Genomic DNA, 60,948 nt, shown 5'->3' with positions numbered 1-60,948 from the left:
CTGACCCAGCCGGAAGTGTGCCGACAGGGACGTCGGGCCTCCAAGGGGGTGGATTGTGATGACCTTGTGGGCGGGTGTGCCGTAGGCGGGTGCGAGAGACACTGTTAGGCTACCACACTGGCGAGTTACGGGTGCACAAGTCCCACATTGCCTGGGTAGAGTAAAGGTGAAGTGCTTGGATTGTGATGACCTTGTGGGCGAGTGTGCCGTGGGCGGGTGCGAGAGACATTGTCAGGCTACCACACTGGCGAGCTACGGGTGCACAAGTCCCACATCGCCTGGGTAGAGGAAAGGTGAAGTGCTTATATGTAAGTGCATCATCTCCAATTGGTATGAGGCCTTTTGGGGTGAAACCCAAGAGCAAAACCGTGCGGGTTCAGGCCCAAAGCGAACAATATCATACCATGTGGTGGAGCGGATCTTTACAAAAAGGTTTTATTGGGATCCGATAAGAGTAGTTTTGGGTGTTTTCTGATTAGATTTGAGATCGGGGTATTGCTTAAAAACAACGGTTCTTTAAAAACAGAATCGGAATCGGAACCGTATAGTATGGAACCAAACCATTTAGGTTCCATGAGAACCGTTAATTGTTTAGTTTTATTTCCTTGTACCCTACCCTGGCTTGGGGAATAAGATAGTGTAGGAATCTGACCACCTCACATTAAGTAATTGGTATGAAATACACAAACAGAAAGAGAGAGAGAAAATCTAATTCAATTCAATAAAAATAAAAATATAAATAAATACAGAATACAGTGTAAGCCGTACTACAGATCGGTGAAGTCTAAGATGGTGTGTAACAGTGTAAGCCGCGATACAGATTTACAGAAGAGATGATGAGGAGTGAGGATGAAATCTGAATCGACCGAGTGTAGAGGATCTGAAGATGAGAGTAGAGGATCTGAAGATCTGAAGATGATCTGAAGATTTGAAAAGGATCTGAAGATGAAATATGAATCGACTGAGACGCCAATTGCCGAGGGCGATGAGGATTTGAGGAAGCTTGAGATTCAGTGACTGGGGAGGTGAGGGTTAGCTTGAGATGAGGACTTTGGACTAGGGAGGCAAGGGTTAGCTTGAGATGGGGACTGGGCGATGAGGGTATTGTGGAGGCGAGGGTTGTTAGCTTGAGCCTTGAGAGTTGAGATCCAGAGATGACTGATGAGACTTTAGGTTTTGATGATTTTTCTGATTTTTACTTTTTGACTTTTGTTTTGTTCTGTGGACCACGTGGCTACTTGTAGTCCTCATAACTTCATAAGACTATATTTGACTGAGTGTAGTTTAGTTTAGAAGCTATTGTTACTAAGACAATAAATAACTATATATATATATATATATATATATATAGTTCTAGTTCTTACCGGTTCCCAAGGGCTGGAATCGAAATCGGAACCGTACACCAACAGTTTCGAAATTAGGAATCGGGACCGGAACCGTAACCGTGAGAACCGAAAAAAACTGCTCCGATTCTCACGGTTCCGGTTCTTGTTCCACGGTTTCGGTTCTTTTATACACTCCAATTCATTTGTGATTGGGTAGACTTTATATATATATATATATATCCTATGGTATATATATAGAGTATATAACCTTTTATACGTTCTCAAAACTCCATAATATTTAATTTTGGAGCAAACAATTACTTAAATGCTGAAAAAACTAAAATATCCCTTTATAACTAAATAAAAAATAGGTAAAAAATTAATTAAATGTGGAATAACTAAAGTATCGCTTTTATTTATTTATTTTTATCACTGTTGGCAGCAAGCATGTTGTTGGCGATGAAGCCGGTCGTTGTTGGCAATGACCTGGTCTATTCGTCCCTATAATTTTATAAAGACCCAACCAGCGAAGAGTGAAGAGCTATAGCGACCCAACGGAGACCCAATCGAAGCGAGCGTGAAGCTACATCAACATGAAGATCAGCGAGACTCAAGTAGCAATGTCCATTGCATCCGGTGAGCTCGCAGCAATATCCATTGAATCCGCAAGCTTTTTTCAGAGACACAAATGTTCCGATGAGGTGTAGAGGCAAAATACTTCGAGATTGACACAGAGCTTCTCTTAAGGTGATCATTCTTGAGCGGCCAACTGAGCTTGATACACCTAGAAACTTAAATAAGAAGAAATCGACTAGAACTAGCGAGCTCCACGTTGTATCAGTTTGGCGAAGCTTTAAACAACGACACCGCTGATTCCCAAGCTTCAATGAAAATAGCTCAGGCAGAGAGAGCTTTAGTGAACCAGAGTGCATCAATGGTGAAGTCTTAGTGTGACCTTCCGTATTCTTCTGCATTTTTTTTTCACATTTTTTTCTCAACACCTCGTTTTATGTGTCGGACATCATTTAGCGTACCGTGTGGCACCGGAGTGCATTTGGGACATTTAGTTGAATTTAGAATTCTTATAAATGCATTTCATGTCTTTTTCTCTTTTTTTTTTATTTATTATTTTTGAGCCGAGGTCCCACATGGGCTAGACACTATGAATCTAAAAACACAAGAGCATCTATAAATAAATCATTGGAGATGAAAGGTGATAGACACTGTGAAGAGGAACTCACCAGATCATTAATCCTAGAAGTTCTTGAACCACCATAGTCAATTTCGTTCTCTGGGTTCGCGGCAATGAGTTCCCTTTGGCTAAAGCAAAGCTTATAACGGAATAGATATTAGACAACGAACGACGACGTTTGACCCATTTTGCTCCTTTTATTTGCTTATTTCTCTAATCTTGTGTAACAAGACATACTCCCTACTTGTCCCTTCTTATCTGTCTAAAAATGAGAAAAAAAGAGGGAAATGATAGTGTTTAAATAGTTCTTTTTTTTATTTTTTTATTTTTTATTTTTTATTTTTATTTTTATTTATTTTTTTTATCAAAACTATCCTCAATAATTAAAAAGGGTGAAATTATTATTATTATTATTATTTTTTTTCATAATTGGTATTGGTATTATATATAAGGATAAGAGTGAAATATAAGAGCACATAGGATATACCCTAAGAAACAGCTACAAAAGAGTATGATTATTGTTACACACATATCCCATCTATTTATTTAAAAATGTATGATTATAATTTGGTTGTTATCATTTCATTTCATTTCATTTCTCTATTTTATCCAAACAAAAATACTACTATTTCCCATCTATTTAAACATGAATAGAAATTATTGTTAATCCTAGAAGTTCTTGAAATTCAACTTATGTGGATAATGCAATAGATCTTACCACTATTGTGATCGATGTTAGAATTCTGACTTTTTGGCATTTTTGAACTTGGAATCAATCCTGAACATTTTGGTATCTTAAATGAACCTAAGAAACACTATCATTGGCCCAAAGTAGGTGAATTATACCATTTTTGACGTGAAGACCTGAAAATAACCAAATCCAAGAAAATAACATAAGTCACACTACTAAAGCATCACCATGGCACTAAAATATGCAACTTTAAGGGCTTAAATGTGCAACATTCAATGCTCATCATCGACCGGTTTAATTTATTATGCAGTGTTTGTATTTTGAGGCTCAACCTATTTAATTTGATTAGACCCGTTTAATTAATCGTGTCATAATTGTGTTATGTCAACCCAAATAATCCGTAACCCGTTTTAACCATTTACTATGACGTTTCTATTATTTCAATGTAAATTCATATGGCTATTGTATTCGGACTTTTTGCAATGTATTTTCCAAATTATTCTCTTCATGAATTTTATTTTCTATTATTTCTATTATTTCATTGCATTTTTATTTTTAAACCTTAAATTAATTCAAAAAAGTAACATAACTCATTAAAATTAAACGGGTTACCTCTATAATCTGTTTAATATATAAACGGATTATGTTTGTGTCGAGGGTTTCTGACATGATTATTAATGGTTCGTACTCGAATTGAACAATCTAGCAAAATACTCATAGGTCGACATGACATGATTATAATCCATGAACACAAATTGCCACCACTAGATAATCCGTGAAAAGAAAAAAAAATTCTAGAGAGAATGGTGTTAATTACTTATTATGTTTAGTTGATTTATGAAGGGAAATAAAGAAAATAATAATAATCTAAAGAAAGAAAATGAAACTATTTTAATGAATTTATTAGAGGACTTGATCCAATGGATTTGCCAGGGATGGAGGGCAAATACTCCAATTAACATGCTTAGGAAGATATGTATGTCAACTATGGTGTATCACATTTGGGAAGAGCGGAATAATGGGATATTTCGAGGGAAGCCATCGTCGGAGGATTAGTTCTAGCCAAAGTTTGTAACTCAATCACATCTCTTCTTCAACTGGGGTGCCTCAGGGATTGCTTAGATCAAGATCAATTTTGAGCAGCTGGAATCTATCGCCTTCAAATTGTAGACCTCCACTGCGTCCTTCGGACTGAGAGGTGGATCATCGTTGCTGCCTTGCAGCGTGCTCACTGGATTTGTAGCTGAATAGCTAAAATTAACGGGTAAACTTTAGTCCGTTAATTGTAGATATTTGGAAGGGAATTAGGGCTGAGCTTTTTGCTTTGCCTTTTAGGTATTGTTTGCCATATGGTTTAATTTGGGCCAAAGGTCTTTCTTGTAATTCTTTTTTTATTAATACAATTTGCTTTATCTTTAAAAAAAAAAAAAAAATTGTTATTCTAACCAAAACACCAAGCCAAATTACTTAAACAAAATATTTTTATCACTATTAGATGGTTTAACATGGAGCCTACTTGGATACCAAATACATGCAAGTAGAATGTATAGATTTAGAAAATAGTCGGGGAGTTTGGCTCACCTATCATTTTTCTTGGCTTCATTTGGTTAGGCGAAATCAATTAGAAAAGAAAGAAAATAGAAAATTTTAAATTTTTTTATTTTTATTTTTAGGGTTTGGATAGATAGAAAAAGAAACATAATGAATAATTTAGTTTCCCATACTTACCTATTTTCTACCAAAACTTTTCATGCACAAAACACACTAAAATAACATTTTCCTGTGAAAGAAGGGTCTTTTTATTTGACATTCCTATTTTACCCATTACTTAATTAACTTAATGGTGCAAAACAACTTATTTCTTTATTATTATTATTTTTTTTACTGGGTTTCAAAGATACAAGTTCTCTACAAAACAAAGTTTCTTTGTTTTTCCACAGGTTCATATATAATTGGCAACAATAATATACAATCAAATCTCTCTAAAAAAATTAGTCTTGCAATTAGTTTCTTATTTTTTTTTTTTTAAGTTTCGTTTCTCTTAAATAATAATTAATTCTACTTCTATCTAGGAAAATATTATGAAGTTTTACTTTAAATAAAAATAAAATATAAATAATTACATTATTAAATTTAATTATTCATCATTTTACTATTTCTTTGCTAAAAATAGACATTATCAAATACAAATTCGCTTATTTTTTAGTATTTGAAATTATAAGGGTAATTTTGGTATGTTTAATTACTTTCTTTTCACTCTCATGATATCCAAAAGAACAAACTAATATTTTTTTACAAATTTCTTGAATAAATTTTCATTCTAACTAAATGCATGCTATAAATTAACTTTGCTTTTATTTCATTTCATTTCTTACTTATTTCCATCTAATCAAATGAAACCTTATGTATTGTTCATCCCATGACCCTTCTTTTTCTTTTCAAAATTTAATACAAAAAGGAAAAAAAGAAAGAAAATAATAGTAAAAATATAAAGAACGGAAATGAAATTATTTTAATGAATTTACTATCATATTATTTAGAAAATTACTATCATATCATTTTTGTATGTAAATTTTGTATTTAAAAAAAATAAAAAATTGATATTAATATAATTCTATTAAAAATATTAATACTTCCTTATTTTTAAGAGGATTACAAAATCAACGTCTTAGATTAGGCGTGCACACGGTCCGGTTTGGACCAGATTGGAAGATTTTTGGGACCAAACCATTTATAACGGTTCCACTATTTTTGAAACCCGACCAAACCATAATGCCCATAAAACCAAACCAAACCAAACCGCAAAAAACCGGTTTGGTTTGACGGTTTCAATTGATTTTATTTTTTATTTTTTAAGTAATAGTTATGGCTGCAAAAATAAATTATTTTATTCAAATTAACAATTAACAAGTAATTGTAATAAAAATATATGATAAAATTAAAATTAAACTTACTTGATTCAAGAGCTTCAGTTTCATTACACGATGAAAAGTGATATAGAAGCGAAACTTAGAAAGAAAAAAAAAAAAAAAAATTGTAGCCATGACATTTATTAATCCATTATATTTTTGGGTTATATATATATATATGTGTGTGTGTGTGTGTGTGAATTAAGATAGAAACACTAGAAATAACCAAAGACAAACCTTTGGGATGCTTTGGATCTGGAGAGCAACTGAACAAGAGAAGGGTTTGTAGTGATGGAAGAAGGGTTTTAAGATTTAATGGGAGGGGGCAGAGCAAGGATTATAATTCAGAGGGGGCAAAGTTTAAAAAAAAATAAAAAATCAAATAACATAATATCATATAACACGCAAAAAGAATAATTTTAAGAAGAAAAAAGGAAAGAAAGTTGAGATATGATTCAAAAAGGAAAATTTGACTTTTTAAAAAAGAAAGTTGAGATATGATTCAAAAAGTTATAATTTTAGAAATTAAAAATTTAGGAGGCATGTGAGACGTGAAAATTTTATTTGATTTTGGTTTAGGGTATGATATATATATATATATATATATATATATATATATATATATATTATATAACATAGTAACGGTTCGGTCCGGTCTAGCAGGACCCTAAATCAGGACCGAACCAAAAAATTATGGTTCCATAATTTTGGACTCAGGACCGGACCAAACCGCTATACAATTAGCTCAAACCACCCAATTCAGACCGATCCGGTCCGATTTTTCGGTTTACCGAATTTTTTGAACACCCCTATTTTATATGGTTCAATATGGCACGAACTTGAATCCCAAATATATGCAAGTTCAACCGCTGATACATCTTTAAAATTATTAAATAACAAATATTAATATATTAATCGGCACTTTTAATAAAGTAACATGACTCTTAAAAATATTAAATATATATTATATATATATATATATAATTTTTAAAAATAAATCGGTCCGGGCCGGGCGAGTTATTTACTAAATTCTCCCCTGCGTCGAATTTTTAATTATTTTGTCATGAAAATCCACCTGTGAATGAAAGAAGGGAACCCTATCATTTGCCCTCCTAGACGTGGATTGTCTTGCTCGGCCAGTCAGGTAGCCAAGCCCTCATCTCTCTCCATAATCAAGTTTATATTTTGCCCAGTTCTTGGGGTTTAGTTGCGGAAGCAGAAATGTGGTTTTTGATTTTTTTTAAACAAAGAAAAAAGTGAGCTGATAGAAATGTAAAATTCAAAAATTTATGGTGTGTCTCCATCTCTTCCTCTGTGATTTATTATAGACTAAAGTTTGAGCTTTTATGCTTATTTATTTATTTTTATTATTATTATTTTTTTGTTAAGAAATGCGTTTGCTTTGTATTTTCTGACTTCCGCATCTGTAGAGTATTTTCTAATTGGTTGTGTTTTCCTTAATTTGATATATATATATATATATATATATATATATATATATATATATATATTGATAAGTTCCTTAATCTGATACTTTTTTTTGCTGTTTTATCGGCATTTATCCTGATCTTGTTTTAGTAATGATAGGTTTGGACTTTTTTTTTTCAAAAGGTAAAGAACAAATTAAGAATATTATTGCTAAAGATAATTCCCTACCAAAGTTTTTTTTTTTTGGTAAATCTCTGTAACCTGTTTTTCATTTTTAGGTTTTAACTGCTTATTTTCTGAAAAAAACGAGGATATTTTCTTTGCCCTTTTTTTTTTAATCATAAATTTGTGTTTTACAATTACTTCGTCGGAAATTTCTTATAATAATTACAGGGATGAAGTTTTATTCTCATTTCAATAACTATACCTTTTGTTAACTCCTTTTTTTCCACTTATTTTATTCCTATCCAAACTAGCTGGTTGTTAATCCCTAAATCTTTTTGCCTTTAGCCTGATTGAGAATATGAAAATGGAAATTTAGAACATCTATGGGTAACTCTTATATATATATATATATATATATATATATATATATATATATATATATATCCATTCCATTTTAGTTTTTTATTTTTATTTTTTGTTTTTATGATTCTTTCTAATAAGAAAGATTTTTGCTTTTTGTAGGGGTCTCACTTTTGTAACAATTTTGTTCACATGGAGACAGAGATAGATGAGGTTTGCATTCAAACTTCACTGATTGCAGTCATTCAAAATTGTTTCCTTTTTCCTTTTATTTTGTTTAAATTTCTTCTTCCAGCCTCACATTCATGTATATTTTACTAATCTATTTGACATTGATTATGACTATTTCACTCTAATTGCTTATTTTATTCTCTAATTGGTTGTGTTTTTCTTTAATAGCTAGTTCTATTTATTTCTTTATTTTTATGTGTAGTTTCAATTCTCGGGATTGTTTCATGGGGTCTATTGCTGATTTTGTTCTAACAATGACAGGATTGGACTTCCTGTATCTCTAAAGGTGAAAATGGAATCAAGAATAGCATATATGAAAGTCAAGTTAAGAATAGCATTGTACGAGATGATGAGGATAAATTCATTTCCCTTTTGGAGAAGTCTTTGGTGATAAATTCAAGGGACATGCTTAAACTGAAATTTGGTGACTTTGAAGTGTGCCCTTACAAACTATTGGCATTTATCTGCCGTCGTCGTGCTGTTAATTGTGGCACTGCATTGGTTAAAGGAAAGACAGATCTGAAATTGGATCTTAACATTCCGATCGACCAAGGAGTTTATCTGCTGCATGAAGCAGCTTCATCATTATCTCTTCGCTTAGTTGAGTTATTCCTCCACCATGGGGCTCGGGCAAATGTCCAATGCAGTGCAATTGACTCGGAACATAATGGGTTGCTCCCATTGCATGTAGCACTTGAAAGAGTGAGGTAGAACTTAGTTATCATACTATGCACTGTGCTTTCATGGTGGAACCTTTTTTCCTAATTGTATCCCTTTTGTTTCACTTCTCATCTTTCATTTTCATTCTCTATGTAGATATGATGAACGTCTGGCCCAGTGGACTCCTAGAAAATCCATTTTTAAGTTGATCATCATGCTTTGCCTTCCGAAAATGGTTTGTTCTTCACCAAGAATCTGTTATGTGTGTGTTCATGTACATATCAATTTTGAAAGGGTTGCTTACTCTTGAATTGTTTACTTTACAACCGTGGCAGAAAGAAGCGTTGGAGACTAATAGGTTACTTTTGTATAATACTTACGGGTTCAAGGAGGTAGTTCGCTATTTTGTCAAGGGCGGCAAACTCATTGAGCTGGCTGTTCTTTTAATGGTAGCTCGGGAAATAGTTATGGATCCACTCGATTGTCAGAATATCACTCCTTTCACACGCAGAATGGGATGCATAACATTACAGCAAAGCATCCAGCTTGAACTTACGGTACTAATTAATTATGAGTACAGATTAATGTACAGAAATCAAGAGAAAAAGTTGTACCGAATATGTAAGAAATTGAAGGCGACCATGATGTATAGTCTACAGATACTTGAAATTTTTGAGAGAGCTGGTGGTGCCATTGAGGCTTATCTTCAGTTAGACCGGACTAATGTGAGTTGTAATGACTTGTTTTTCATGTTTCTGTGTTGGTTCATGTTCGCCATATGGGAGAGCTGGTGGTGCCATTGAGGCTTATCTTCAGTTAGACCGGACTAATGTAAGTTGTAATGACTCTTGTTTTTCTGTGTTGGTTCATGTTCGCCATATGGGAGATCTACACTTTATTTGGTGATGCATATAAGTTGTTATATTTGCTTTGATCCCTTGGAGATTTACAAGTAGATGGGACCATATGTTATTCCTTTTTGCTCCTTCTATATTTCTTGCACATTGGCTTTGTAGCCAAAAGAGTTTCTTGTGATCTGATTCTGTATTACCTTATCTTTTTTGTATTGGCATTCATTTGAGAGAACTTTTATATGGTGGTTCTTTGTTTCCTTGCAGGTACCAGAAAAACAGGTTGCAGAAGAAGTTGCCGGGCTACTTGTGGATGCAGGGTTTAAATTGAAATCTAGAGACTCTGATTTAAGCAATATAGTACACCGGTTCTCTTTCTTTTCCACTCTATTCATGTTTGGTTTTGTTTTTTCCACATTTCTATCACTTCAAGGAAAAAAAAGAAAAAGAAAAAAAGAAGAATACTTCAATGTTTAAGCTATACTAATGAATATTCGCTACTGGTTGTGGCCTTGTGAAAAGCTGCCCGAACAAGCATGTCCTGGAACACTCAAGTGATTTGGTCGAGGAAGGAAAAAGTCAAACAGGTCATTAGTTGATTTCTAGTTCTTCAAATAGTTAATGCTGCTTCAATTTCATTTTCTAAGGGAAAATTAGAATTGAAAATACCAGATTAACATTTTCTTGGTTTATTCTTTCCTTCTATAGAAGTGCCTGGACAATGGGGATATAATCATCAAGATGTCCGTGCAGTGTTCTCACGACCAAATGTAAGAAATTAAATAAATCGTGTGTGTGTGTTTTTATTTTTATGTTAAAGAACGATAGCAACACAGACACTCGAGTGGCCGCCCAGTCATTAGTTTTCTGCTCACCCCTTATTTTAAACCTGTTCGACCAGATTGGCTTAACACCTCCCTTACTTTGTAGAAAAAGCCAACATATTTTGTAACAGATGACAACTGGAGGTTGATCCATACAAGGTTATCGCGTGGGTCCTCAGCTTTATCTTCTTCATTCCGGCAGTTGCATGTATCCTGGAACAGGAACAGGAACTTGGACTTGATCGGGAAAGCCAACTTCTGTTCAGGGTCTGATAAAACTATGGGAAGTCAAGTGAAGGAAAGAATAAAAGAAGTGCAATATGTGCGGAAATTTTCTCCAGGCAAGCAATGGGCTTCTTTTGTATTAGTGGTTAAGAGATGCATAAGATTCGTCTGACTCTCGAACGCTAATCTTGAGGGCATAAAGGATTATTTTCTTTGTTTTTCTTATTCCTTTCTAAGTTGTGGGACTTGTGACTTCATTTACTTTCTAGACGTTCTGCAATAAGACCCTCCGGGCATCCATTCATCATTACTGAGTAGCTAATAATAGAGATACTAGACAAGGGTATATATATCCATTGATCACTTGTCATCACAGCCCCCAAATAAGCCCACTCTGTTATAAGCCTTACTAATTAATATCCAATTTAAGAACCATATACGCTGCAGCCCCACTCTTCATCTTTTTCAGATAATCAGTTGTCTCATTGGCAACTAGGATATTAATATTATCAAAGGACTACACGTGACATTCCGAATTTTCACAAATTCGAATATATCAATGTGACCCTTTAACGGATCCGGAATGAGGAAGCGAAAACAAAGAAAATAATGTTCGCATTCCATAAACACTAGAGTGACTTCACGGAATTTAAAAGAAAACAAAATGCGGAAGCGATATTTTAAAAACGGACAAGTTTAGTCTTAGGGGCAAAATGGTAATTTCTAAAAAGTTATGGGTGCTATCGAGTACACCATTGGATAGACAACGAAAGACTCAAAAATCACTCGATTCGGAGACCGAACGGAAGCGAACGGCCAAAAACAAAAATGGACGTTGTCGCGGTCGAGGGAGGCATCAGGGTCTACTTGCGCCGAACAATTGAATTTAAGAGAAGTCAAAAAGTAGATATTGTTTATATAATACCATCTTCTTCTTCTTCTTCTTTTTTTTTTTTTTTTTGAAATTTTATTGTCAAAACCGGTAAGGTTTTTCACATCAACAATGTAAACTTCAAGATTTAAAGACATTCCAAATTAATTTTTAAAAAATCAGTGAAGGAAGATAAAAAAAAAAAATAGTTCTTCCATGCTTCCTGTGCCATGCTTCTTGTGCTAAAAAGATCAATTACTTTATTTAACTCCACCATTTCTTTATCATTCATTCTTACATGAGTAATGATACTTACACCGATTTGTTGCACCGAATATTTCTGATTGGTTATTTATGTATAGTATATGTAAGTGGAGGGTCCCACTTCTTTATTTATGCGATTTGTTGTAATGAATTGTCAGACCATTTTCTTTTTATCGGTCCATTAATGTATAAATAAAGAAGTGAGGTCCTACACTTACATGTACTATGTATAAATAATCAATCAGAAACATTCGGTGCAATAAATCAGTGCAAATATCATTACTCTTCTTACATAGGAGAGAGATAAGATAATTAATACAAAGTAAAAAAATAATTCGTTAATTAGGGAGAGAGACAAGAAAATATATTTCCATAATTGAAAGGGTAATTATGGTATTTGAAAATTAACAATTATTTTTGTATAAATTAGGGATAGAAGTGTCATTTTCTTTAAACGTGTAGTGCAAATGTAGAAAATTGGAGTGCAAATATCGCCTTCATATATATATGTATATCCTATTGACACACAAATAAGACTCATACGAGGCCCCAATTTATATCATGATTGCTAGGGATATTTATGTCAGTTTTTTTTCTTTTATTTATTTATTTAATAATAACACTTACCTCGCTTTTAGATTGCCTAAATAACAAGGACATTCTTTGTGGTTTAAAAAATAACTTTGCCCTCACCTATCAATGTTGACTTTGGCCCGAAAGTTTTACATAACAATTACAGTAATTTTATTTTATTTACCAATACGATATACGGACAATAATGCTTTTTCAAGCTTTTTAAGGGCAAATCTGAGTTGTAAGTAAATTTTAAGCATCACATAAGTAGAAAATGCTAATAGATTTTATGACCAAGGAGATTAGTGTTACTTAGATCAAAATTTTAAGCATCACATAAGTAGAAAATGCTGATAGATTTTACGACCAAGGAGTTTTTTTTTTTTTTGGCTGGCACCGGAACTTACCTAGGTAGGGCCCCTTAGGGACCCACCCCAGGCTACAAATCTGGGATGCTGTCGACGGCCCCACACCTTAGCAGCAATTTTAGTCGAGGGTTATAATTGCGATGGACGGGTTCGAACTTGGGATATGAGCGTTCCCATATTGTTACCTTACTAACTCGGTCAAGCCCCCGGGGGCTTTGAAACTAGAGTTAGGCCTCTGTTATTAGGCATTTTACAGGGGAGGTAAGTGTAACAATCCCTTCTTCTTCTTTTTTCCTTGGTCATAAAGTCTAGATTATTCGTAAAAACCTAAAGCGTCATAAGATGTAGAAGAGACGGTTTATATATTGTTATACATTATGTGAGATACGTATTTTATGTATTAACATATTATATATTCTTAAAATGAAACAACATGGCCCAGGGAAAAAGTGATACAACATGAAATGAGAAATATCATATTGAAAAATAAAATAAAATTGAAGACCATTCCTTTTTAGATACAACTTTTTCTTGATTTTGGGTTAATTTAATTTATAACCACTTAGGGAGGCCTATTTTTTATTTTTCATTGGCAATAAACGCACTCACTGTTGTGAGCAGATGCACCAGTAGCACTGATTAAATTATTAATGCAATACCAATCTGATGAGAGGGAACTAGGTTCTTAGATGTAATGAAAGAATTAACTCTGTCGTGATATTAAAGTTCTAAATCTGGAAATTCAAATTTGGAATAATTGAGAAACAATGGTATGTACTAACCTATCACGCGAATTGTAGCAGTAGATTGACTGGATGGCGCCGCAAGGTCTACTCCTTAAACCCTAGCCTCTAATCCTTGAAACCATAGCTGGGGTGAGATCATTAATTCTTATTCTAAAATTTGTCTTACAAAACTGCCAAAATAAAGCCTCTATATTTCTTTAAATACTAACATAAAAAAGCTACTTTAGTAATTTGCATATAAGCCCCAAAAATATAAAAAAAACTTTTCTAATACCCCATGCACTTAACTTCTATTACAAAAGCACCCCAAGTATCCTAAGACATCCCAAAATTAAACCTTGAATGCAACATCCAAAACTTGAAACTACAAAAATACCCCTAGACTACACTACTTGCTAAATACCACCCAAAACACCACATATTGCTATATATATATATATATACATAAATTCTCATCATTCTACCCCTATTAGAAAGAACTTGCCTCCGTGTGAGTTGCTAATTTGCAACCTTGCACATTTCGTCATCAAGCTTCACAAACTCCTGCTCATTTATTTACGAGTTCTCTATAACGACTCAAATCTACTGGATCTAAATCACTAACCGGGTCCTTGCCCGAACCTGAGGTCATGCAAGGGTACTACGGTCGTTTCACATTTATTTAATACTTTAGGGTTCAACAAGGATAAAACAGTCATTTAGTAAAATTATGAGGGTTCATATCCCAAAAAAGGTAAAACAGTTATTTACTAGGGTTTTACAATGAATATGATGAAGTACATGGGAAAATTTGATCGATCAGATGGCCTTTCCAGTGTGTATGCAAGGCTGAAGAACCATCTAACCAATCAGATGAGGAATTTGATCGATCACATAGTCATCTAACCGATTAGATAGGGAAACCAGTGTAAGAAGCCCCCCGTGAAGAACATCTAACCGGTTAGATGGTGCATCTAACCAATCAAATGAGATCCATATCTGATCTAACCGGTTAGATGACCCCGTCTAATCGATCAGATCATGCCCAGGTACAATGTGATCGAACAGATCACCTCTGAACTGGTCCATATACATCCCAAAGTGATGAATCATGAAAATACAAGTCTAAGAACATCATAATATGTAAAATCAACACATATATCAATCAAATATGCCGTTTATACATCGTTTGAAGGTTAAATCATACAAATATGTTTTATACAATTTTGAAAGAGTTCAATTACAAAAATGAGGCCGTCATGGCTGTTATTACATAGCTTTAACAAGATGGTAATCCTAACTACGCCTAAGTCCATGGATGCACATCTTTTGCTATATCATCTCCAAAGTCCTGAAAATGTTAAATAATAGGGTGAGCTCAACAACTTAGTAGAGTAAGCATAAAATACATTCCTAAAAATCCCGTAAGCCACAACAAAAGAAGAGGAAATTAATGAATCAAGGAGGGATGAATTGGTTCTTCTAATATAACTTATTCTTTTGCAATAATAGGTAATCAGTGACAATGTAGTTTATCAAGTAGCTATATGAAGAGCTTCTAAATCATTCACTAGTGTACAATGGTTTTACAAGGAAAATCCTACTAAATATAGGAAAAACCTTGGTTCTTGGTTTCAGCTAATGTAAGCTCAACTAGTTGTATTCAAGTAGTTACATACTCAGTTGTCTCACACTCTGCACACACCCTTGTACAAGTTGAAACACTAGTTTTCACAGCCTTTACACACTCACTAGCTCTACTTGGTGCTCAACAACACTCCCTCTGTCTTAAACAACCCTTCTTTGAGCTCTCACAGCTTACCAAATACAATAAAATGTATGAATAACAACAATACTTAAGTATACACATAAGATAAGAATGGTTGTGTAACTCAAAGTATCAAACAACAAACGATAGGCTTCATTCTGCAGTAGAGAGGGTATGAGGGGTAAAATGGTAATTTAACAACAAAACAGACCTTCTTAAGGTTTCCACAATTATGTCTCAACAACACATACATGCTCAGATGAATAGCTCAACAAGTATAGCATCAGATGAATAGCTCAACAAGTATAACATGGCATGTCAATCTCAGTACTCAAAGCAGCTTGAAACCCATTCTTCAAACTCATACGATTAGTACGATTGAGGAATGACTGTAAGTATCTCAGTTTATCCTCTTCCATGGCTCCATGGCTTGTAAGTGTTGTTTGACATGATGAAGTGGGCCGATGAAAACCATCTGAGGTGTAAAAGCCTTTTCATTTACATCACAAAGTCTCTTGGGAACTCTAAAGATACAACAATCATTTGATAGAGGAGACAAGACATCTATCTTTTCTCTAATGGAATTTAGCACTAGGATGTCGGGATCTATTGTGTGGTCCATTCTTTCCATCGCCATGATGTCCTAGTGCATTAGAAGATCAATAAAGACACATTAGGAGTGGTATTAATTGTTACTTTATATATGCTCCTTTTGGTGGTGGATGCTAGGAAAAAAAACATAACAAACTTTAACATCTGTGTTTCTTTTCTTTCATCATGAATCTAGCTAGCTTGTTAAAAACCCATTTTTACCTTCTGTAGTTATTTTTGTTTATATTTAAGGATAGTGCCTACAAAGCCATCTATCAAGAGATCCTAATTATTTTATAATACATTTTTCAAATGAGGAAGTCCATTTAATTATCAATAATCCATCTTTTTATGATAATACAATTAAATAGGATTTCTGTTGGCGTGTTTGGGGGAGGGAGAAGCAATAATCTTTATTTATGTTTGGATATATAGAATAGAAAATAAAAGAAATAATAATATTCTTATTTGAATATGATAGAAGGGAGAAAAGAAGAGAAATGATAACAACCAAATTACTATCATCCTTTTAAATAGATGTATATGAGTGCAATACTAATTTCCTCCTTTTAATTATTAAGAGTTATAAAAATACTACTTGAATACTATTATTTATCTCCTTATCTTTTCATTTTTAACCAACCAAACACGCTCTCACTATCCTTCCCTCCAAATCTACCTTATCCAAACGTACCCTAAATCTTCCTCAAAAATAAAACGTATTGACCATATCCAAACGCACTCTAAATCTTCCTCAAAAATAAAACGAGAAACAAATAGGCCAAGCATAGTATTTTCTCTCATTCCCATGGCTTGTTGTATTTGTGAGATATTATTGTATTTTTGGCAATTATCGTAAACAAAACAAGTCCAAGTCGAGTTGTAATCAAGTTACTTGGTTTGTGTAATGTTTCCAAATTTTACCATTTTCCATTTTTTTTGGAATTTTATGATTTTTCGAGGGTATTTTTGTTTTTTCTCATTTTACGTACCGGACACCGTGGGGTGTGCCGGGTGTGTCCGAGAGTTGGTTAGGACATTTCTTTGAGTTCTGAACTCTTGGAAATGCATTGGTTGTCATTTCAGCATTTTTTTTTGTTTTTGGGCCGGTAGGTCCTAGGTGGGACACGCTACCGGAGTCGTTGTGTACGGAGGTTTTGTTTTTGGGTTCATTGCGTTTTATACCTTATCATTTTTGTGCACAAATTTATGGTTTTAATGCTTAAATGTGGTGGTAATATAATTAATAAGCATGTACATATGTTTTGTGGTGATAAATTAAAAACGAAAAGAAAATATCTTAGTGGAGGGACCCACCCTCCACTTACTTTTCTAATGGCCAAGAGGCCATTACATGGCCTCATTTCCTCTCTCTCAGCTGAATCTCTCTCTCTCTCCCATTTCTTGCATTTTTCTTTTTCTTTTGCCACCAATTCAAAGCTTGATTAAGCTTAATCCTTTATGAATTGATAGTACTTCCTTAAGCAAAGTTGGAGAGCTTGTTGAGACTGTCATTTTGATAGGATCCAATCACCATTTGGCCACCCTTAGGGATTTTAAAATTTGGGCATAAATTGGGGCTTTTGCATCCATTGAGGTAGGGGTGCTCTAATCCACATTTTCTTTGGCTTTAGTGAAATTTTCCTTCTTGATTTGCCCCTAAGCATGTTTAATTTGGTTATTTAACTCATGTTACTTAAGGTTTTATGTGATTATGTGGATTATATGGATATTTTGTTCAATTACATGCTTCTAGTGATCATGTGATAAAAAGTATATTAAATTCGTGTCATGGTATATGCTATATGACAAATTGTTTATTTGAAAGCATGATGTATAAGTATGTGGTTATTATTTGGTAATTTATGTGAAATTTCATTGTTAACATAATAATTATGAAGCATGAGGCATTCATGCATTCATTGGGAAAGAAAAAGGGAAAAGTGTTTTTGAGAAACAAATGAAATTATTTTTGGGAAAGATTTTGAAAAGTGTTTGCGAAAACCGGATGCCTAGGAGGTGCCTAGTGGTCTGTGGTGTTAATGTGGTTTAGAGAGGACCAGGGAAAGACCCTAGCGTGGTTGAGCTAACTAGGCTGGATACGACGCCTTGGAGGTGCCTTGTGGTTGTGGATGGTTAGCCAGTCCTCCTTTCGTGACACCTTGGAGGTGCCTTGGGTCAGATTGCATTAACGGTTTGGAAGTTGAAACGGAAATGTTTCAGAAATGGGGAGTGATATTGGCATGTCATTGCATTACATTGGCATACATTGTATACATATGGTTGGATGACCTGTTTTGTAATTTTGACGATATTGTTGTCGTTGTTGTATTTTTTTTCCCGATTGACATGATCCCGTTTACTTTTACCCTATGCTTTGGTGTGGATTCATGGGGTCACAAGAGGCGTGTCTTAGATACTTTCTACTGAGCGTTTAGCTCACCCCATTATCTTAACATTTTTTAGGTCACAGAAAGAAAGTGGCAGATGTGGATCCACCACAAGCATAAAGGGACTAGGAGTGTATTTCGTAACCTTTTGCATTTCTCTTGTAAAACATCAATTTGAAATTGTATTAAGTTTGTATAACTCGGCCATGGAATGTATCTATGAGTCTTAATGTTATTTTGATATAAACTGAGCAAATTTTAAAGACTATGAAGAATTATGTATATTTAGTAATCGGCTATATGTTGGGACAGTTTTGGATCATTTTTCAAGGTTTCTACTGAAACCATTTTTCACTTTTAAGAGTATAGCAGTTTAGCTACAGTTTCTCAGCTTCCAGGGCCATTTCGGTCGACCGAAATGGGCACTTCGGTTGATCGACATTTCCAGTAGCTTCATTATCATTTTTGGTCACAACCGGCTGACCGAAATGGGCATTTCGGTCGACCGGTACAAGGGGTCATTTCGGGCGACCGAAGCTCCACTTCGGTCGACCAAAATGCTGCATTTTGTGCACTTATTTCCCTTTTTGATGTATTTAATCCTGAGTATCGGAAAGTCGCTAAGAGTCTTCATGGATAATTTTCTAGATGTAATAATGATGTAACAACACTGGACTTGATGGTATTGACTTAGATAACCTCGGGTTTGGGTAAGGACCCGGTTAACGGTTCGGAACTACGAGTTCGGGTCGTTACAAATTTGGTATCAGAACTTTAGGTTCGAAAACCTAAGGATGACAAGTAGTGGCTTACCTAGAGGTGTAGAAGGTTGACCTGCATTGATTACATGTTTGTGTTTATGTACTTACTATTTTATGAAGTATGCTTACCTATTACTTGTTTATGTGTTTACAATTTTGAAGGCATGCCTATTTGCTTAGTGCTTATGTGTTTAAATGCAAAATAATAATAATAATAATAATAATAATAATAATAATAATAAATTTGTGTTACATGGCTATACATGTGAAGTAGTTATATGAGCTAACTATGTAAATGAAATGTGAAAGTATTTGAAGGCATGTTAGATATGATAAGGTGGAAAGTATGTGATACATGACGGTGGCAAGCAGTAGGCATGGTTGGTGCAATTTTCTTTTATGCTAATGTGACAAGTAATGAGTATGGTATATGCAAGTATATTTCGTATGGTATTGTGGGTTTCATTCATTTTGTATATATATATATATATCTTTATTCTTATGTGTTTATGCGGTTGAGCATTGGGATGGTTGTTAGTACGGTAGAGTAACCGGATTTTCAGTTCTAACCAAACACTGCCTTATGAAGCTTCATATCCTCAACAACCAGGGGCTCCCTTAGCTTGAAAATAATAAATTAAACTTGTTCTATAGCTGGGACAAGTTATATCAACAAGGGTTTAACACTGTAGCTAATAAAACAACAAAATAATAACTCACAGCAGGTGCAATTTGCTGCACCTGTAACTTTATGGTATGAGGGGTAAAACAGTCAACTTCTCTTATGTTAAAGGTTCCCTCAGCTTGACATTGATGAAATACACTTGTACTGAAGTTTGGACATAATTTAGCAGCAATGAATTAACAATTTATAGCTCAAAAGGGCAGCAAACAACAGCTTGCAGCAGGTGAATTTGCTGCACCTGTTACCTTTAGGTTTTAGAGGGAAAATCAATAATTTCATGGCTGGTTCTTCTTGAATCTAGCTCCCACAACAATATTTCATTATTTAACACTTGCTCATATCATTACTTCTTAGGTTATAGCAAGATGTTATCACTTTAAAGTCCAAAATCAACATGTAAATTAGATTTTTGCTGCAGCACTATTATGAGGATATTTTTGGTTTTTCACCACTTCAAAATTCTAGATTATAGTTCTTTCAAGTGTATATTAACCGTATAGTCATGCTCAAATGAATAGCACAACAGTCACAGCAATATAATGCATTTTCAACATCCAAACCAGCTTTACAAAACTACTACAAGCTGAAACAAGTATGGTTCAAGGTACAAAACTAGTATAGGTCACTCCTTAATTCAAAACTCAACATAGACAGCCTCAAAACAACATTCTAATCATGCTCAGATGTTTAACAATCATAGTATAGCAAGATTATAACAATATATACTCAGTTCCAGAAGCTTACACCAGAAAAATAACCAAAACTTGAGGTTTAAGATATGGAAATTAATACCAGCTGCAATATGTAGTCCTAAGCCCCTCCAACAGTTGTATATCACCAAGTTATGTTTGTTCAAACCTTGTTCAACCTTTAGAAGTGTCCACAACAGAATTTGAATCACCTCAGCCTCTCTTTTCACCAGAAAATCAACACTAATCAGCACCACTCTTCATCTTCAAATTGTACACACATGCTAGTGCTATTTTCAGATTAAATTCATCTCTCTTGGTAGATTAAACACTCAAAAATATCTTTCTTTTGGTCTCTCGAGTGTTCTTCATTTCAAATCGCTTTACAACCCTTTTTCTTTTCATGAGAGGCACACACAGCTGAAAGCTGTAACAACCTTTTTATATGTTTCATTGAAAACCATAGTATAGATAAGACCTCTCACCATTAGCCAATGAAGTGAGGATGCTATTTTCTCTCTACAGGACCACAATGCCACGTGGCAGTGGTGTATTCTTACAACACATTTCATATATACATTCACACAAATACCTATTTGTTGTCACATATTGCACACTAGAAAAATGCTGAGCTTTAACACAAAAATGAGGACCATTTGATACAATGCACCTTTAGTAAAGTGTTTCACATTGTCACTGGAATATAGCTTGACCAATATACCCTCGAGACTATTAACAGAATTATTAAAATACCCTTTAATGAGTACATCAGAGAACTTTGTTGCAACTTGTATATTTAAATGTAACTCATGAAATTAAGGCCTGTGATGCAATGTACTATTTCCAGCAAATGCAATAGGGTCACACACACATATAGAAAGACTAAAAAGCCCCTGTGACTGTGTGAAACTAAAACATGAATGTTGAACCTTTAATAACCCTTGGTAGCCCTCTGAAATAGATATGCTGAGAATGTAATATATCCTTTGACATTGAAAGTGCAAAACACTTAATCAAGCATGAATCAATATGTGTTATCAGGTAGGCGATGGGATTGTATGCCAGTTGAGATGATTATGGTCGACGTAGTCTTTAGAGCCAGTGAGGACGATGTTACCAGATAGACACCTTTTTTATTTTAAAGAGTCAATAGGTTATTGTGACTGAGGTCATAGGTCTTGTGACTGAGGTCATAGGTCTTGTGTGCACGGTGATCGAGGCAGTGTTGCCCAGGAATGTAGAGATAGAATGGGTGGTAAAGTGTCATTTTATGACTTAGAGGTTGTCATTTAGCAATAACGATTTCTAGGTGGAACGGGACGTGGTGTCCAATGTACTGTGATCATTCCTAATGTTTGTATGTTGTGAGCATTGATGCACTTGTCTGATGGTTGTGTTGTGAGTTGTATCTTAGTATTCGACGAATGGGTGGTGTGGATCTAATTGGTTTTGGTTAGCATGGGTGTTGCGGGGTATCGTATGCGAGGTTTCTGTGTTGATAGTGTATGACAGTCCGTTAGTGGTGAAGTCGTCTAGAATTGAGTTCGTAGTTCCGTATGGGTATCCAGTTGGTCCTACTTTATGCGTGCGAGGAGTGTAGTTCATCTTAGGAGAGATTGAGTATCCATGGGTTGGACGATTAGTGTGTAACGTGTGACAAGGTGTCCGGCGCATTTATGTGCGAGTTGTCTGTCTCTTGTGAGAGCGGGGCTCGTTACCCTTTCTGTTTGTTCTAGTCCTGGCAAGGGCGTCGTTTATCGTGAGTCTTGTTCTCCATTTAGGAGCTGTGCGCATCCGTGGGTGGAAGGACCTGTGTGTGGTTTGTTTTGTTACTAGAGTTCATCGGTAAAGGTTTGGTTAACTTGGTCAACTCACTCCCACGGAGGGAGATAAAGTCATTGGTTTTTGTGGTGTTTATTTTGTGAGTGGTTTTAGCCACATGAGCTACTAAATAGGGATTGTGTTTTCGGTGTTTGGTACTATTGGTGATGGCTAGGGGTGTATCATGAAATGGAAGCTTGAGGATGGTTAGGTGATGTGATTTGGGTAATGTACTCGAGTGTTTTTATTTATTTATTATTATTTATTATTGATATCTTATTTGAGCAGTGTCTTGAGGACATGTGTTGGTGTTGTTTGAGTGCTAAACAGCTAGAGAGTGATTATGGGACTCCGTTGATGAATAATATGAATGATTGACTTTGGTTTTGAGGTTTTAGGCATGAGACGGTCATTTTGTCTGTTTTGAAGAAGTACGAATTGAACCGAATGATGTTATGGAGTTGTCTACCTGGTATAAGTGTTTTGAGAAGATTAGAGAGTTTTTATATTGATCGAGGATGGTGGCATTTGGTTTTGTGTCATTTTTAGCTTGTTACAAGTTGAATGATTAAGGAATTATTGAGATTCTTAGAGCTGGTATGTGACTGTATAGTTGTTGAGGTTACGTAGGGCGATGGATTGGTAGTGAGTGAATCTTATGGTAGTTTTGTGGACTGCGTGAGACTATATTTGAGGTTTGGACCTGAAGACAGGAACGACGTTTGTGCTGAGACTGGATCAAGGATGAGAATGGCCTGGCCAACCATTTCTCTTGAATCTGTCCTTTTTTAGCATGATGTCGGCTCAAAGGTTATTGATTGTTTCAATTGGTTGTGGACAGTGAGAGAATGGTACTATGTGTCGTGTCAGTGTGACGGTGTGGACTCAGATGTTTTGTCTCGGGTGACGAGATGTGTTAGGTAGGATTTAGTGTCTGATAAAGGGTTGTGGTACAACCATTAATTATTGATGATCTTGTTTTAAGGATTTGTGACCTGGGTACAGGATAATTTGTTTTATTGTTCTGATGATTCATGATTATATAGTAGTTGGAAGATTTATTATTTAGTCATCTTGAAGTTGTTAAGAGTAATGATTGCTGAATGGTGCGGTTGGTGGTCGCTTGAACCTATATGTGATGGTGTAGTTGTGTGCTAGATGACGAGTGTTGGTCTGACTGAGAGGTGTAGATCTGAGTTTGAGCCTGATTGTGTAATGGACGGGGTTCCTTATTTGGGGTCTTGTGTGTCCTTTAGAGGAAAAGTAGGGTTTGGACATTGTCATGTTCGATGGTCTGGCGACCGTTCTTCTTTCGGGCTTTGGAGCCTTTCGTGGCAATGTAGAGTGGACCGATGTCTGTTTTGAGTTGAGTATAGTGAAGAGCGTACCAGTTGGTTTTGTTTTGCGATGTTGTGAGAAATGAGTACCCCCATAGGGTGGTGAGCATTTGGTTTTAGTGGCAGTGGTTTCTGATTGCCTCGTGACGTTTAGTGTCAAAGGCAATAATGTTAGTGAGTTCATAGCCTCGGGGTCTTATAAAGTGTTCTCGGAAAGTGTATAGCTGTGGGCCTTCTTCTTTAAGGAGGGTAGATTTTGAGGATGAAATCTTTTAAGGAGAGTAGAATGTAATGTTCCCAAATTTTACCATTTTCCATTTTTTTGGAATTTTATGATTTTTCGAGGGTATTTTTGTCTTTTCTCGTTTTGCATACTGGACACGGGTGTGCCGGGTGTGTTCGAGAGTTGGTTGGGACATTTCTTTGAGTTCTAAACTCTTAGAAATGTATTGGTTGCCATTTCGGCATTTTTTCTGTTTTTAGGCCGGTAGGTCCTAGGTGGGACCTACTACCGGAGTCATTATGTACAGAGGTTTTATTTCCGGGTTCATTGCATTTTATACCTTGTCATTTTTGTGCACAAATTTATGGTTTTAATACTTAAATGTGGGGGTAGTATAATTAATAAGCTTATACTACCAATGGGCCAGTGGTCTAGCAGTATCAGCCTCTTACTTTTTAAAGGGAGGTCAAAAGTTCAAGTTTCAAAAGAGACAACGTGTGTATGAGTCCCAACTAGGAAAAAAAAAAAAATAAGCATATACATATATTTTGTGGTGAGAAAATAAAAAGGAAAAGAAAATATCTTAGTGGAGGGACCCACCCTCCACTTACTTTTCTAATGGCCAAGAGGCCATTACATGGCCTCATTTCCTCTCTATCGACTGAATCTCTCTCTCGGCTGAATCTCTCTCTTTCCCATTTCTTGCATTTTTCTTTTTCTTTTGCCACCAATTCAAAGCTTGATTAAGCCTAATCCCTTGTGAATTTGATAGTACTCCCTTAAGCAAAGTTGGAGAGCTCGTTGAGGTCGTCATTTTGATAGGAGCCAATCACCATTTGGCCACCCTTAGGGATTTTAAAATTTGGGCATAAATTGGGGCTTTTGTATCCATTGAGGTAGGGGTGCTCTAATCCACATTTTCTTTGGCTTTAGTGAAATTTTCCTTTTTGATTTGCCCCTAAGCATGTTTAAGTTGGTTATTTAACTCATGTTACTTAAGGTTTTATGTGATTATGTGAATTATATGAATATTTTGTTCAATTACATACTTCTAGTGATGATGTGATAAAAAGTATATTAAATTCGTGCCGTAGTATATGCTATATGACAAATTGTTTATTTGAAAGTATGATGTATAAGTATGTGGTTATTATTTGGTAATTTATATAAAATTTTATTGTTAGCATAATAATTATGAAGCATGAGACATTCATGCATTCATTGGGAAAGAAAAAGGGAAAAGTGTTTTTGAGAAACAAGTGAAATTATTTTTGGGAAAGATTTTGAAAAATGATTGCAAAAACTGAACGCCTAGAAGGCGCCTAGTGGTCCGTGGTGTTAGTGTGGTCTGGAGGGGTTTATGGAGAAACCTTAGCGTGGTTGAGCTAACTAGGCCGGATACGACGCCTTGGAGGTGCCTTGTGGTCGTGGATGGTTAGCCAGTCCTCCTTTCTTGACGCCTTGGAGATGACTTGGTTCGAATTGCACTAACAGTTTGGAAGTTAAAACGAAAATGTTTCGGAAATGGGAAGCGACGTTGTCATGTCATTGCATTACATTGGCATGTATTGTATACATATGGTTGGATGACCTGTTTTGTAGTTTTGATGATATTGTTGTAGTTGTTGTGTTTTTTTTCCTGATTGACATGATCCTATTTACTTTTACCCTATGCTTTGGTGTGGATTCAAGAGGAGTGTCTTCGACACTTTCTACTGAGCGTTTAGCTTACCCCATTATCTTAACATTTTTTAGGTCATGGAAAGAAAGTGGCGGATGACAATCGACCACAAGCATGAAGGGACTAGGAGTGTATTTTGTAACCTTTTGCATTTTGAGTCATTCTCTTGTAAAGCATCACTTTGAAATTGTATTAAGTTTGTATAACTCGGGCATGCACTGTAACTATGAGTCTTGATATTATTTTGATGTAAACTGAGCAAATTGTAAGGACTATGAAAAATTACGTATATTCAGTAATCGGCTATGTGTTGGGACAATTTTGGATTATTTTTAAAGTCTCTATTGAAACCATTTTTCACCTTTAGGAGCATAGCAGTTCAGCTATAGTTTCTCAGCTCGCAGGGCCATTTCGGTCGACTGAAGTAAGCACTTCGGTCGATCGACATTTCTAGTAGCCTCACCATCATTTTTGGTCACAATTGGTCGACCGAAATGAGCACTTCGGTCGATCGACATTTCTAGTAGCCTCACCATCATTTTTGGTCACAATTGGCCGACCGAAATGGGCATTTCGGTCGACCAGTTCAAGGGGTCATTTCGGGCAACCGAAGCTCCAATTCGGTCGACTGAAATGCTGCAGTTTGTGCATCTTGTTTCCCTTTTTGATGTATTTAATCTTAAGTTTCGAAAAGTCGCTAAGAATGTTCATGGATCATTTTCTTAATGTAATAATGATGTAACAACACTGGACTTGATGGCATTGACTTAGGTAACCTCGAGTTCGGGTAAGGACTCGATTAGTGGTTCGGACTTAAAAGTTTGAGTCGTTACAGTCTGTAAGTTATCAAGTTTGACAGCGACTACGAAACTGGGAAGTTGTTCAAACTTACTGTGATTGAAGATCTTTTGGAGAAAAAAGGTAAGAACAATACATTAGGAAGGATTCTAAACAGGTTAGGATACATTCTACATTTACCATATTTTTCAAAACTGCCCGTAGAATGTTTTTAGGCTGAAAATAACCAGTATCAAGTTCTGGCCAACTTGAATTGGTTCAGCCCCTCTGAACCGGTTCAAGAACTCAAGCAAGCCTTGAATTTACTTGCTGCTAAACTTGAACCGGTTCAGCCTCTCTTAACCGGTTCAAGGTGTCCTGATCAGAATATAACTTTCAGTTTCCTTATCCTGATTTGTTTCCTAATTAGTCTAGAGTTGTACCAAATCCTATACATGATTTTTTCCTTATTTTCAGAGGGAATAGGTCATTCTACACTCTATATAAACCTTGTTATATACATTGGTTTATTCATGGCTTTTGCATTATCAGTTTATTATTCTTAAAAAGTTTTAGGAAGATTTTTGTCTCAGAAATTCTTAGAGAATTTTTTGTTTGTCTTTCTAGAACATATACACATAAACACTTAGTGATTTTAGAGTTGTGTTGTTCGAATCCTGATTGTGATCATACAGTTGCATTTACATCGATCAGATAAAAGCAGATCTATTTCTGCATCGAATTTAGATGATTAAAGAATAGAAGTAAAAGCGATCACACTTTGAAAGGGTTGGAGTATTCGAGGTGTGTTGTCTGATCTACTTGTTACTCTTCTACAAAGATCAAGCATAAGACTGACGTCAAGTTACTGTTAGACAGGGAATCGTAAAGCCAGAGGATTGTTAGCAGTTGGTGTTTGGTAGAACGATAGGGTGTAAGCCAGAGTCAAAGTTCAATGTACTTTGTTTCAAGCATAGTGGATTGGTTTACTTTGGACTGCACAGTCCACGAGGTTTTTCCCACGCAAACAGTTGACGTATTTTATCAACTGGGGTTTCCTCGCTAAAATCCTGGTGTTATCTCTAACTTTACTTTGTTTTATTTTAGATTGCATGATATTAAGTTATTAATTGCTAAAATAAAGTAAGGTAGAAAAACACAAGATCTGTTTTTAAATAATCAAAACTTTCTAAGTATTTTTTGCTGCATACAACTCACAAATTGGTATCAAAGCCGATCTCTACACATTGAGTTAATCCTTGTTGAAAGTTTTGTTTTGATTTTTTTTAAAAATTGATTTTTGATCATGTCTTATGTGTTAAAAAAAGGTGGTTCTAATCAACACGGTCCTTTGTTTGAAGGAGATAATTACAATTTTTGGAAATCAAAGATGAGAGCCTATTTGTAAAATTCTGGTGGTAAAACTTGGGCAATAGTTGAATCTGGCTATACACTACCTACACTAGATACAATTGTGGATGGTAAAGTAATCAAAGTGTTAAAAAATGCTTTTGTTTTTATTGCTGTTGAAACTGAGCGTAATGATGCTAATAGCAAAGCTTTATATGCAATTATTAATTTTGTTATTCCATCTGAATATGCTAGAATTTCTGATTATAAAACTGCTAAAGAAGCTTGGGATATTTTGCAGGTTACTCATGAAGGAACTTCAAAATTAAAGTTATCTAAAATTCAGATACTTTCTCATAACTTTGGGAACATCGTGATGAAATAAGATGAATCATTTTTTTATTTTTTTATTTTTTTATTTTATTCTAGTCTTCTTGAAATAATTTTTAAACTGCGTCACTTAGGTAAAAAAGTTAGTGATAAAAAAATCTGTGAGAAAATCTTAAGGTCTTTACCTAAAAATTTCTAGATTAGAGTTAAAACCATCACTGAACATTGGGATTTGACTACTTGTAAAGTTGATGAGATGGTCGATTTATTGAAAACTTTTGAGATGCAGAACTTTGATTTAAATAAGAAGGAGAAGAATCTTGCTTTAAAATCTACACAGGTTGAGAATTCTATGGATGACAACTCTGATGATGATCTTGCGTTTTTGTCAAAGTAATTCAGTCAGATTTTGCAAAGACAACAGAGACGAAGGAATAGCAATATGGCTAATCCTCAAAATTTTGACAAAACGTCAAAGTTTAGGTTTAATGAAAAGAAAGTAGAAGAATCAAAAGAAACTGAATTCATTTGCTGGAATTTCGGTGGCAAAGGTCACGCATCTAATGTTTGTCCTAGTCCTAGGAAAGAACAAAGGGATAGGAATAAAAGAAAAGTAATGAAAGTTTCTATGTCTAAAAACTCTATTTTAAGTGATAATGATTCTCCTCAAGATGATACTAATGATTTTTCTTATGTCGCTTATCTTGAAAGAGGTCCTCATGTTGTTACTTTATCTGACTCTGACATTTCAGATAATGAAGACAGTGAAATTCATGATGAACAAGTGGAAGAGGCTGAAAAGGACGATGAAAGATTGAAAAAGATGGTTAAAGAAACCATGGAAGTAAAATAGGGTATCAATAAGCTAGCAAATGAGCTTATCCAAGCAAAATGAGAGAATGAAGATCTAAAGAAACAGATTGATGAAGGCAAAAGGAAAGCTTTTGAAAGCAATTCCGTCATCACTGCACTTGAGAAACATATTATCATTCTTGAGGATAAGGTAAGTATTGCTAACTCATTGAAAGAATGTCTTACTTTGAAAAATGATTATCTTGAAATTGAATTGAAATCTGAACAAGATAAACTGGAAGGATTCAATATGAGTCAAAACATTTTGAAAAAGATAATTAACATGGGAAATGATGTAAAAGATAAGACTGGGTTAGGTTTTATTAGAGGTTCATCTAGTGGTCAAGGTAAAATAATTTTTGTTAAACCTGTTGATATGCCTAAACGATGTTTGTTTGATTCATTGCATTCTGAAATGTCTTATATGCCTAAACTGTTGCATTGCACTTTCTGTGGTAAGACTGGACATAAGTATCACTCATGTTTTCAAGGAAAAAGAAAAAGTTTTCGAAAATTCATTCTTAGAATATTCAAGCTAAGAAAAAGGTATTTTCTAAAAAGAAAAAGAATTTTGTGCCACCTAAGGTTTATAAAGCTATAAATTTACCTAAGAAAGAGGTAAAGAATGAGAGAGAATTTCAGGAAATAAGAGTAAAGACTGTGTGGATCAAAAAGACTAATTTGATCAATTTTGTGCCTGTTGAGTCCTTGGAACTATATTCCAACAGGACTTCACCTTCAAACTGAGTCCTATAAAATTCAGTGATCATGGCTTGTGCTTAAAAGAAAATTTTGTTGCCATTGGATCACTTGTTAAGGTTTGGTTAGGGTTTTAAGTTTCTGATCATAATCTTCTTAATATACATATGAAAATTCTTTTGAAGAATTTATGATTTATCTCTGAATGCAAATTGAGACACATGATAATTTGGATAAAAATAGATTATTGGTATGTAATCTATACAATGAAAGATGATTTGCATTGATTAGGGAATTTTTTGATTTAAATCTCTTAAGTTCATAGACTTTTGTGCACTAGTCCATTTCTAACAAATTTGATTGAAAATCTTTTGATCTGTTGACTAGGGTTTATTGTTCATAAAAGCTATAAAGGCTATTGTCTAAAAAATTGGAGCTTAAAAAAAAATTGAAAAATATTCGGGTTGAAAAAAAAGAAAAATTTGAAAGTTGCTGAATAGTTTGCTAAGGAAAATGCTACCTATTGAGATTTTATTGAAAACTCCCATTAAACTTTGAATTGAAGCTAAAAGTGTAGATAAGTTGAGTTGGGGAATTGCTGACTACTCTTTAGACTGAAAACCACCTTGCTTAGAAAAATTGCTCAAAACAATTTTATTTTGGTACTTTTCGATCAATAAGGTTTAGACAATGATCCGTAAAAATTCAACTGAAGATGGATTAGATTGGATTTCACACACACACATGAACTTGCTAGATTAATTTCTAAATTTTTCAGTAAAATTTGCAAGTTTGATTTTATGTTGTGATTATTTTCTGAGATTTGAAATTATTTGAAAAGTCTGTGGAGTCAAATATTTTTTCTCTGAAAGGGTTTTAAATCATGTGTTGACCAGGCGGTTTTAATGATTGGTGGTTTGTGTTTTATTTCTAAAAAAAAAAAAAAAAGAAAAAAAAGGGAAAAGTTTAAACAAAATTCGAAAAGATTTTGATTTGTTTTTAGGTTTTTAGATTTTTTCTTTGTTGATTTTTTAATCACTAATGTATTAGAATATTTCCTGAAAAAATTGGAAAAGTTTTTTTCAAAAATACACTGTGGATTTAAGACTGGGGGTCTTGAACCGGTTCAATGGGGGTGAACCGGTTCAAGTCTGTCAATAGGCGAAGCCTAACTTGACAGCGCATCTTGAACCGATTCAATGGTCCTGAACCGGTTTAAGTCTTTGTGCATATTGCACACTGCCTTTCTTGAACCAGTTTAATAGGGCTGAATCGGTTCAGGGGCTCAGGATTTTGGGGATTTAACCCACTATTTGCCTCATTTGTTGCACAATCTCTCTTCCTCTCTTACTCCCTTTCACTCTATCATTCATTCCTATATATATATATACATCATATATAATTTAATTCATATATATTTTTGTCATTCATTCATGAATTATACATGGATCATTACATGACAATTGGAGATTGACAGTAAAGATTGGAGAAGTTGTGTGGAGGATTGAAATTCAAAAATAGGTTTGAAAGAATTTTGTGGAGTTTGGGATTTGATCATTTAGAGGATTGGTTAACTTGATTGACAATACAAGATTAAAGCTTGTCAAGTGATATTTGGGTTCTAATCTACATTGTTGATTGTTTTTGGGAAGATTGAAGATCAAAACATGCAATTTTATAAACACTTTTGGGGTTGCACACCAAGTATTTGATAGAATTCCTAAGAGCGGTTGAAGGTTTTAAAGTGAAAATTTTGTGAAGAACATGGCTCCTAAACTGTCTAAGGAGGCTAAAGGCAAAGGAATTGCACAACCTAGACCTTCTAAAAGGTCCCGAACCAGTATAACCATCCAAGAACCTCAAAGTGGTTCACATGCTTCAAGAGATTTTCCAATGAATTATCCGTCTGTTTCTAGCACTGGCAGAATTGAGTTTGACGAGTCACACTTCTATAATGACAATGCTTGGAAAATGTATCTCTCAGTCTACATGGATGGTCCAATCAAGTCAGAGAGGAATATCGATCTTTAAAAGCTTCAAGACACAGCTAGACGTAAGCTTGTGAACTACATCAAGTCGCATGAATGGCTTTTCTTTACTAAGCTTGGCAAAAGCTTTTACTGTCCAGATATGGTTAGCTATTTCTATGTAAAATATTCGTGAGGTACATGATTCCTACTTCATCGTATCTCTTTTTGGAATTGATTATATGGTATATGAGAAGGATTTTGAAGCTATCCTAGACCTTCCAGACAATCATTAGTTGATTGGACAGACTCTACCTTTAACAATCATGGGTCCAGATTTTTCCCAGATTATTTCAAAGATTTGTGTGCCGAACTCTTCTCTGAATTAAGACAATATTCTGGCCCGATTCGTGACAGATGAAGCGGCTTTTTTCAATTTGTTTGCTATAGCAAATCTGGGCTACTTTGGGAAAAAAAGATGAAATATATCTTGAGCGAGCACAAGTTCTTTATTTTCTTGCTATTAATGAGAGTATTATGCTTGCATCATCTATTGTGCAGCTTATGATAGCTCATTATAAGAAAAACTTGCAAAAGTATTCTTCTCCTTTTCCGATGATTATCATGGAAATCTTCAAGAGAAAGAATGTTCAGATTCCTCCAAGGGCTTATCATAAGCCTATCATGACCGAATTGGATCCTCGTGCCTTGAATAAGTCCAAATCTGCTAGGGAGAATGCTAGGAAGGCTAGGAGAAGTGTTGATGAAAGGTCGTCACAAGCTCCAGAGATTTCTCAAGAATTTCCTCCAAAAGGAAATTTTACAAGAGCGAATGCCAACGTCATGTATTCTCATCTTCTGCAGCATTAGACTTCATTATTTGATAAGATGATGGTTGAGATTCGAGATCTCAAACTATAGATGAATTAGATGAGAGGACAGCAGTCAGGGGTTTTGGATGAGGATGTTTACAGGCCTGCACCTCCAAATCTATCTCTTAGAGCTGAAATGAAGAAAATGATGAGGATGGGGATGAGTATTCAGATGAGGATAAGGAAGATGAGGAGGAGAGTGGTGAAGACTAAATATGATGTTTTTCTGATAGAGTGGTTGTGAAGACAATGACGCTGACTTTTGTTAATTTTTCATGCATCATGACATCATATTTTGTTTGGTCGTTGTTAACATTGTCATTTATTTTGGATATTCTCTTATATGCTTTGCATGACATGTTTTAACTATTTATCTGTTTCTCTATTTTTCTCTACTCTGCAATTAATGCTTTGATAATTTGTGCCAAAGGGGGAGAAATTACAGATTTTTGGATTTTTACTTAAGGGGGAGTTTTCAAGAAAATATCTAGAAATTTTCTTTATTAAACTTCACTGGTAGTTTTGCTTGATATTGTGTAGGAAAGCAGGTCAAGCCGTACATTCGATTAAAGAAGAGAACATATACTAGTTCCGTGTATTGATTCTGTGTTTTTGCCTTTAAACAAAATTGTAATTTATTTTTTTACTTTGGGTAGATTATCAAATTGTTTTTAGGGTTTTGTCACAAAATTGCCAAAGGGGGAGATTGTGAGATATTTTTTTATTTTTGGCAATTATTGTAAACAAAACAAGTCCAAGTTGAATTGTAATTTAAGTTACTTGGTCTGCAAGTTATCAAGTTCGACAGCAACTATAAGAATAGGAAGTTGTTCAAACTTACCATAACTGAAAATTTTTTAAAGAAAAAGATAAGAACAACACATTAGGAAAGATTTTAAACAGGTTACGAAACATTCTACACTAACCATATTTTTTAGAACTGCCCTTAGAATGTTTTTAGGTTGAAAATAACCAGTATCAAGTTTTCGCCAACTTGAACTGGTTCAGCCCCTTTAAACTGGTTCAAGAACTCAAGCAAGTCTTGAATTTACTTGCTGCCAAACTTGAATCGGTTCAGCCTCTCTGAACCGGTTTAAGGTGTCCTGATTAGAATACAACTTTCAGTTTCCTTATCCTGATTTGTTTCCTAGTTGGTCTAGAATTGTATTTGTAATGACCCAGTCATTTTCCTTCTTTTCCATTTTCTCAAATTTTACGGATATTTTTTTTTCCGTTTATTTCTTTTTCCGAGTTTTATTTTTCCGTCACTTTTTCACTATCTTTTCATTTTACGTAACCTATCGGGTCATGCTCGGATTTGATTTTGGCCTTGCATGCATTCATTTTACTTAATTTCCATGTGATACACATTTTTACTTTTGTAGAAAAGCAAGCTAGATGTTTACTTTTGCCCGTAGGGGTATAAATGCAAAGATTCTTGAAAATTATTTTCTTTACTTGGGGTGTTTTTTGTAATTATCTTTTGATGATATTTTGCATTTTAAATGTATCTTTTGAATGGCACTTCATTTTGAGATTTCTGAGAAATTCATTTTTTAAGTTATTCAGTGGGGGGCATTTTTGTAATTTTGAAAAGTTTCTGAAAAGTTTTTCATTTTGGGTTCAAACCTTCATGATGGGTTTATTTTCACCTTTTTTGGACCTTGGCACTTCTGAAATATTTTTCGGATTTTTAGTTTATTTATTTTGAATTTTCGAGCCCCGGTTTGTCGTCAATCTTATCCGGGGCATATCTCCTCACTCGGGACTCGGTTTTTGATTCCGTTTCTTCTGTTAACCTTAGAATTCCATTTCAAAAGTTTTTGTTCATGGAACATCATTATTTGAGTCCGTCTTTATAGATTTCACGTTTTGGACCCGAACGGGGCCTATTCGAGACACCTTTTTGACCTATTTAGGGTATGTGGATGAGAGAGAAAGCATCTCTAACTTTTTATTTTCTAAAGTAGCAGCAGCAGCAACCATTTCTAGAGCTTGGAGGCTCCCCTCTTCTCTCTTTCCTCTTTTCATCTACTTCCTCTTTGATTTACCTCTTCGCGATTTAGACTTTTTTGATGTACTCGACGACGCGGTGATTTCTATCCGATCGGTTTACAATTTGCAGCACTTTGACTTTTGGGGTGTGAGTTCAAGCTTGGATTTGGGCCGTGCCACTTGAGGATTTCTTGCTCTCCTTGTTGTCCCTGTCATAACCCCGAAGTTTCATCACATTTTGTGGTGTTTGATTTTGATGTGTTTAGAGATTTTCATCTCAAAGGAGGTAGGGGTGTTTCATGTTTATAATCTTAGTGTTTTACATGTTTTTGAGGTTTATATAACTTATAGGCATGTTTAAAGTTTAGATCTAGAAATGGTTTATATTTTAATTAAATGATGATTCAATTTCATAGTTGAAGCATGCTTAGATTTAATTAAGAATATAATAGTTGGAGAGCCCATGACTTGTAGTTCATCATATATTATTTTTGAAATTTTTGGATGACTTTTGAAATCTAGAGATTTTTAATTAATTAAGTTAATTAAAAATTAATTAAGTGTTTTAGTGGCTTAATTAGACTTTTGATTTGATATTTGAGTTATTTATGGTATATTGCTTATTATGTGTTAATTTCATGTCATTTGGTGATATTTTGCTATCTAGAGAAATTAATTAATTTTTATTTAATTAGTTTCCATTTAATGAAATTATGATTTATTTGCACCTTTGATGTTTTCAAGGCATATTATGTTACATGACATGGTAGTTGAGGACCTAGGGCATGTCTTGTGTGTTTCCACAATTTGATTGTGTATGATATTTGATTTTGGGCATTTAGTATATTTGTATATACTTGTTGTGCACAACTTGTTGATTTTGGAAACTTAGGATGTCATAAGAATGACCATGGCTAGGGCACGACTCTAGTACGGGGGACAAAAAGAGCCCTTTATAGTGCGTACTTAGGGGCAAGCACCCACGGGCTAGTAACCCAAATGATGTTTGGTGTCGGTTCTATTTCGACATGATGTCCAAGTCTCTGCTTGTTTGATTTCGCATTTCAATTCCAAGTTGCGTACATTGTGAATTTATATTTTGTTATTTGGCATTTGATGTTTCAATGTTGTTTAATTACTTATTTATTGTGGTTTATGATGTGGATGTTCTAATGTAGCTTAGGATGATCCATTAGTCTAACCTTCGATAGACGTTAAGTGACATGAACCACATGGATTGATTTATATAAACTTATAAAGACTTGCAAAACTTTAGGTTATACGCATGTTCATTTCTTACGAGTAAATTTTTTACTCACCCTCGTTGTTTGAAATATTTTTCAGGTAATGAACCAAGTTTTAGGGATGTACAACATTCTTGAACTTGCTTGTAGCTTGATGAGTTTGGCGTATCTCCTTACATGCACTTACTAGCATGATTTTTCTTTATTTTGGGTTCTATATGTCAAAACTTGTAATTTCTATTTGGGATATGTAATAAGTACTTAGATACATCATTTGAGACCTATTTAACATGTATGTGATGAGGCCAAGGGCCAATGACCTTATGTTTTACTTTTATGCAATTTGACATTATGATTAAATATGAGAAAAATTGAAAAATGTGAAACTTTAACATGTCAATTTCAGTTTGGATGGTGTGAATTGCGTTTTGCCATTTTTTCTAGTGCTCTTTTATTATATGTGACGTGTGGCCAAGGGCCAAGTGGTTATTTGAATGCAATTATGATGATTGACTTCAAAATTTGCCTAAAAAGGCCATTTTTCATGCTTTTGGGGTTTAGACATGTCATATTTTGCATTGGGAGTATTTTGAGGTCATGGACCATTGAAACACATTTTATTATGTATATTACATTTGCGAGAATGTTTACTTTGCACAGAATATCATGGTTGCATGTTATGGTTGATGGTAGGCTTCAAACTTTCCATTTTAAGGCATTTTTGAGATTTAATAGGTCGGATTTTGCATTAGACATATTTAGGGGTCACGGACCATTCCCGCATGTTTTAAAACACTTATTACGTTTGCATGCACAATCGTTTTAGCACACAGCTTCATATTTGGTCATTTAAACACTTGAAGCAAACTTGCATTTTTACATTTTTCATCAAAACTGATCTCAGGGTTATTTTGGGCATTTTAGGTCGAAAATAAAATTTTCTTTCGACATGGTCAGCTTAGAAAAAATATTTTAAGGGTAGGTTTCTTTTTCGTGTTTTTCCTAAAAAGGTCGTTTCGATGTCCAAAAAGCCCACTAGTCTCAGCATTTTTCAATTTTGCCCAGGTGTCAGCAGTGCCCCCGCTAGCGGGGGGGAGAGGGGTTGGGTGTTGTGCTTCTTTTGGCCGCATCGACACCAGTTTTGTTTTCGCCCGTTCTTCTTCGTTCGGTTTTCGAATCAGGTGATTTTTTAGTCTAACTTCATTAATTTTTCGTCGTTTATCCAATGGTGTGCTCAGTAGCACTCATAACTTTATAAAAATTATGATTCTGCCCCTAGGGCTAAACTTGTCCGTTTTTAAAATGTCGCTTCTGTATTTTTGTTTTCTTTTTAAGTTTCGTGGCTTCATATGAAGTCAATTTTATGTCTTAGGGATGACGTACATCTCTTGAGACTTTGTTTGCATGTGAAATGACCATTTTGCCCTTGGGGGCATATTTAGTCTATTTTCACCTTTTCGTTTTTGCATTTGTTTTCTTTTGATTTTGTGACTTCATGGAAAGTGACCATGATGTCCTAGGGATATTGAAAATCCCAATAGACCTCATTTTTGTTTCGGCTTCCGCATTCCGGATCCGTTATCGGGTTAGCTTTCAGGTCACATTAACAATCCGGGTTTATGAAAATTCGGAACGTCACAGGTGGTATCAGAGGGTCTGGGTTCAAAAACTTTGGACGACGGGTTCGGGTGCATATCATGCTTTATTGACTTGCTTTTGAAATGTTTACTTGCTTCTTGATAACATGCTTATGTGCTTATATGACAATGTGCTTAGAAGCTTTACTTTAACTAATTTAGCATGACGTATATGTTTAGTTGCTTTAACGCGTTATGTATGCTTGTCTACATTAGCATGTTATATATATGTTGTATATCTTAGCATGTTTACGTGCTTATGTGGTAATTCGTTTAGAAAATTTCATTAACCGCCTTACCATGTCGTATATGATTAGCTGTCTTAGCATGTTATAAATGCTTATTTGCCTTGACATGATTGTATGTAACCTGTCTTCATGCCTTATGTTTTCTTTTGCATATGTTGACATACCATATGCCTACGTGCTTCTTGATAACATTTTTGATGCCATGACATGTTTACGTGCTTAGGTAACTATATATTTAGAAGCATTCGTTAATCATTATAGCATGACTTGTATGTTACAAATGATAGTATGCTTTATTTATTTAGTACTTGTATGCTTACGTGCTCACTTGTTTAAGTATTTTGAAAATATTTTGTTTAACATATATGCCTGTATGCTTATATGCCTAGGTGTTTGATGTTTTGTTGTATAACTTAACATAATTTAGGTGCCTATATGCTTATGTGCTTAATATGATTTAGCATTCTTTAATCGTCTTATCATGTTCTATATACTTTATTGCCTTTCGTGACGCATACAATCATACTGTCATGCTTTATGTCCCTTTTTATGCATACATTGACATGCTATTTGTTTTATGCATTCATGGTGTGGGTTTCGTTCATGCATTCATGGTGTGGGTTTCGTTTATACATTCATGGGTTGGGTTTCAGTCGGTCGTAATAACTTATGTCATTATTAATTCCTTTCCTTTTGTGCGTTTAGTGTCAGGGTCATGGCTTGTAGTGAGTCTTCATGTCACGCTGTTGAGGAGCAGGATGCTAATAACGAGCTCATTAGGGGGCCAGGAGGATCCAGGGCTCAAGCTGGAGGTGTGGATGCTAACCTACCACGTCTACGATAGAGGAACAAATTGTGCACGGCGTGACATTGGGGATTGTTGAATCCTTACTGGGGTTGGTACGCCGACAGATTTTGGGGTTGCAGATTCTGGTGCAGGTAGCTATCTCTGAGACTTCGGAGTATCTTAGGGGACTTCGAGATGGCTTACAGCTTGATGTCAGGTCACGGTCTCCACTTCTTGATTCAGAAGGCTACACTTGTTGGGCCAGAGGTTCGGGATACAAAACAGGTTAAACAGTCTAGGAAGCGTTATGAGGATGGGTCTCCATCCTCTGGGATGCAAGCAAAGATGACTAGAGTCGAAGGTGTTACTTGCTCACAGGGACTATCACAGCACATTCGTCCTACGACCCCAGCCCCTTTGACTACGGGGTCCGTTCGTAAGATTGTATGTCACCACTGCCGTCAGCTAGGGTACATCAGGCCTCATTGCACTCAGCTCCATAGTCAGATCATTCGGCGTGCTGCTATTGGAATAAATGAGGCTCACGGGGACTTACAATTACTATAAGCAGACTGGCCATTTCAAGAAGGAGTGTCCATCGTTACAGGCTAAGACCGGAGACAGTTCACAGGTTCAGGGATTGTCGCAGTAGGCAACGATAGACACCCGTCTGCGGCTATCCCTGAATATGGTTTGCCATTAATGCCAACAGCTAGGGCATATCAAGCCTCGCTGCCCACAGATTCAGTCTCGGGGCAGTCATTCTCAGGCTAGCTAGTCTCAGACCAGTAGGTCTTCTACTCCAGCGAGGGGCGTGACTGGAACTTGCCACTATTGTAAGCAGCTCGGGCATTTCAAGAGGTAGTGCCCACATTTGCAGGGCAGAACATCTCGTGGTTGAGGTTCACAAGTAGCACCGACACAGTCTACAGTGGTTTGATCCGATTTTTGAGTTCTACAGACTCCACAGCCAGCGACCTTAGTGGTTCTCATTCAGTCGGGGGCTCTACGCCTTTTGTTTCTCATCAGTCAAGCCAGAAAGGTAGCTCACAACATATGAGGGCTAAAGGACGAGTCTATGTTTTGCCTCATGTAATACCCCGATATTTTAAAAGGATTTATTAATTAAAATTAATTTATATTATATTAATTTTTTTTAAATGATTTGTTTTATTTAATTAAGTGCGTTGATAGTTGTGATTTGTTTTATTTAATTAAGTGCGTTGATAGTTGTGATTTGTTTTATTTAATTAAGTGCGTAGATAAATTGTATTATTTTAATTAAATTATATTTTGTAATTTTATTTGTTAAATTTATATGGTGTTTGATTTATGGAATGCTAGTTAGTGAATTGTTTATTTGATTTGTGTGATTTTATGTTTGTATAACTTTAATGTTAATTATTGGTAGCTATTAATTTTAATTTCATTATTTTAGGTATTTAAATTATTTGGATTGGGTTTAAGGGAAGTTGGACCAACGGATGTGGTATTGGGCTTGAAGGAAGCCTTGTTGGGTTAATTAGTAAAGGCCATGGTTGTGAGGATATTTAATAATTATCTTTACATAATTATACCTATATAATTACATGTGTATAAATTTAATTCATTATTAAATCATGTGAAGGGGTATATATGTCAATATAAATATATATTGATATATATAGGTATATATAATTTATTTAACTAATGGTTATATATGGAAGGTAATATATATATTTATATTAAAATATATGTATGTATATATATTATTTAAAAGATAAATATTATTTATTTTATATGGTAATCATAATGGGAAAATGATTTAGGTTTTTGATGTGTATAAATAAACACATGAGACTTTAGGGTTAGGAGTTTTTCCACGTTAGAAAAATAAGAGAGTTAGAGAGGGAAGAAGAAGGACTAACGAAGAGGAGGCCGGATCAAAGAACTTAAGAGGAGACCGGATTTGGAAAAGAAAAGGCAAGTTCTTCTCTATTTTTCCTCTTGAAATTCATAGACCTATCACCTTGAATATAAATTATATTTTTATTTGGTTGATTAAAAACAAGCTATTAATCGAATTAAATGAACATGTTTTCTTTGCAAAGTGATAGATTTAAACATGTGAATAAGTATATGAATTGTAAAAATAATTTAGTTCAATATATGAGAGGTTATATTAATTAGGTTTTTATTTTCTGTAATTATTATGGTTTGTTTTGAGTTAGTTTAGCATGATTAATGGAAGGTAATAGATCTTAATATAATTATATATGTTAATTTATACCCAAAATAATAAATAAGGCTGTTGGGTTTTTTCCTGGAATTTTCTGGAAGGAGTTTATAATTTTTTGTATATTATTTAGGGTTTATTTTGTATATTCTGTGATTTATATATATATATATATATATATATATATTTGGTTATATACATATACACTGGAGGTTAACAAATCGGTGCACTACAAAGGGGTTTTGATCTAGTGTGTTGTGGTTTATGAATAGATGGTGCAGAAGTTAATCTCAACCGTGGGTGGAGTTGATGGATGGTGAAATGATCTAGTGTGGTACAGTGCATGGAGATCTGGTGCGCATGGGCATCTGGATCGTTGACCAGGTCCGGTCAACACTTGAATGGATCTAGTGCTTCGCGGCTTACAGAAATAGAGAGGGGCAGCCAATCAAAGTAAGCCAACACGCACTGAGAGTGGATCTGGCGCGTGTAGGCACGTGGACGCGCCTGCCAATGGGGGATAGCGCGTGGAAGCACATGCAATGGGTTTAAGGGTGAGTAACGACGCTTGGGGGCACGTGCGGGGGTGTTTGAGGTCCCTGGAAGTTCCTGTGTGGTCCCGTGAATTCCCAAAATTTATTTTAAGCTGTTAAGGTTGGAAAACAACCATTCGAGGACGTGTTCGTGGTGTCTTGAGAGGCATAGAGTAGGTCTAGGGTATTTCAATGGCGTTAATTTATTCGAGGACGTGTTCGTGGTGTCTTGGATGGATGTATGCATATATATATATATACACATATATATATATATATATATATATATATATATTATTCTAATACTAAGGGATTTTTGTAGAAGCGATTGATACATATATATTTTTTATAAATAATATATGTGTAGATGTATATACTATTTAAGATAGTTTGATGGTATATCTTAATGAGCTGGTTGATACATTAAATGGCAAGCTTATAATATGCATGGAAGGTTTAGGTATGATTTGGCTTATGGTTAAATTGGTGTTAAAATTTGGTATATGGTTAAAGTGTAGGCATGGATAAATTGCCAAAGGCTTAAATAGATAGCCTTATTATTTATGAATAAATTTCAGAAATGGAAAGTATGGATGAATTGCTATTTAAGGGTATAAATAAATATACCTCAGGAAGCATGGTTGAATTGCTAATATATAAATAGATATATTTATAATGGCATGGTTGAGTTGCCATTTCATAATTAAATTTATTATGTGTTAGATGATTAAAATTTCATCTGTGAGTATTGTACGTATAGGTTAGGTTAGGACTAGAATAATCTAGTACTTACAGGTTAGTGCATTATTTTATATATATTAATAGAATAATGTTGGTGTGACATGGATGATTTGGCAAGGCCTAGATTTTAGTTATGTGATTTAAATAACTAGAAATCACTATTGGGTTTTGGATTTAATGTATTCCTCTTTTAATTGTAATTTATTGCTTAAATGATTAAATTATTATCTAGGATGGAATTAAGGAATTGGGGTGCTTCTTTTAAAAGAAACATATATTGGGTGATTAGTGTAGGTATGATTGGTAATTAATCATTAGTTAATGGTTTGGCAATTTAATAAACCTATTAACATATTGAATGGTTGTATTACATATATAAGTATTTATATATATATTCGTAGCATAATATATTAAAGTTAAAGCTTTATTAGGGATGGTTTCAGTAAAGATGATCTGTTTATTAGTTTTCAGAGGCTTGATAGAGAGAGCTTGCTCGTAGGGTTTAACCCACGATTTATTTTTCAGGTTATTAGAAGGTCAAGTCTTAAGGTTGAGAATCCACAGCTGGAGGACTTATCCATTCTTTCTGTTTATTTAGAAGTAGGATATTATTATTGTTTCAGGTGAGACTAGTATTTATTTTCTGGAATTCTAAATAGGAATTTTTGGTTAAGGGGTCCTTGAGTTTCGGGATTCCCGAGTTGTAACCATTTGGGAGTTATTAATGGATTTACTATTAATTAGTTTTTCTTCAGCGTTTTATTTTATTCTTATTTTATTTTGTAATCTGTGCTTGTTTAAATACTTTAATTGTTTTGATATCTTTTAATTTTGTGCACTGATTTGATCAACCCGTGTTCCGAAATTAGGGGGTATCACACCTCAGGCCGATACCTTCACTGGGACTTCGACAGTACAAGGTATCTTTCCAATCTTCAGTTCTTTAGCTAGAATTCTTGTTGATTCGAGTGCATCACATTCATTCATTTCTGCTTTATTTGCACATTCTTTGGGTCTGGAGGTCACACGGTGGGACAGTTTTCTCTGTGTTGACACACCAGTTGGGGTTTCAGTGTCCTTGGATCATGTTTGCTGGGGTTTTGCTATCGAGATAGTTGGGTGGACCTTAGAGTTCAATTTTGTCATTCTCGACATGACAGCCTTTGACATCATTCTCGGAATGGGCTGGTTGTCCTTCTTTCATGCTATGATCAGTTGTTTCCTTCTACGGAGGGGTGTCCATTTATATTTCTATAAGGTATCCTTTTCATTTTGTGGGAGATCGGAGTGATTTCCACCCAGTGTTGGATTTCAGCATTTGGTGACCAGAGTCGCCACAAGTTTTACTTGGCTAGTATACTAGTCGAGGAAGATCAGGGTTCGGGCCGTGTTCTACCGGCAGTTGTTGAAGAGTTTTGGGTGTCCTTTTAGAGGAGTTAACAGAGTTACCCCCTATACGGGAAGTTATTTTTTCCATTGATGTTATTCCCAGTACAATACCGTATTTATGGCACCGTACTGTATGACATCGACATAGTTGGATCAAGCTAAAGGCTCAGTTGGATGATTTGAAAGCCAAGGGCTTTATTCGTCCTAGTGCTTCACATGGGGAGCACCAGTTTTTCTTGAGAAGAAGAAGGTTGGTTCGTTGCGACTTGGGAGGTTTTTTTCGTTTTTGGGTTTCGTGGAGTCTGATCCATTGGCTTGAGGGCACAGACTTGTCAGACTTTGGATTCATGCTGGAGATTCTTGATAAAGGGTGTTTTTCAATGTAGGAGTCGTTGGCTCTACTTACATCAAGGATTTAAGGTTTTAAGCGTAGCGGTGCCTATGACATTATTGTCAGAGTTTTGGGATTAGCTAAGGTAGACCAGCCGGACATCTATGGACCATACCCCAACTCTCACAAAATGCTTAGTTCTCGTAGTGCTTTTGGTAAGGATCATTTTTGGCACTAGTGTCATTTGGATCGAGAAGTTGGGGCAGGTTGTGAGCTAGTGCCTTATATTATCATGCTACCATTTCAAGTTGTGTGTTATGGGCGAGTACTAGTTGCCGTTGATGCTACCTTACTGACGAGTAAGTATGGGAGGGTACTAGACTCTGTTGTTACCTTGCACTTGAGTACGTTGTAGGTGGGTTCTGGTCACTACTCTTTCTGCCATATCGTTTTAGGCTACGTGTTTTGTTTTGACATGTCATTTTCTTGGGGATTTCTTTGGTTTTTGACATTGGGTTGGTTCGTCGGTCCATTTTGAGAGGTGTTTCTTGGTTCATGGTTTCGAGTCCTCTCGTTTGATCTTAATGCTTTTGAAATCATCCTTTAGCACTTTACGATCAGTCTTTTGGTCTGACCTTGTGTTCGGTTCCAGTTCAATTTTTCTCGGTATGTTCCTGATTTCGGGGATGAAATCTCTTTAAGGAAGGTAGGTTGTAATAAACCGATCATTTTCCTTCTTTTTCATTTCCTTAAATTTTATGGATATTTTTTTTTCTTTTATTTTCTTTTTACAATCACTTTTTCACTATCTTTTCATTTTGCTTAACCTATCGGGTCATACTCAGATTTGATTTTGGCCTTGCATGCATTCATTTTACTTGATTTCCATGTGATCTACATTTTTTCTTTTATAGAAAAGTATGCTAGATGTTTACTTTTGCCCGTAGGGGTAAAAATGTAAAGATTCTTGAAAATTATTTTCTTTACTTGGGGTATTTTTTGTAATTATCTTTTGATGATATTTTGTATTTAAGGTTCTTTTAAATGTATCTTTTGAATGGCACTTCTTTTTGGGCTTTCTGAGAAATTCACTTTTTGAGTTATTTAGTGGAGGGGCATTTGTGTAATTTTGAAAAAATTTCAAAAAAGTTTCTCGTTTTGGGTTCAAACCCTCATGATGGGTTTGTTTTCACTTTTTATGGACCTTGGCACTTCCAGAATATTTTTTGGATTTTTAGTTCATTTATTTTGAATTATGAACCCCGTTAGTCCTCAATCTTGTTAGGGGCATTTCGCCTCGCTCGGAACTCGGTTTTCGACCCCGTTTCTTCCGTTGACCTTAGAATTTCAAGATCGTATCGGTGCTTTTCTTTATCATGCATGAGTAATTCGTAACTATTCCCACCAATTAGAACCTCTTCCCTTTAATTTATATGCGACAAGTGCCACCTTCTTATCTTCTAGAATTCCTTTGTAATCAAAGAACCTCTCAAAATCTTTTAGCCAATCTAGAAAATCTTCAACATTAAAGCGACCATCAAAACTAAGAGACAATTCCTAGAATCATAATCTTTATAATCATGATATCTTCGTGCATCTCTATTACCCCCAAACACCTTTTCCTTATAAGTTGACTGACTTTGCGGAGGGAAGGGGTTGCAATTACGAACAGGATAAATACAATCTACGTTGTTGTGCAAGCTATTGCTATAGCAGTTCTGCTCTAGACCCAATTTAAGCCTAGCAAGCATTGCTTGAATATCTTGCAACGTTTGTTGGGTTTCACGTTGACAGTCTAAAAATTCGACCTTAAAAAGAGCCACGTACTTTCTGTCAATTTTTGTCACCAGTGAGGTTGCCGTCACCACGTTCATCTGCCATCAAACTAAGAAAAGACATGGCTCTGATACTAATTGACGTAAGCGAAATGTGACGGCCCTGGTTTTTCAAGCCAGTACGTCCTGTGATGAACCGAAGGTCGATCCGATAACGGATCCAGATGCCGAAGCAAGAAACAAGACAATGGTCTCCCAAGGCACAACACACCTCTAAAATACTTTGATGACCTTCCATAAGGTCGTGCAACTCAATGAGAACTGACGCGGAAGCAAAAGATAGGAAAAAAAATAAAAATAAGCCCCCAGGGGCAAAATAGTCATTTTACATGGAACTAATGTCCTTGGCAATGTACATTATTCCTAAGACACATCCGTGACTTCATGGGAATCACAGAACTCAAAAGAAAGTAGCGGAACTGAATTAAAAGAAAATCGGACGATTTTAGCCCCAAGGGCAAAATGGTCATTTCTGAAAATATAAAATTGGGTGCTACCGAACACACCACTAGAAAGACAGCGAAAAATTAATCACGATGGACTCAAGAATCGCATGATTCAGAATCCGAACGAAGGAGATATGGTCTAATGACGGAAAACGAGCAAATAAACCTAAAAGGGTAAATTGGTAATTATCCAGAAAGATTCGAGCATAACCGAGTACACCGTTGGATAGATGATAAAAAAATAGTCAAGTTCAAAAAAATAGTTCACCTGATTCAGAGTCCGAACGAGGGAGAAAAGCTCGAAAGAAATATCGACGTCGCGGTAGCTGATGAGGGGGCCTTGGCAGCCCCCATGCACGCGCAAGGGGCATGCCGCGTGCACATGTCAACCTTTTGGCATGCCATGCTGACAGCAAGCAACATTTCTGATTTCCAGAACTGAGTCTAAAAACGGACCATTAAAAGAATTTTTCTGAAGAAGAAATTTCCCGGTAAAATCGAATTTTCTACCCGGCTACGTGGAAGAAAACGAAAAAAAAAAAACATGCTATGAAATCCCCAAAATGCCTCTAGATCAGAATAGGTCAAGAGGGTCAAAAAGCTGCTACATGGACTTTTCTGAAATTTGCCAAAACAGAGAGCAAAAACGGGGTCTTTAACGACATTTTCTGGAAAAACACGAAGAAGAATCCCACCCTAAAATCACATTTTCTACCCAATCGCGTGGAAGAAAACAAAAAAAGTTGCACTGTGCAATGTCCAGAATGCCCCCTAGAAAAATTAGGTCAAGAGGGTGCAAGGCATGAAAAGCTCTTGAAAATACAAACTAGAAAACTGAACTTCGCAAGGGATTTCCGGTACTAAGACGTCATTTTCTGGAAAAACATAAAGAAGAACCCCCCCCCCCCCCCCCCAAAATCACGTTTTCTACCTGACTATGTCAAAAGAAAAAAATAAAACTGCTGTAAAATGCCCAAAATGCCCCTAGATCAGATTGCGCAGAAAATGTCGAAAATAAATCTATAGAGTACTCATTTTGTAAAATATGACTCTAAACTTGAAAACGATTATGCACGCAAACGTAAATAGTGATTTTGAGCGTGTGGCAATGATCCGCGACTCCCGAAAATGGCCGATACAAAATACGATCCCCCGACGGCCAAAAATGGCAAAAATGAACTTCAAATGGAAACTTTGAAATTTGAAAATGCGTAATGAGGTCAAATGACCGATTTGTCCTTGGCAACACTTCAAGAAAAATAGAGGGGACCCGATGGAAGTGAAAAAAATGCAATTCCCACACCTGATGCAAATATGGTGAAGCTATGACTTGCCATTTTTCTATTTTTTTCATAATAAACTATGAAAGTAAAAGTACATAAAATTCAAATTTAATGTCATTGGCCACATTTCATGCATGTCAAATACATCATAAAAGGTGTACTTATGTACACGTTACATATATGGAATCAAAGATACAAATTTTGATATATAAAACTACAAAATGACATTTCATGCTAACATTTGCATGAAATGGAAACTTAAAAATTACAAGTCATCCAAGGAATGATGTGCATCTCGAACCAAGTCTTTGTACCTGAAACAGGTCACGTTCAGCGAGGGGTGAGTACCATGTGGTACTCATTGGGAATAAGTATGCATAGACCTAGCATTTTACAATATTATCACCTTAAGGTGAAACATGTCAAAGGGGCTCATGCCACTTAACATCTATGTCAAAATGAGACTCAGGAATAATTCTAAGTTACTTTAAAGCATTTCTAGTATAAATCACAATAATTATGCAAGAAAAAAACATAGGAGCATATGGCATAACGCAATAGAACATAGGTATCAAAAAATGTCAAATTGTAACCTAGAATGCATTAATAACCGAAATGGTTCATGCCACTTAGAATCTAAGTCAATATACTTATGTAGGATCATTCCATATAACACAAAAAGGTTTTAAATCATCAAGGAATGTAACACTTGAAATTTAAAGGATGAAATCAATGACACAAAAATTTTCTTAAGTCTTTAAGGAATGGACACTTGAAACTTAAGGATGAAATCAGTGACACGAAAATGTTCTTAAGTCTTCAAGGAATTGACACTTGAAACTTAAGGATGAAATCAATGACATGAAAAGATTCTTAAGTCTTCAAAGAATGGACACTTGAAACTTAAGGATGAAATGAATGACACGAAAAGGTTCTTAAGTCTTCAAGGAATGGACACTTGAAACTTAAGGATGAAATCAATGACACGAAAAGATTCTTAAGTCTTCAAGGAATGGCACTTGAAACTTAAGGATGAAATCAATGACACAAAAATGTTCTTAAGTCTTCAAGGAATGGACACTTGAAACTTAAGGATAAAACCAATGACGCAAAAAGATTCTTAAGTCTTCAAGGATTGACACTTGAAACTTAAGGATGAAATCAATGACACAAAAAGATTCTTAAATCTTCAAGGAATAACACTTGAAATTTAAGGAAAAAATCAAACAATGTGGATACTCGGATATCGCTCGGATTAAAACCGTACACATTGTAGGGAGCTCTCTATCTCCCGTACTAGAACCAAGTCCTAGCCATGTCAATTCTTATTTGATATCCCAAGTCCCAAAATCAACAAGTTATTTAAATCAAGATATATATATATATATATATATATATATATATATATATATATATATTCAATGCACTTAGCCAAGTACCATGCACAAACGAGCTATGGAAGTCACATAAGGTATGCCATAGGCATTCATGCTACAATGACATATTAAATGTCATATAAGTAAATATATATACTAACAAGTGAAATCATAACTTCAACTTGTAAAATACTATTATGTGATCATAAAGCAAGTTCCAAATTATAAATTTGGCAAGAATTCAATATCAAAGCATAATTAACTCGGTGGAAGCATAAAAGGGAATTTAATTAACTTAAATGATTAAAGTCTTAAGACTACAAGGCAACTCTAAATATTCTACGACAAGATATATCAAAGGTCATGTCAAAGACTAATTTAATATCAAGTTACAAGTTCATTCCATACAAGATACAACCATGTGAATTAAATTCCATACAAAGGAAATAATTAAATATAGGTCTCAAAACTTATCCGACTATTCCCTATTTGTTACACGTGAAAGAGCTTGTCAAGGTAATCAAGAATATCAAGTTAAAAACTTAATCAAGTCCATGGAGCCATTGAATAGATTTTAATTAATTTATTTAATTAAAATCTCTAGATTTTGAAACTCATCCAAATGCTCTCAAATTAAAGTATGTTATTGAACATGTCAAGACTTAATTTAATAGCATAATACAAGTGAATTCCATGCAAGATACAACCATGAGGATTAAACCTTCATACAAGAAAATAATTAAATAAAAGGTTTCAAAACCTAATCAAATATTCTTGATTTAATATATATGAAAGTATATGGCAAGCTTATCAACAATATCAAGTCAGAAATCTAATGAAGTAAATAGTACACTTGGAATAAAATTAATTACTCTAATTAATTAATTATTACTAGATTTTAAAACATCTCCGAATACTCTCAAATTCACATATGTTAAAGAGTATGCTAGGGCTTAATTTAATATCACATTACATGTCGATTTCAAGCAAGATACAACCATATGAATTAAATTTTCATTCAAGAAAATAATTAAATAATGTAATACCCCTAATTTTAAAAGGATATTCCTGGTATTTAATTTATTATTTATTTGCATCTTGTTTGATTTATTTGTATTTATTTGCATTAATAGTTATTATTTAATTTATTTGATAATTATTTGCATTATTTGGATTAACTTTGTAGTCTAGTTTCGGTGAATTAACAGTTTTAAATAATTAATTTTGTAGCAGACTTAGTTGGTAACATATATAGTTTTATGGGCCAACTAGGATTGGAATTAGGGTATAGTCTCTAATTATTCATGGACTAGGGTTATTGATTTACACGTATAAGTATAAGCTATATGGTGGTTTAGGGTTTTAGTAAAATAAGCAAACTTCTGAAGGAAATAGAGAACGTGAGATACAGAGTGAGGTTGGAGAGAAACATAACAAGTTTGTGAGGTTTCCGACTAAGGCTTCAAGGTCAGACCTAGGAGAAGGGAAAAGCAGAAGTAAGAGGAGGCTAGACAGTAACTCAGTGTTGCCGGAACAGTGAACACGATGCCGGGATTTCATAACTGAAATCACAAGTAAGTTCTTTTCTTCCTCTTTCACTTTGGCTTGTGTTCTGTGCACCTAGGTAGCCTCTAGGGTTTAATTAATCATGAACTGAGTTTTACAGTTATATTAATGCTATATTGATGCTTTGTATATGTTGAAATCTATTTAAGTATAGTTCGTGCATGTCTGATTTAAATTGTGTTCATAAAGCATGTTTAGTTTGTAGAACTTGAAATCTCTGTATTGGATTTCAACTGCTGTAAAAACACCATGGGGATTGTACTAGACATAGTTAGGACTCTTAGGAACAGTTTAAAACCAGATAGAAAGGGTTGGAAGTGGCTAGCGTTGAAGAAGAAGGTCGCAGAAAGCGCAGATGCAAGAGACGGCTCTTAGAGAGGGAAAGAGCCTGCTCCAGGAGGAGGGAGCCGGCTCCCCCCATTGTAGAGCTGGCTCTAGGAGAGGTAGAGCCGGCTCTACCTACCTAGAGAAGGCTCTAAGAATTTGGAGCCTGCTCTTTTGTTTTCTGGAGCCTACTCTACAAAGAGTAGGCTCTCCCACGGGAGTTGTTTTCTGAAGTTTTCTGGGCAGTGTTTGGATGGTTTAATGTTTCCTAAACTGCTTTGTGAGTGTACTGGGGTTCCTAAGTGAAGTTTTAAGAGTTATTAAAATCTCTTATTGCATGGTTTATGTCCTAAATAAAATAATGGAACAATATAAAAGTAAACAATTAAGTATACGATTAATGGATGGGAGGAACTGAATTGTTTAATTTAATTTTAACAATTTGTTGGATTATAGCATGAATATAACTCTTGTTTAAAATGCATGATTTTTATATTTGAATTTGATCATCTCTTATCTGTGAAAACGTATTCGCAATAGCTTTGTCATGTGTGTTTTTCTCATCTCTGTTTCGGCATAAAATGTCTCACTGTTTTAAGTTTGTTTTGAAACTCACTGAAACAAACCAAGTCTGAATTAATACTAGATGTAATTTAAGACCTTTAAGGTCAATTTAGAGGAAGAACAGTAAGGTTGGATGTTGCCGGAGATGAAGCAGAAGATGTGTAGTAAGGAAAAGAGAAGGCTCTAGAATTAGAAAGAGAAGGCTCTATGGAAAGGAGAAGGCTCTGGATTTAGAAAGAGAAGGCTCCATGTCAAAAGAGAGGGTTCTTTGTTTTAAAAGAGAGGGTTCTCTTTTCAATTTGATATTCTGTGTTTTTTTGTTACGAGCTGTTGTTACTGTTAGAGCATGGGAATTATTCTGATTATTCTGGGACTTTACAGAGTGATTAAGAATTAATGTAGGATGTTAATAGGACCTTTAATTGGTTAAAGTTTACCTCTGAATTAACGGAACAAACCGTATAAAATCTACACATCTTGTATACGGTTAATGGATGGAAGAAAACTTAAATTGCCTAAGCTTAATTTTGGCAATCCAGTGGGATCTAATATGTTTATAACACTTATTTTAAATGCATGATAGGGTCATCTATGTATTTGTTTTGATCTATTCATGTTTTGGGACGCTAATTGTCAAAATATTAAACATTTTCTGTAATTACTTGGATTACTGTTGGATTGAAATTGCTAGAATAATGAAACATTTTCTACAATTATTTGGATAATGGTTTAGACCACAAATTACTAAATTATGATTTATATATTGTAATTTACATGGATATGGAGGATTGTATGCACCGGTATAGGACGGTGGCATACTAGGGACGATTTAGCTTCAAAATGCTAAGACCTAACCTATCGGATTAACGGAATGGATTGTAAACTATTGAATCCTAAATTTGTGTTTAAGTCAGATCAACTGACTAAGTTAAGTGACTTCCTGGATTGGTTGGTTGTAGTTAAGTCATATCAACTGAATAAGTTAAGCGACTATCTGGACTGCCTTTTGTATGTCTCCTCAATGAATAATTAAATAAAATACTCTGGTTTTGGACGGACTTTAGATATATGACTATGATACCACGAGATGAGCTTGAGTCTCAGACTCGTTGGTTAGGGTGCATATATGCAGTGGATGCGTAGCTGGATATAGTAGGTAGGTGTACCCTGTTAGGTCTAGGTACTCATGCCCACCTTTGGGTGCGTTTTCGCATGATGCCTTCTATTCAGGTTGAGACCCCTAATGTAGTCCAGTGAATGTCCTTAGTGTTGATATATATATACTTATGGACTAAATAGATATTGTGAGGTATCTATGGTGTATCTGCGTATCGGGTCTCTGTATGGATTGCAATCAGATTAAAACTTGTTTGTGGGCCTAACCCACTATTTATTTTCAGGTAATGGACGGTTCCAGGTTGTAAAGCTTGTTCGTGTTGAGTAGAGACGGTTACTCATTCTTCCGACGATGTAGGAGTTTTCTTCATGTTATTTTCCAGTGTTGGAGTTTATTAGGGGTCCACCAAATGGATTCCCGAGTTGTATTAAAAATGAAAAAGTTGGATGTATCAGAATAATTCTTTATTTATAAAATTTTATTCTGAGGTTTCATTTTTTGGATTATCATTCATGTTTCTTTCAAAAAATTTATTTATTCCTGTTTATCTTAATTGTATTCTATATTCATTTATTGCTAATTAGTTTGATATCTTCGGGTAATCGGGCGTGGGCCTGGCCAACCCGCATCCAGAAATCTGGGAGTATCACAAATAAAAATTTCAATACTTGTCCAAATGCTCCCAATTTAATATATGTCAATGGACATATTAAGGTCTACCTTAATAGGATGCCACAAGTTTAATCCAAGCTATAACCAACCGGGGGAATTAAATCTTACACAAAGAAATAATTAATTAAAGTTTCTAAATTTGATACAAAGGCATGTAAATAGGTTGTATATGCATGAAATACATTCAATACAACAAATATATGAACCTAAGACATCCCCTACCTCAATTTGAGATGAAAATCTCAAATCTCCACCGAAATAAAAGTGCTCTGAATCCGATGATACTCCTAGGTTATGTCAGGGACAACGAGGGGAGCAACTTTGACCTTTGAGGTACCATGAAAATCCAAACTTGAACTCGAAATCCGAACTCAAAAATGGTCAAAAATGAATTCTAATAAGGGGGAAAGGTGCGCCTCGCCAAGGCCTTTGATAAACGCTAAGGCTTGAAGCAAATAACCAAGAGAATGGAGTGCAGGAGAAGAAAGAATGGTGGCAGCCCAAGGGGATGCCATGGCTACCGACCAAAGAGGGGAAAAAGATGGTGAAAATCTAATTTTTCACTTTAAGTCATTCTATTGATAGTAAAACCCTAAAAGTGCCTCGAACGGGCCTCATCGGGTTCGGAAAAGTGAAATTTGCGCAGACACGCTCAAACGGTAAAACACCATGAATGAAAAAGAACCCAAAACAAAAACAAAAAAAAAAATTAACAACAGAAGGAATGGTATCGAAAATCGAATCCCGAGCAAAAAGATATGCTCCGAACAAGTTCGGCGCTGATCGGGGCTGAAAACCCTAAAACTGGGAAAAACGACCGAAAGGAAATTCTAAGAGTACCCGACTCGACGAAATGTGAAAATGAATCCCGTACGAGGATCCAGGCTCAAAATGAGACATTTTGCAATAACTTTCATTAATTACACAATAGCCCCTCCAAGAAAGGATAACTACTAAAATGACCCAAAAAGAAAATATCTTCTAAAAATATTTTCTTAAAAACCCCTAAAATAAAATATCTTTAAAAGATATTTACAAAAAATACCCCAAGAAAAGAAAATGGTTCCGAAGAAACTATGTATCCATGCCCCTATGGACACGGGGAGCAACCAGAGTACTTTTCAACAAAAGTAAAGATACGTATTTTGTGGAAACCACTTAGAATGAAGGTATGTGAAGTCAAAATTCAATTCCGAGCATGAAAAGTGAGGTTGTGCCAAAAAATGACAAACGGGGAAAAAGACGAAAAGTGAATAGTGTCCAAAAAGTGAAAATATGGAAATGACTTGGTCCTTAAAGGAAGTTGTCAATCCAAAGGAAAGAGTCTCATAAATCATTTTTGAGCACTCGAGATGACACTAAGTGATGAGAAACCGTACTCGGAAAAGAAACTTCAACGAAAAAAATTTATTCGTAAAATTTGAGAAAAAAGAAAGGAAGGAAAATGACCGAGTCATTATACAATAGCGATAAATTTGTTCACAAGGAACAGTTTACCTTGATTCCACAAAGTAAATGTTTTAAATCTACAAAATGAAGAGATAATTCAGAGAAATCTGATATATCATTGATAATTGAATGAATAAAAGTTTTTTCTGCACTTGGTTGTACACGTATTTATAATAAAATACAACCTAACAGTAGAAGGAGACTAAAAATATAAAGAAACCTAATAGTAAAAGAAAAATAACAATAAAAATAATTTTAAAAATAAAGTTTCTCTAAAAATTTCTAAAACATAGAATTAGAAACCTAGTGAATAAAATATACTAAATCTAAAATTTGAGAACAATCAGACTTCGTTTACACCTCGAACAAAAATATGGAAATAATCAACAAGCCTCATAACAAAGAAGAAAATGCAATTTCGGAGCCCTAAACAAAGGTTTTTAGCAGAAAAGCAGCATCGCCTGTAATGACCCGGTCATTTTCCCTCATTTCCTTTTTTTCAAATTTTACGGATAAATTTTTTCCGTTTAATTTTCCTTTCTGAGTTCTGTTTCTCGTCACTGGGTGTGGTCTCGAGTGCTTGGAAATGGTTTTCGAGACTCTTTCTCTTGGATTGACAACTTCCTTTAAGGATCGAGTCATTTCCACATTTTCACTTTTTGGACACTATTCACTTTTCGTCTTTTTCCCCATTTGTCACTTTTTGGCACAACCTCACTTCTCATGCTCGGAGTTTGTTTTTAACTTCATGTGCCTGCATTCTAAGTGGTTTCCACGAAATACGTATCTTTACTTTTATAGTAAAGTACTTTGGTTACTCCCGGTGTCCATAGGGGCATGGATGCATTGTTTTTTGGAAATATTTTCTTTTCTTGGGGTGTTTTTCATAAATTTATTTTGAATATATTTTATTTTAGAGGTTTTTAAGAAAATATCTTTTGGAAGATATTTTCATTCTGGCCAGTTTTGCAGTTAACCCTTTTTGTAGGGGCCATTTGCAATTAACAAAATTTATTGCAAAATACGTCGTTTTGAGCATGGATTCTCATACAAGATTCACATTCACTTTTTTTCGACTCGTGAACTCTTAGAATTTCCTCTCGGTCGTTTTTCCTAGTTTTAGGGATTTTTTACCCCAGTTGCCCCTGAACTTGTTCGGGGCATATCTTTTTGCTCGGGACTCAGTTTTTGATGCCGTTTATTCTGTTATTCATATTTTCTCATCTTGGTTCTTTTTTGTTCACCGAGTTTCACCGTTTGAGCGCGTCTACTCAAATTCCACTCTTCCGGACCCGGCGGGGCCCTTTAGGGGCATTTTTAGGGATTTACTATAAATAGAATGTCTTAAAGTGAAAAATCACTTTTTCATCATCTTCTTCCTCTCTTTGGCCGGCAGTCATGGGAACCCAAGGGGCTGCCCCCACTCTTTCTTCTTCTCCACTTGATTTCCTTTGTATTTTGTCTTCCGCCTTAACGTTTATCGTAGGCCTCGTCGTGCTCTACCTTTCCCCCTTATTAGAATCCATTTCTGACCACTTTTGAGTTCAGGTTTCAAGTTCGAGTTTAAATTTTCATGGTACCTCAAAGGTTAAAGTTTTTCCTCTCGTTGTCCTCAACATAAGCCGGCGGTATCGTCGGATTCGGTGCACTTTTCTTTTGGTAGGGAATTGAGATTTTCATCTCAAATTGAGGAAGGGAATGTCTTAGGTTTATATCTTGGTTATATTGAGTGTATTTCATGCTTATACAACTTAATCACATGCATTTGTATTAAATCTAGAAACTTTATTATTTATTTTTCTTGTATGAGATTTAATTCTCCCGGTTGGTTATAGCTTAGTTTAAACTTATGGCATGCTATTATATTACACCTTGATATGTTCATTGACATATATTAAATTGAGAGCATTTGGACAAGTATTGAAGCTTTTATTTAAAATTTTTCTTGAATGAAAATTTAATTCAAGTGGTCTTATTTAGCTTGAAATCAATATATGATGTCATATTATATTAGGCCCTAGCATACTCTTTAACATATGTGAATTTGAGAGTATTCGAAGATGTTTTAAAATCTAGAGATAATTAATTAATTTGATTAATTAATTTATTCCAAGTGTACTATTCACTCCATTGAATTTCTGACTTGATATTATTGATGTGCATGCCATGTACTTTCACATATATTAAATCAGGAATATTTTATTAGGTTTTGAAACCTTTTATTTATTAATTTTCTTGTATGAAGGTATAATTATCATGGTCGCAGCTTGCATGAAAATCACTTGTATTAGGCTATTAAATCAAGTCTTGGCATGTTTTATAACATACTCTAATTTGAGAGCATTTGGATGAGTTTTAAAATCTAGAGACTTTAATTAAAAGAATTAATTAAAACCTATTCAATGGTTCCATGAACTTGATTAAGTTTCTAACTTGGTATTCATGGTTTCTTTGACAAGTTCCTTCACCTGTATTAAATTGAGAATAATCGGATAAGTTTTAAAACTTATATTTAATTATTATCCTTATATGGAACTGTTGGCACCAAAACTTGGCAGCCACTTCAGCAGCGACGTGGACCAATGGGAAGCCGATAAGTGTTAAACATGTCCAAGAATGGTCGGCTAATGGAGAAATAGTAGGAGAAGATTTAGGAAGATATCTATATATTCAGCCACCTCACCAAAAGGGTTGTTACTAAACAACCGAGACTTGTGTTAATTTCAAAAGGAATTTCATTAGAAATAGAACATTGGGAGAAGTTGGCTAAGGTGACATAATTAAGTTCCTATAAAATAGGGATTTAGTTATGAGAAAGGAAATTGAATCCTTATGAAAATGAAATTCAAAAGGAAGGGGCAGCCACGTGAGTGTATGGGTCAAGGCTCTAAATGGTCTTCCAGCCATTTAAGGGAAATATTTCAGTCAAGCTTGAAGAAAGAAGTTGCTAAAAATCAGCAACTTACTAGCAATCTTCCAGCAGCTTTCTACCGACTTCTTAGCAATCAATATTTTCTTCAACAAAGGTATTCTATTTGAAGCAAGACGAAACAAGAGGAGAAGAGACGTGAAAGACTACTGGAGTACGACCTATTTTCAGCAACAAAGTAAAGCAAATCAAGGAAAAGAGAGATTTCAGTAAAGACTTTCCCATTGAAACTGGAGCATCGATATTGAAGGCGAGGAATGTTGGGCCGTAGCTCAGTTTTAATTTCAAAAGAAAATGATTGAAGCAAGAGAGATTTTAGCAAGAAATAATTAGAAATTAGTTGGTTTTAGAACTTCTATAAATAGAAGTATTGTATTCCATTTCTAAGTCGTCCAGCACCACCACAAAACATGCATTTCAACTAAAAATGTTTTCAATTGACTCTACGTCATTTTCCTATCAATTTCTTTATTTCAATTTAATGGCAATTGATTAGATCCTCGTCAACTATTTCGATTCAGCCATTTACTTTCTTTCAATTTCAATTATGCCAATTTTAATTACGCAATTTTAGTTAGGCTTTCAATTCAATGGCAATTGATTAAATTCTTGCCATTGAATCATAGTGACAATTGATTAAATTCTTGTCATTACTTGGCTGATGGCAATTGATTAAATTCTTGCTATCACGTTTCAATGGCGATCGATTAAATTCTTGCCATTGTGTTTGGTTGATGGCGATTGATCAAGTTCTCGCCATCACGTTCGGTCGGCAATCGATTAAGTTCTTGCCGCCTGTCTTCACTCGGCCATTCCATCCATCCAAACATTCGTCAGCCGTTGCATTTCTTTTAACACTCTAAAAAGTCCTTGCTACAAACAAGGCATAAAAGAACCTTGCTGGGAGTTCTTACTAGTCTCTCTCCCACACAATCGCTTGAGAGTCAGCCATCGGAAAAAGGGATAGGCTGGTGTTCAATTACATATTTTGGGTATTTTGTACAAATACTTTGGCACACCCGCGAAGAGTCCATCGACCGGCGCAAGGAGCAAAAAATCGCGCAAACACGTTTTAGCACGCCCGGTGGGACCACTACTGGAGTGTTATAAAAGAGGCAAATATGCCGCGGTCCACAAAAAATTCTAAGGCCGTGGTTACTGATGAAGATTTGGAGGAAGGCGATCAGCCAGTACAGGCTGAGAACTTTACAGCAGGTCCTACTGATGAGTTAGCCGTACTTCAAGCACAGGTTAGCTCCTTGGTAGATGCAATGGGAAGGATGGGAGCACGCTACAACGACTTGCATGAAAATATGTCCCAAATCTCAGCCTTTATTTTGAACAAGCCGACTCAAGCTAGCAGCTCCAACAATCAGGAATCGGTTCTAAGCCGAATCTATCACAAGCTGCTCGGCCAGAGAGGGCCATTGAAACATTACAGCCATGGCCGCCAGTAGTGACACTCCAACCAGGTGCAACATCAAGTCAGCCGGTTCATACGCTACTCACTTGGGCAAAAAGCTATCCTCAGCCTACGTTGGTAGGTTCTAATCAGCCACCAGTTGCAGGTTCGCGGCCACAGGTAATTCCACCAAACCCTCCTCGGATGCCTTTGAACTCGGGGGGCAATCAGATCAGGTGGAGGCCATCGAACCCACTGTATACTCATGTGCCGCCACAGGTAGGGCTCGGGGGGCAGAATATGGCTAATCAGCCACATGATTAGCCGAATTGCTATCAACCAGTTTTTAATCAGGTACCTTAAGTCATGTTAGATAGAAGACAATTAGCTGATTTACTCAGAGAAGAATATGGCCTGGAACTTAGAGGTGCTGGCCGACCAATTTATAGAACGCCTTATCCAGAAGTGGTAGACCAAGTTGAGTTCCCTAGAGGATATAAAGTCCCTGACTTTGTAACCTTTAGTGGAGAGGGGAATCGATCGACCGTGGAACACATTGGCCGATTCACGGTTCAATGTGGAGAGGCCAGTGTTAGCCCGTGGTTGAAATTGAGACTTTTTCCTAACTCTTTGACAGGGGCAGCTTTTTCATGGTATATTCGTCTACCTCCTAACTCTGTTTTTAATTGGCCACAGATGGAGGAATTATTCCACAATCAGTTCTACCGTACGGAGACAGAACCTACTCTGGCCGATTTATCCAGGCTAAGTCAATTGCCTAGTGAATCGGTTGAGACATTCATTGCAAGATTCAGGAGAACAAGATTAAGATGTCGTGTACCTCTTCCAGAACTGGAGTACATTCGTTTGGCTTTGAACGGCCTTGATTTTGAACTTCGGAAGAGGTTGGAAGGAGTTCCATTTCGTGACATGTATGACCTGGCCGAGAAAGCTACCAGGTATGAGTTGGTTCTCAAAGTGGAGAAAGAACGAAAAAATTCCTCTAAAGGTACGTACTATAGGGACCCCAACTATGAAGTTTATTCAACTGATGTGGTTGAAGAGGAAGATTTTGAAGCTAATTTAGCCGAAGTCATTCTAAAGAAGCCTTATGTATGTGACGTTTTAACAAAACCAAATGTATCCACCAGTGGTACTCAGCCATTGACTTCATCGGCCAGGAAGGGTACGGCTGATACTGGTAAGGTTTATACATTTGATCTGGCCAAAACAGAACAAATTTTTTGATCATTTGTTGGCCAACAAACAAATCATTTTGCCAAAAGGACACAATATACCATCGACCAATGATTTAAAAGGAAGAGAGTTCTGCAAATTTCATAATTCATGGAATCATACTACTAACAATTGTTATGTATTTAGAAATGTATTGCAGAAATCTATCGATGAAGGTGTATTGAAATTCCCTGAAAAGAAGCCAGATGTAATGGGGGTCGATGGCGATCCATTTCCTAATATTGTCAATACCAATGTAATCAGCCTGGCAACTGAAAAATCCGCTGATAATGGTAGACAGGGAAGATTACCAAAAGTTCTTGGTAGTTCATCGGCCAGTAACGATGAGCAGAAAGTTAAGGACTTGGAAATTCAGTTAAGAAAAGCTCAAATTGCCCTCATCAACTATGGTTGTTGTCCAAATTGCAAAGGCCGAAGGAATGGCTCAGACAAGAGGGGCTATTTCCAATCAACCAGAAAGCGCAGTGTCCATGAATGGTTAGGCCATCAGCCTAGACAGAATCACGAAAAAATCAATCGATCAATATTTAGAGAAAATGGGCCGAGGGCAGTGAGAATCATTCGGTCATCAGTGGCCGATAGAGTCCTGCCAGAACAACATTTTTATCTTAGTTTCAAAAGGAAATCAACAATTCAGTCAGAAATATGGGTTCAAAAAGGAGAAGAATCTAGCCGTGTAAGAACGGTTAGACCTCCTTTGGTTGACCATGGCAGATGGACTCGAGTAAGTCACCCAAAGTTTCCTAAGCAACCTCCTACACGTACTCAAAAAAGGAGGATGCAAAGAAAAAATGCGGAACTCAAAAGGAAAGAAGACAAGATCGACCATGATCAACTAGAAAGAAAAAATGAACCAGTGGTGGCTGAAGACATGGAGGTCGCTACATCCTTTGAGAATAAGGCATGCTTTTATGAAGAAAAAGATGATCAGCCAGACCAGGATCCAAAGCATGCGGCCAAGTACAGAATTCATTTTGGTTCTCTCCCGGATGAGGTAAATTGTAACATGGTATTTGTTTTGCCTTCTGTGTTTGAAGCAAGGATAGAACCAACGATGAACAGGGATGTCGAGTCAGCCAGGCAGGAGGAAAAGGCTGAATCTTCAGAAATTAAGAACGATTCGACAAATTCATCGGCCGGGATAGGATTGATC

The 60,948-nt window shown here is 35.4% G+C and overlaps 1 protein-coding gene across 5 annotated transcripts; it reads left to right on the top strand.

Annotated features, from left to right (window-relative positions):
* The first annotated feature begins 7,187 nt into the window (after positions 1–7,187).
* On the top strand, positions 7,188–10,582 carry LOC132284704 (uncharacterized). Of its 5 annotated transcripts, XM_059786827.1 has the most exons (8): positions 7,188–7,261; positions 8,233–8,283; positions 8,563–9,008; positions 9,118–9,196; positions 9,297–9,792; positions 10,080–10,180; positions 10,335–10,399; positions 10,521–10,582. In XM_059786827.1, exons 1-5 carry the CDS (start codon positions 7,199–7,201, stop codon positions 9,762–9,764), a joined length of 1,107 nt encoding a protein of 368 aa, XP_059642810.1. In that variant the 5' UTR covers positions 7,188–7,198; the 3' UTR covers positions 9,765–9,792; positions 10,080–10,180; positions 10,335–10,399; positions 10,521–10,582. The 5 variants fall into 5 exon arrangements, with proteins under 5 accessions (XP_059642810.1, XP_059642811.1, XP_059642809.1 ...); XM_059786828.1 differs by having other exon boundaries at positions 10,095–10,399; XM_059786826.1 differs by having other exon boundaries at positions 10,080–10,399.
* The last annotated feature ends 50,366 nt before the right edge of the window (positions 10,583–60,948 follow it).

Source organism: Cornus florida, unplaced genomic scaffold (genome assembly GCF_030987335.1).
Source record: "Cornus florida cultivar Cherokee Brave unplaced genomic scaffold, ASM3098733v1 CherokeeBrave_3.0.0_Hap2_Chr11, whole genome shotgun sequence".
Classification (NCBI taxonomy): Eukaryota; Viridiplantae; Streptophyta; class Magnoliopsida; order Cornales; family Cornaceae; genus Cornus; species Cornus florida.
Note: the sequence above shows the minus strand (reverse complement) of the source record. Positions and strands in the feature narration are given on the sequence as shown.

Excerpts from the sequence above, each read along its gene's own strand:
- LOC132284704 (XM_059786828.1), top strand. The coding sequence starts at position 7,199 with ATGAAAGAAGGGAACCCTATCATTTGCCCTCCTAGACGTGGATTGTCT. Across the intron at positions 7,262-8,232 it reads TGTCTTGCTCGGCCAGTCAG|GGGTCTCACTTTTGTAACAA; the intron begins GTAGCCAAGCCC and ends TGCTTTTTGTAG. Across the intron at positions 9,197-9,296 it reads TGCTTTGCCTTCCGAAAATG|AAAGAAGCGTTGGAGACTAA; the intron begins GTTTGTTCTTCA and ends CAACCGTGGCAG.